This window comes from Salmo salar, unplaced genomic scaffold (genome assembly GCF_905237065.1).
Source record: "Salmo salar unplaced genomic scaffold, Ssal_v3.1, whole genome shotgun sequence".
Taxonomy (NCBI): Eukaryota; Metazoa; Chordata; class Actinopteri; order Salmoniformes; family Salmonidae; genus Salmo; species Salmo salar.
Genome location: NW_025550793.1, coordinates 1 through 56,638, shown reverse-complemented (window position 1 = coordinate 56,638; position 56,638 = coordinate 1). Strand labels below are relative to the sequence as shown.

The 56,638-nt window shown below is 47.2% G+C and overlaps 1 pseudogene; it reads right to left on the bottom strand.

Annotated features, from left to right (window-relative positions):
- Nucleotides 1-13,093: 13,093 nt before the first annotated feature.
- On the bottom strand, nt 13,094-42,238 carry LOC123724046 (E3 ubiquitin-protein ligase pellino homolog 1-like; annotated as a pseudogene).
- Between the last annotated feature and the right edge of the window lie 14,400 nt (nt 42,239-56,638).

The window sequence follows — 56,638 nt, the reverse complement described above, 5'->3', positions numbered from 1 at the left end:
GACATCCTGTCTCAAACACGACACGACCCAACTGACATCCTGTCTCAAACACGACACGACACCCAACTGACATCCTGTCTCAAACACGACACGACACCCAACTGACATCCTGTCTCAAACACGACCACGACACCCAACTGACATCCTGTCTCAAACACGACACGCACCCAACTGACATCCTGTCTCAAACACGACCGACCCAACTGACATCCTGTCTCAAACACGAACACGACACCCAACTGACATCCTGTCTCAAACACGACACCCAACTGACATCCTGTCTCAAACACGACACCCAACTGACATCCTGTCTCAAACACGACACCCAACTGACATCCTGTCTCAAACACGACACCCAACTGACATCCTGTCTCAAACACGACACCCAACTGACATCCTGTCTCAAACACGACTACGACACCCAACTGACATCCTGTCTCAAACACGACACGACATCCAACTGACATCCTGTCTCAAACACGACACCCAACTGACATCCTGTCTCCAAACACGACCACGACACCCAACTGACATCCTGTCTCAAACACGACACGACATCCAACTGACATCCTGTCTCAAACACGACACCCAACTGACATCCTGTCTCAAACACGACACCCAACTGACATCCTGTCTCAAACACGACACCCAACTGACATCCTGTCTCAAACACGACACCCAACTGACATCCTGTCTCAAACACGACACCCAACTGACATCCTGTCTCAAACACGACACGACACCCAACTGACATCCTGTCTCAAACACGACACGACATCCTGTCTCAAACACGACACGACATCCAACTGACATCCTGTCTCAAACACGACACGACATCCAACTGACATCCTGTCTCAAACACGACACGAGACCCAACTGACATCCTGTCTCACACACACACACACACACACACACACACACACACACACACACACACACACTATAAATCAAGGCTTTTATCAACACATACTGTAAGGACTCCAGGCCCTGGGGAGTGTGTGAGTGTGAGTTCTCCTATGGGTCTATCCTTAATTACAATCACTTCAACCCTGAACACAAACTGGGGAAGGACAAACAGGCCTACTGGCACTGGGTTCTGGTGGGGTGTGTGTGAACATGTCTGCATGTGCATATCTACGTGTTTGTATGGATGGTTTGTGCATGTGTGTGTGTAGGGGAGGGTGTGTCTGTGTGAGGGGGAGGTGTGTGTGTAGGGGGTGGGGGTAGGGTGAGTGTGTGTGTGTGTAGGGGGTAGGGTAGGGTGTGTGTGTGTGGTGGGGTAGGGTGTGTGCAGGGTAGGGTGTGTGTGTGTGTGTGGTGGGGTAGGGTGTGTGTGTGTGTGTGTGTGTGTGGTGGGGTAGGGTGTGTGTGTGTGTGTGTGTGTGGTGGGGTAGGGTGTGTGTGTGTGTGTGTGTGTGTGGTGGGGTAGGGTGTGTGTGTGTGTGTGTGGTGGGGTAGGGTGTGTGTGTGTGTGTGTGGGGGTAGGGTGTGTGTGTGTGTGTGGGGGGTAGGGTAGGGTGTGTGTGTGTGTGTGTGTGTGTGTGTGTGTGTGTGTGTGTATGGGGTAGGGTGTGTGTGTGTGGTGGGGTAGGGTAGGGTGTGTGTGTGTGTGTGTGGTGGGGTAGGGTGTGTGTGTGTGTGTGTGTGTGGGGTAGGGTGTGTGTGTGTGTGTGTGGGGGTAGGGTGTGTGTGTGTGTGTGTGTGGTGGGGTAGGGTGTGTGTGTGTGTGTGTGTGTCTGTGTGGTGGGGTAGGGTGTGTGTGTGTGTGTGGTGGGGTAGGGTAGGGTGTGTGTGTGGGGGGGTAGGGTGTGTGTGTGTGTGTGTGTGTGTGTGTGTGTGTGTGTGGTGGGGTAGGGTGTGTGTGTGTGTGTGTGTGGTGGGGTAGGGTAGGGTGTGTGTGTGTGTGTGTGGTGGGGTAGGGTGTGTGTGTGTGTGTGTGTGTGTGGGGGGTAGGGTGTGTGTGTGTGTGTGTGGTGGGGTAGGGTGTGTGTGTGTGTGTCTGTGTGGTGGGGTAGGTGTGTGTGTGTGTGTGTGTGTGTGTGTGTGTGTGTGTCTGTGTGGTGGGGTAGGGTGTGTGTGTGTGTGTGGTGGGGTAGGGTAGGGTGTGTGTGTGTGGGGGTAGGGTGTGTGTGTGTGTGTGTGTGGTGGGGTAGGATAGGGTGTGTGTGTGTGTGTGGGGGGTAGGGTGTGTGTGAAGGGCATACTGTAGGACACTATGCTGCTGTGTTGACTGCTTCTGTTTCCCCCAGTCACCTGCCTGGTGGAGAGTCCTCTACTGACCGACACACACACTGTCATATATCACTATCTAAATGTACAGCTACAGGCTGGGTATACTGCCATAGGCTACAGCCTCAAATCAACTACAGGCTGGGTATACTGCCATAGGCTACAGCCACAAATCAACTACAGGCTGGATATACTGCCATAGGCTACAGGCTCACATCAACTACAGGCTGGGTATACTGCCATAGGCTACAGGCTCACATACACTACAGGCTGGGTATACTGCCATAGGCTACAGCCTCAAATCAACTACAGGCTGGGTATACTGCCATAGGCTACAGGCTCACATCAACTACAGGCTGGGTATACTGCCATAGGCTACAGGCTGGGTATACTGCCATAGGCTACAGGCTCACATTAACTACAGGCTGGGTATACTGCCATAAGCTACAGGCTCACATCAACTACAGGCTGGGTATACTGCCATAGGCTACAGCCTCAAATCAACAACAGGCTGGGTATACTGCCCGAGGCTACAGCCTCAAATCAACTACAGGCTGGGTATACTGCCATAGGCTACAGCCTCAAATCAACTACAGGCTGTGTATACTGCCATAGGCTACAGCCTCAAATCAACTACAGGCTGGGTATACTGCCATAAGCTACAGGCTCACATCAACTACAGGCTGGGTATACTGCCATAGGCTACAGCCTCAAATCAACAACAGGCTGGTTATACTGGCATAGGCTACAGCCTCAAATCAACAACAGGCTGGGTATACTGCCCGAGGCTACAGCCTCAAATCAACTACAGGCTGGGTATACTGCCATAGGCTACAGCCTCAAATCAACTACAAGCTGGGTATACTACCATAGGCTTCAGCCTCAAATCAACTACAGGCTGGGTATACTGCCATAAGCTACAGGCTCACATCAACTACAGGCTGGGTATACTGCCACAGGCTACAGCCTCAAATCAACAACAGGCTGGGTATACTGGCATAGGCTACAGCCTCAAATCAACTACAGGCTGGGTATACTGCCATAGGCTACAGTCTCAAATCAACTACAGGCTGGGTATACTGCCACAGGCTACAGCCTCAAATCAACTACAGGATGGGTATACTGCCATAGGCTACAGCCTCAAATCAACTACAGGCTGGGTATACTGCCATAGGCTACAGGCTCACATCAACTACAGGCTGGGTATACTGCAATAGGCTACAGGCTGAAATCAACTACAGGCTGGGTATACTGCCATAGGCTACAGGCTCAAATCAACTACAGGCTGGGTATACTGCCATAGGCTACAGGCTCAAATCAACTACAGGCTGGGTATACTGCCATAGGCTACAGGCTCACATCAACTACAGGCTGGGTATACTGCCATAGGCTACAGGCTCAAATCAACTACAGGCTGGGTATACTGCCATAGGCTACAGGCTCAAATCAACTACAGGCTGGGTATACTGCCAAGGCTACAGGCTCACATCAACTGCAGGCTGGGTATACTGCCATAGGCTACAGCCTCACATCAACTACAGGCTGGGTATACTGCCATAGGCTACAGCCTCAAATCAACGACAGGCTGGGTATACTGCCATAGGCTACAGGCTCACATCAACTACAGGCTGGGTATACTGCCATAGGCTACAGGCTCACATCAACTACAGGCTGGGTATACTGCCATAGGCAACAGGCTCAAATCAACTACAGGCTGGGTATACTGCCATAGGCTACAGGCTCACATCAACTACAGGCTGGGTATACTGCCATAGGCTACAGCCTCACATCAACTACAGGCTGGGTATACTGCCATAGGCTACAGCCTCAAAATCAACTACAGGCTGGGTATACTGCCATAGGCTACAGCCTCAAATCAACTACAGGCTGGGTATACTGCCGCAGGCTACAGCCTCAAATCAACTACAGGCTGGGTATACTGCCAGGCTACAGCCTCAAATCAACTACAGGCTGGGTATACTGCCACAGGCTACAGCCTCAAATCAACTACAGGCTGGGTATACTGCCATAGGCTACAGCCTCAAATCAAATACAGGCTGGGTATACTGCCATAAGCTACAGGCTCACATCAACTACAGGCTGGGTATACTGCCATAGGCTACAGCCTCAAATCAACAACAGGCTGGTTATACTGGCATAGGCTACAGCCTCAAATCAACAACAGGCTGGGTATACTGCCCGAGGCTACAGCCTCAAATCAACTACAGGCTGGGTATACTGCCATAGGCTTCAGCCTCAAATCAACTACAAGCTGGGTATACTACCATAGGCTTCAGCCTCAAATCAACTACAGGCTGGGTATACTGCCATAAGCTACAGGCTCACATCAACTACAGGCTGGGTATACTGCCATAGGCTACAGCCTCAAATCAACTACAGGCTGGGTATACTGCCATAGGCTACAGGCTCACATCAACTACAGGCTGGGTATACTGCCATAGGCTACAGGCTCACAACTACAGGCTGGGTATACTGCCACAGGCTACAGGCTCAAATCAACTACAGGCTGGGTATACTGCCATAGGCTACAGGCTCAAATCAACTACAGGCTGGGTATACTGCCATAGGCTACAGGCTCACATCAACTACAGGCTGGGTATACTGCCATAGGCTACAGGCTCACATCAACTACAGGCTGGGTATACTGCCATAGGCTACAGGCTCAAATCAACTACAGGCTGGGTATACTGCCATAGGCTACAGGCTCAAATCAACTACAGGCTGGGTATACTGCCATAGGCTACAGGCTCACATCAACTGCAGGCTGGGTATACTGCCATAGGCTACAGCCTCACATCAACTACAGGCTGGGTATACTGCCATAGGCTACAGCCTCAAATCAACTACAGGCTGGGTATACTGCCATAGGCTACAGGCTCACATCAACTACAGGTTGGGTATACTGCCATAGGCTACAGCCACAAATCAACTACAGGCTGGGTATACTGCCATAGGCTACAGGCTCACATCAACTACAGGCTGGGTATACTGCCATAGGCTACAGGCTCACATCAACTACAGGCTGGGAATACTGCCATAGGCTACAGCCTCAAATCAACTACAGGCTGGGTATACTGCCACAGGCTACAGGCTCACATCAACTACAGGCTGGGTATACTGCCATAGGCTACAGGCTCACATCAACTACAGGCTGGGTATACTGCCAGGCTACAGGCTCACATCAACAACAGGCTGGGTATACTGCCATAGGCTACAGGCTCACATCAACAACAGGCTGGGTATACTGCCATAGGCTACAGGCTCACATCAACTACAGGCTGGGTATACTGCCATAGGCTACAGGCTCACATCAACTACAGGCTGGGTATACTGCCATAGGCTACAGGCTCACATCAACTACAGGCTGGGTATACTGCCATAGGCTACAGGCTCACATCAACTACAGGCTGGGTATACTGCCATAGGCTACAGGCTCACATCAACTCCAGGCTGGGTATACTGCCATAGGCTACAGGCTCAAATCAACTACAGGCTGGGTATACTGCCATAGGCTACAGCCTCAAATCAACTACAGGCTGGGTATACTGCCATAGGCTACAGGCTCAAATCAACTACAGGCTGGGTATACTGCCATAGGCTACAGCCTCAAATCAACTACAGGCTGGGTATACTGCCATAGGCTACACGCTCACATCAACTACAGGCTGGGTATACTGCCATAGGCTACAGGCTCACATCAACTACAGGCTGGGTATACTGCCATAGGCTACAGGCTCACATCAACTACAGGCTGGGTATACTGCCATAGGCTACAGGCTCACATCAACTCCAGGCTGGGTATACTGCCATAGGCTACAGGCTCACATCAACTACAAGCTGGGTATACTGCCATAGGCTACAGGCTCACATCAACTCCAGGCTGGGTATACTGCCATAGGCTACAGGCTCACATCAACTACAGGCTGGGTATACTGCCATAGGCTACAGGCTCAAATCAACAACAGGCTGGTTATACTGGCATAGGCTACAGCCTCAAATCAACAACAGGCTGGGTATACTGCCCGAGGCTACAGCCTCAAATCAACTACAGGCTGGGTATACTGCCATAGGCTACAGCCTCAAATCAACTACAAGCTGGGTATACTACCATAGGCTTCAGCCTCAAATCAACTACAGGCTGGGTATACTGCCATAAGCTACAGGCTCACATCAACTACAGGCTGGGTATACTGCCATAGGCTACAGCCTCAAATCAACAACAGGCTGGGTATACTGGCATAGGCTACAGCCTCAAATCAACTACAGGCTGGGTATACTGCCATAGGCTACAGTCTCAAATCAACTACAGGCTGGGTATACTGCCATAGGCTACAGCCTCAAATCAACTACAGGATGGGTATACTGCCATAGGCTACAGCCTCAAATCAACTACAGGCTGGGTATACTGCCATAGGCTACAGGCTCACATCAACTACAGGCTGGGTATACTGCAATAGGCTACAGGCTGAAATCAACTACAGGCTGGGTATACTGCCATAGGCTACAGGCTCAAATCAACTACAGGCTGGGTATACTGCCATAGGCTACAGGCTCAAATCAACTACAGGCTGGGTATACTGCCATAGGCTACAGGCTCACATCAACTACAGGCTGGGTATACTGCCATAGGCTACAGGCTCAAATCAACTACAGGCTGGGTATACTGCCATAGGCTACAGGCTCAAATCAACTACAGGCTGGGTATACTGCCATAGGCTACAGGCTCACATCAACTGCAGGCTGGGTATACTGCCATAGGCTACAGCCTCACATCAACTACAGGCTGGGTATACTGCCATAGGCTACAGCCTCAAATCAACGACAGGCTGGGTATACTGCCATAGGCTACAGGCTCACATCAACTACAGGCTGGGTATACTGCCATAGGCTACAGGCTCACATCAACTACAGGCTGGGTATACTGCCATAGGCAACAGGCTCAAATCAACTACAGGCTGGGTATACTGCCATAGGCTACAGGCTCACATCAACTACAGGCTGGGTATACTGCCATAGGCTACAGCCTCACATCAACTACAGGCTGGGTATACTGCCATAGGCTACAGCCTCAAAATCAACTACAGGCTGGGTATACTGCCATAGGCTACAGCCTCAAATCAACTACAGGCTGGGTATACTGCCATAGGCTACAGCCTCAAATCAACTACAGGCTGGGTATACTGCCATAGGCTACAGCCTCAAATCAACTACAGGCTGGGTATACTGCCATAGGCTACAGCCTCAAATCAACTACAGGCTGGGTATACTGCCATAGGCTACAGCCTCAAATCAAATACAGGCTGGGTATACTGCCATAAGCTACAGGCTCACATCAACTACAGGCTGGGTATACTGCCATAGGCTACAGCCTCAAATCAACAACAGGCTGGTTATACTGGCATAGGCTACAGCCTCAAATCAACAACAGGCTGGGTATACTGCCCGAGGCTACAGCCTCAAATCAACTACAGGCTGGGTATACTGCCATAGGCTTCAGCCTCAAATCAACTACAGGCTGGGTATACTGCCATAGGCTACAGGCTCACATCAACTGCAGGCTGGGTATACTGCCATAGGCTACAGCCTCACATCAACTACAGGCTGGGTATACTGCCATAGGCTACAGCCTCAAATCAACTACAGGCTGGGTATACTGCCATAGGCTACAGGCTCACATCAACTACAGGTTGGGTATACTGCCATAGGCTACAGCCACAAATCAACTACAGGCTGGGTATACTGCCATAGGCTACAGGCTCACATCAACTACAGGCTGGGTATACTGCCATAGGCTACAGGCTCACATCAACTACAGGCTGGGAATACTGCCATAGGCTACAGCCTCAAATCAACTACAGGCTGGGTATACTGCCATAGGCTACAGGCTCACATCAACTACAGGCTGGGTATACTGCCATAGGCTACAGGCTCACATCAACTACAGGCTGGGTATACTGCCATAGGCTACAGGCTCACATCAACAACAGGCTGGGTATACTGCCATAGGCTACAGGCTCACATCAACAACAGGCTGGGTATACTGCCATAGGCTACAGGCTCACATCAACTACAGGCTGGGTATACTGCCATAGGCTACAGGCTCACATCAACTACAGGCTGGGTATACTGCCATAGGCTACAGGCTCACATCAACTACAGGCTGGGTATACTGCCATAGGCTACAGGCTCACATCAACTACAGGCTGGGTATACTGCCATAGGCTACAGGCTCACATCAACTCCAGGCTGGGTATACTGCCATAGGCTACAGGCTCAAATCAACTACAGGCTGGGTATACTGCCATAGGCTACAGCCTCAAATCAACTACAGGCTGGGTATACTGCCACAGGCTACAGGCTCAAATCAACTACAGGCTGGGTATACTGCCATAGGCTACAGCCTCAAATCAACTACAGGCTGGGTATACTGCCATAGGCTACACGCTCACATCAACTACAGGCTGGGTATACTGCCATAGGCTACAGGCTCACATCAACTACAGGCTGGGTATACTGCCATAGGCTACAGGCTCACATCAACTACAGGCTGGACTGCCATAGGCTACAGGCTCACATCAACTCCAGGCTGGGTATACTGCCATAGGCTACAGGCTCACATCAACTACAAGCTGGGTATACTGCCATAGGCTACAGGCTCACATCAACTCCAGGCTGGGTATACTGCCATAGGCTACAGGCTCACATCAACTACAGGCTGGGTATACTGCCATAGGCTACAGGCTCACATCAACTACAGGCTGGGTATACTGCCATAGGCTACAGGCTCACATCAACTACAGGCTGGGTATACTGCCATAGGCTACAGCCTCAAATCAACTCCAGGCTGGGTATACTGCCATAGGCTACAGCCTCAAATCAACTACAGGCTGGGTATACTGCCATAGGCTACAGGCTCACATCAACTACAGGCTGGGTATACTGCCATAGGCTACAGCCTCAAATCAACTACAGGCTGGGTATACTGCCATAGGCTACAGGCTCACATCAACTACAGGCTGGGTATACTGCCATAGGCTACAGGCTCACATCAACTACAGGCTGGGTATACTGCCATAGGCTACAGCCTCAAATCAACTACAGGCTGGGTATACTGCCCGAGGCTACAGCCTCAAATCAACTACAGGCTGGGTATACTGCCATAGGCTACAGGCTCACATCAACTACAGGCTGGGTATACTGCCATAGGCTACAGGCTCACATCAACTACAGGCTGGGTATACTGCCATAGGCTACAGGCTCACATCAACTCCAGGCTGGGTATACTGCCATAGGCTACAGCCTCACATCAACTACAGGCTGGGTATACTGCCATAGGCTACAGGCTGAAATCAACTACAGGCTGGGTATACTGCCATAGGCTACAGGCTCACATCAACTACAGGCTGGGTATACTGCCATAGGCTACAGGCTCACATCAACTACAGGCTGGGTATACTGCCATAGGCTACAGGCTGAAATCAACTACAGGCTGGGTATACTGCCATAGGCTACAGGCTGAAATCCCTGACATTCACACTAAACCTAAGACATGTCAAGGAGAAGACAAAGGCCTAAACATGTTCTTGTCCTAAGTTTTGCTTTTTCCTTAAATAAATGTTTTGACCACTAAAAGGGTCTTGCTAAGGCTTACCAGGCTTCTTTAGTTGGAGCTGAAAAGTTCAGATTAAAAATAGGCCAATCTGTGATTGAAGAATATAACTTATAAAATGCCTAATTAGTTTAGTTCAACTTTCTTCCAAATATAAGCTTGTTATCCTTCACTGTTTGTAAACAACGTAAATGTAAAACTTGGTTAAATCTATACGTTTGACATCATGGATGGTCAGTCCTTGTATCCATTACTCTGTCTGTGAACATGAGAGGATCCATTTCTCCAGCCCATCCCTCGGCTGTTTACCAAATCAGTAACGGGTAACACTTGGTTTTTGTCGCAGATTGCCCCTTTAAATTCAGGATAAATGATGAAGTGTGGTATTGTTCTTCTTCTCCATGACATTACTGTACCCTGCAGCTGTGTGGAGGTTCATTTAATTCATGTGACTGCACTACTTTCTACAGGAGGGCTCAGGGAAGGTAGGTGACTGCACTACTTTCTACAGGACGGCTCAGGGAAGGTGGGTGACTGCACTACATTATACAGGAGGGCTCAGGGAAGGTGGGTGACTGCACTACATTCTACAGGAGGGCTCAGGGAAGGTGGGTGACTACACTACTTCCTACAGGAGGGCTCAGGGAAGGTGGGTGACTGCACTACTTTATACAGGAGGGCTCAGGGAAGGTGGGTGACTGCATTACATTATACAGGAGGGCTCAGGGAAGGTGGGTGACTGCATTACATTATACAGGAGGGCTCAGGGAAGGTGGGTGACTGCATTACATTATACAGGAGGGCTCAGGGAAGGTGGGTGACTGCATTACATTATACAGGAGGGCTCAGGGAAGGTGGGTGACTGCATTACATTATACAGGAGGGCTCAGGGAAGGTGGGTGACTGCATTACATTATACAGGAGGGCTCAGGGAAGGTGGGTGACTGCATTACATTATACAGGAGGGCTCAGGGAAGGTGGGTGACTGCATTACATTATACAGGAGGGCACAGGGAAGGTGGGTGACTGCACTACTTTATACAGGAGGTCATTTTCCTGTGGCATTCTGTAGATGCTTGGTTCCCACCGGTGTGCCGAGGCCTTGAGGAACTCTCAGGTGCTGTGAAACTTTCTTTTTTTAATACTCACTTATTAACGTGACCAGTGGACTTTTGACTTGGGAGCACTAGTGGCGGTCAGGTAAAACATTAAACGTTACTTAAGTATATCTGTGTGGTTGTTTTAAGTCCAGTGTTCTCAAGCTAATGTTACATTTGAGAGGTGAGCATCCAAAGCAAGTCATTTATTTCTTAATATATGGCTCTGGGCTTAGCTATACCAGAGCCCCTGGTACTGTATGGCTCTGGGCTTAGCTATACCAGAGCCCCTGGTACTGTATGGCTCTGGGCTTAGCTATACCAGAGCCCCTGGTACTGTATGGCTCTGGGCTTAGCTATACCAGAGCCCCTGGTACTGTATGGCTCTGGGCTTAGCTATACCAGAGCCCCTGGTACTGTGTGGCTCTGGGCTTAGCTATACCAGAGCCCCTGGTACTGTGTGGCTCTGGGCTTAGCTATACCAGAGCCCCTGGTACTGTGTGGCTCTGGGCTTAGCTATACCAGAGCCCCTGGTACTGTATGGCTCTGGGCTTAGCTATACCAGAGCCCCTGGTACTGTATGGCTCTGGGCTTAGCTATACCAGAGCCCCTGGTACTGTATGGCTCTGGGCTTAGCTATACCAGAGCCCCTGGTACTGTATGGCTCTGGGCTTAGCTATACCAGAGCCCCTGGTACTGTATGGCTCTGGGCTTAGCTATACCAGAGCCCCTGGTACTGTATGGCTCTGGGCTTAGCTATACCAGAGCCCCTGGTACTGTGTGGCTCTGGGCTTAGCTATACCAGAGCCCCTGGTACTGTGTGGCTCTGGGCTTAGCTATACCAGAGCCCCTGGTACTGTGTGGCTCTGGGCTTAGCTATACCAGAGCCCCTGGTACCTGTATGGCTCTGGGCTTAGCTATACCAGAGCCCCTGGTACTGTATGGCTCTGGGCTTAGCTATACCAGAGCCCCTGGTACTGTATGGCTCTGGGCTTAGCTATACCAGAGCCCCTGGTACTGTATGGCTCTGGGCTTAGCTATACCAGAGCCCCTGGTACTGTATGGCTCTGGGCTTAGCTATACCAGAGCCCCTGGTACTGTATGGCTCTGGGCTTAGCTATACCAGAGCCTCTGCTATAGAAACACACAGAGCATGGCTGTGTCTCCGTGGTTGGACCTTCACAATGCAGAAAACCGCTTGTCTCTAACCCAAACCATTCAAAACTAAAAGACCGGAGCTACATTTTTCTCTTCCTGCCACGTTGTGCCTAAGAACAGCCCTTAGCCGTGGTATATTGGTCATATACCACACTCCCTCAGGCCTTACTGCTTAAATATACTACAGTATTTGTTTCCCATGTGGGCTAAGAGTTGTGTAAAGTTGGTAGAATCTTTTTCAAAATGATTCACAGTTGTAACAGCAGCCAAAAGGTGCTTCCACCAAGTATGAACTCTGGGCTGTGAAGACATACACAATCAATACATCTTCATTTTTGTTTTTATTCATTAGGAAAAATAGGTTGTGTAGATCGGAAGGAAACAAATCTAATTTAATGCCTTTTTAGATTTCCTTGTCAGGCAGATAAATATGAAGACTGTGCAAAGCGTATGTGTAGACTTTCACCAGGCTCTGTACATGATGTAACGGGACGTTTCTATTGGTGCCCGCCTAGTATCTAAAACAGCCAATCAGCTGTGAAATAGGAAGTGGGTTCTTTAAATGCTGGACAACACATGGTTAACTCTTCACTATTAAAAGCTCCACATAACGTACTCGTTCATTTGTTGCTGCATGGGAGACATGAGGAGAGGGATGAGAGAAGGAGGAGAGGAATGAGAGAAGGAGAGGAATGAGAGGAAGCGAGGAGAAAGAGGGGAGGTGGGATGATGCTTAATAAAGACCTTCACTGCCATTTGGAATTGCTAACGAGTAGTGAAAAAAATAAAAAATAAAAATAAACTTGTGGAATCATATATCTCTCTCTCGCATTATATCTCTCTATCCCTCTCCCTTTATAGTAGAATGTGTTTTTCACATTACTCCTCTCCTCCCTCCCCCCTCCCCCCATCTTGCCCTCTGTGTGTGTGTGTGTGTCTCACCATCTTGCCCTGTGTGTGTGTGTGTGTGTGTGTGTGTGTGTGTGTGTGTGTCTCACCATCTTGCCAGGTGTGTGTGTGTGTGTCTCACCATCTTGCCCCGCTGCTGAGCGGAGCGGGTCTCTCGGAGGGTGAAGACGTTTCCGCAGACGGAGATCTCTCTCCAGACGCCCGGTTTGGAGTCCTCTGTGAAGCCGTGGCGAGGGTGCATCACCAGCACGCCGTTGGTGGTCAGTCCGTCCATCTGACTGTCACACGTCTTCCATTTAGCTGCCTTCTCCTGATGGAGCGGGGGGGTAGAGAGGGGAATAGAAAGTAAGTTGTTCATTGTCTTTATGGTGTCATGATTTACTGTACTGTGTGGTATGTACCTTTCTGAATATTTTAACAAATCAAGAGAGAGAGGGAGGGGAAAATCCCCCCCATTTTCATTTTAGTGACACACACACCTCCCCTCCCCCTGACCCACACACACACACACACCTCCCCCGTCCCGTCCCACACCTCCCCTCGTCCCACACACACCTCCCCTCGTCCCACACACACACACCTCCTCTCCCCTGACCCACACACACACACCTCCCCCGTCCCGTCCCGTCCGTCCCACACCTCCCCTCGTCCCACACACACACACACACTCTCCTCGTCCCACACACACACACACCTCTCCTCGTCCCACACACACACACACACACACACACCTCCCCTCGTCCCGTCCCACACCTCCCCTCGTCCCGTCCCACACCTCCCCTCGTCCCACACACACACTCCTCCCCGTCCCACACACACACACCTCCCCTCGTCCCACACACACACCTCCCCTCCCCTCCCCCGACCCACACCTCCCCTCCCCGACCCACACCTCCCCTCGACCCACACACACACACACCTCCCCTCGTCCCGACCCACACCTCCTCTGTCCCGACCCACACCTCCCCTCGTCCCGTCCCACACCTCCCCTCGTCCCGTCCCACACCTCCCCTCGTCCCGACCCACACCTCCCCTCGTCCCGTCCCACACCTCCCCTCGTCCCGTCCCACACCTCCCCTCGTCCCGACCCACACCTCCCCTCGTCCCGACCCACACCTCCCCTCGTCCCGTCCCACACCTCCCCTCCCCCGTCCCACACCTCCCCTCCCCCACTCACCCCTAGGAAGATGTTCTTGGAGCTGTCGAAGCCGGCAGCGTAGATGCGTGCGTGTAGGGGGGCGTCCTCTGACACATGACACGGCAGGCGAAGCGAGAGATGGTGCTCTGGACTGACTGGGTGTCTGAGTTACTCTGGCTCCCTGCCACCGTGTCGGTTACCACAAAGTCTATAGGGCTCTCTGTGGAGCGACCAATCTGACAGGAGGAGGGAGGGGAACGGTGGGAGAGAAGAGAAAATATGTTACAAGTAGCTTGACTTTATGTGGAGACAGAGGGAGAGAAATGGGGAGAGAGAAAGACAGAGGGGTAAATGTGTTTAGAGACATTGACTGCACAGGTAGATTTAAAGCTAATTCCATTCAAAACAGGTAATATGTTATTTATCCACATTAAAAAGGTCTTATCAAGGGGGTTTACTGGTACTTCAGACTGCCTCACAGAAACAGGCTCCTGCCCTATGGGCCATTCTGACTCAGACAATACTATCTTCATACTGGAACTAGTAAACACACAACACATTTCAAAGTACAAACAAGCCAATACATTCACATAAAAATATAACAATATGGATAGGTCCCAAATGGCACCCTAATAGTCCTATGGGCCCTGGTTAAAAGAAGTGCACTACTTAGGGAATAGGGTGCACTACAGAGCCCTATGGCCCCTGGTTAAAAGACGTGAACTATACAGGGCAGGGATATTCAACTCTGACCCTACGAGGTCAGGAGCCTTTCTGTTCTACCTGATCATTAATATCACCCACCTGGTGTCCCAGGTCTAAACCAGTCCCTCATTAGAGGGGAACAATGACAAACTGGGTGCACTACAGAGCCCTTTGGGCCCTGGTCAAAAGAAGTGCACTACATTAGTGTTGGGTGACTTTAAGATTGTATGGTCTATCGATGTGTGACAGCCATCGTTGATGGTGGCGACACCGTGATGTCACAAACTATGGTTTAGCATATTTAAAACTTGACTGCAGCGCCAGAGTCTGACAGCACGGCGAGCACACCGCACGGCGAGCACACCGCACGGCGACATACCAAATTCCCTTTTTACCTAACTGCCTAAATGTTCAAAATATATGGTAGTTATTAACATAAAGCAACAGAACAATGTAGAAAGAGTGGAGAGCACCAAAGCAGTGTAAAATCTCAGAGCCTAACAGCCCCCCCCCCACCTCTCCAACATGTCATGTTCCTGGGCCTGGTGTCTGGCTTATTGTTTTCCCCTCACCTCTCCAACATGTCATGTTCCTGGGCCTGGTGTCTGGCTTATTGTTTTCCCCTCACCTCTCCAACATGTCATGTTCCTGGGCCTGGTGTCTGGCTTATTGTTTTCCCCTCACCTCTCCAACATGTCATGGTCCTGGGCCTGGTGTCTGGCTTATTGTTTTCCCCTCACCTCTCCAACATGTCATGTTCCTGGGCCTGGTGTCTGGCTTATTGTTTTCCCCTCACCTCTCCAACATGTCATGTTCCTGGGCCTGGTGTCTGGCTTATTGTTTTCCCCTCACCTCTCCAACATGTCATGTCATGTTCCTGGGCCTGGTGTCTGGCTTATTGTTTTCCCCTCACCTCTCCAACATGTCATGTTCCTGGGCCTGGTGTCTGGCTTATTGTTTTCCCCTCACCTCTCCAACATGTCATGGTCCTGGGCCTGGTGTCTGGCTTATTGTTTTCCCCTCACCTCTCCAACATGTCATGTTCCTGGGCCTGGTGTCTGGCTTATTGTTTTCCCCTCCACCTCTCCAACATGTCATGTTCCTGGGCCTGGTGTCTGGCTTATTGTTTTCCCCTCACCTCTCCAACATGTCATGTTCCTGGGCCTGGTGTCTGGCTTATTGTTTTCCCCTCACCTCTCCAACATGTCATGTTCCTGGGCCTGGTGTCTGGCTTATTGTTTTCCCCTCACCTCTCCAACATGTCATGTTCCTGGGCCTGGTGTCTGGCTTATTGTTTTCCCCTCACCTCTCCAACATGTCATGGTCCTGGGCCTGGTGTCTGGCTTATTGTTTTCCCCTCACCTCTCCAACATGTCATGGTCCTGGGCCTGGTGTCTGGCTTATTGTTTTCCCCTCACCTCTCCAACATGTCATGTTCCTGGGCCTGGTGTCTGGCTTATTGTTTTCCCCTCACCTCTCCAACATGTCATGGTCCTGGGCCTGGTGTCTGGCTTATTGTTTTCCCCTCACCTCTCCAACATGTCATGTTCCTGGGCCTGGTGTCTGGCTTATTGTTTTCCCCCCACCTCTCCAACATGTCATGGTCCTGGGCCTGGTGTCTGGCTTATTGTTTTCCCCTCACCTCTCCAACATGTCATGTCTGTCCTGGGCCTGGTGTCTGGCTTATTGTTTTCCCCTCACCTCTCCAACATGTCATGTCATGTCCTGGGCCTGGTGTCTGGCTTATTGTTTTCCCCCACCTCTCCAACATGTCATGGTCCTGGGCCTGGTGTCTGGCTTATTGTTTTCCCCCCACCTCTCCAACATGTCATGGTCCTGGGCCTGGTGTCTGGCTTATTGTTTTCCCCTCACCTCTCCAACATGTCATGTTCCTGGGCCTGGTGTCTGGCTTATTGTTTTCCCTCCACCTCTCCAACATGTCATGGTCCTGGGCCTGGTGTCTGGCTTATTGTTTTCCCCTCACCTCTCCAACATGTCATGTCCTGTCCTGGGCCTGGTGTCTGGCTTATTGTTTTCCCCTCACCTCTCCAACATGTCATGTTCCTGGGCCTGGTGTCTGGCTTATTGTTTTCCCCTCACCTCTCCAACATGTCATGCTTCCTGGGCCTGGTGTCTGGCTTATTGTTTTCCCCTCACCTCTCCAACATGTCATGTTCCTGGGCCTGGTGTCTGGCTTATTGTTTTCCCCTCACCTCTCCAACATGTCATGTTCCTGGGCCTGGTGTCTGGCTTATTGTTTTCCCCTCACCTCTCCAACATGTCATGCTTTCCTGGGCCTGGTGTCTGGCTTATTGTTTTCCCCTCACCTCTCCAACATGTCATGTTCCTGGGCCTGGTGTCTGGCTTATTGTTTTCCCCCCACCTCTCCAACATGTCATGGTCCTGGGCCTGGTGTCTGGCTTATTGTTTTCCCCCCACCTCTCCAACATGTCATGTTCCTGGGCCTGGTGTCTGGCTTATTGTTTTCCCCCACCTCTCCAACATGTCATGTTCCTGGGCCTGGTGTCTGGCTTATTGTTTTCCCCCACCTCTCCAACATGTCATGTTCCTGGGCCTGGTGTCTGGCTTATTGTTTTCCCCTCACCTCTCCAACATGTCATGTTCCTGGGCCTGGTGTCTGGCTTATTGTTTTCCCCCCACCTCTCCAACATGTCATGTTCCTGGGCCTGGTGTCTGGCTTATTGTTTTCCCCTCACCTCTCCAACATGTCATGTTCCTGGGCCTGGTGTCTGGCTTATTGTTTTCCCCTCACCTCTCCAACATGTCATGTTCCTGGGCCTGGTGTCTGGCTTATTGTTTTCCCCTCACCTCTCCAACATGTCATGTTCCTGGGCCTGGTGTCTGGCTTATTGTTTTCCCCTCACCTCTCCAACATGTCATGTTCCTGGGCCTGGTGTCTGGCTTATTGTTTTCCCCTCACCTCTCCAACATGTCATGTTCCTGGGCCTGGTGTCTGGCTTATTGTTTTCCCCTCACCTCTCCAACATGTCATGTTCCTGGGCCTGGTGTCTGGCTTATTGTTTTCCCCTCACCTCTCCAACATGTCATGTTCCTGGGCCTGGTGTCTGGCTTATTGTTTTCCCCTCACCTCTCCAACATGTCATGTTCCTGGGCCTGGTGTCTGGCTTATTGTTTTCCCCTCACCTCTCCAACATGTCATGTTCCTGGGCCTGGTGTCTGGCTTATTGTTTTCCCCTCACCTCTCCAACATGTCATGTTCCTGGGCCTGGTGTCTGGCTTATTGTTTTCCCCTCACCTCTCCAACATGTCATGTTCCTGGGCCTGGTGTCTGGCTTATTGTTTTCCCCTCACCTCTCCAACATGTCATGATTTCCTGGGCCTGGTGTCTGGCTTATTGTTTTCCCCTCACCTCTCCAACATGTCATGGTCCTGGGCCTGGTGTCTGGCTTATTGTTTTCCCCTCACCTCTCCAACATGTCATGTTCCTGGGCCTGGTGTCTGGCTTATTGTTTTCCCCTCACCTCTCCAACATGTCATGGTCCTGGGCCTGGTGTCTGGCTTATTGTTTTCCCCCACCTCTCCAACATGTCATGGTCCTGGGCCTGGTGTCTGGCTTATTGTTTTCCCCTCACCTCTCCAACATGTCATGTTCCTGGGCCTGGTGTCTGGCTTATTGTTTTCCCCTCACCTCTCCAACATGTCATGGTCCTGGGCCTGGTGTCTGGCTTATTGTTTTCCCCTCACCTCTCCAACATGTCATGTTCCTGGGCCTGGTGTCTGGCTTATTGTTTTCCCCTCACCTCTCCAACATGTCATGGTCCTGGGCCTGGTGTCTGGCTTATTGTTTTCCCCTCACCTCTCCAACATGTCATGTTCCTGGGCCTGGTGTCTGGCTTATTGTTTTCCCCTCACCTCTCCAACATGTCATGTTCCTGGGCCTGGTGTCTGGCTTATTGTTTTCCCCTCACCTCTCCAACATGTCATGGTCCTGGGCCTGGTGTCTGGCTTATTGTTTTCCCCTCACCTCTCCAACATGTCATGTTCCTGGGCCTGGTGTCTGGCTTATTGTTTTCCCCTCACCTCTCCAACATGTCATGGTCCTGGGCCTGGTGTCTGGCTTATTGTTTTCCCCTCACCTCTCCAACATGTCATGGTCCTGGGCCTGGTGTCTGGCTTATTGTTTTCCCTCACCTCTCCAACATGTCATGTTCCTGGGCCTGGTGTCTGGCTTATTGTTTTCCCCCACCTCTCCAACATGTCATGGTCCTGGGCCTGGTGTCTGGCTTATTGTTTTCCCCTCACCTCTCCAACATGTCATGTTCCTGGGCCTGGTGTCTGGCTTATTGTTTTCCCCTCACCTCTCCAACATGTCATGTTCCTGGGCCTGGTGTCTGGCTTATTGTTTTCCCCTCACCTCTCCAACATGTCATGTTCCTGGGCCTGGTGTCTGGCTTATTGTTTTCCCCCCACCTCTCCAACATGTCATGGTCCTGGGCCTGGTGTCTGGCTTATTGTTTTCCCCTCACCTCTCCAACATGTCATGGTCCTGGGCCTGGTGTCTGGCTTATTGTTTTCCCCTCACCTCTCCAACATGTCATGGTCCTGGGCCTGGTGTCTGGCTTATTGTTTTCCCCCCACCTCTCCAACATGTCATGTCATGGTCCTGGGCCTGGTGTCTGGCTTATTGTTTTCCCCTCACCTCTCCAACATGTCATGTTCCTGGGCCTGGTGTCTGGCTTATTGTTTTCCCTCACCTCTCCAACATGTCATGGTCCTGGGCCTGGTGTCTGGCTTATTGTTTTCCCCTCACCTCTCCAACATGTCATGGTCCTGGGCCTGGTGTCTGGCTTATTGTTTTCCCCTCACCTCTCCAACATGTCATGTTCTTGGGCCTGGTGTCTGGCTTATTGTTTTCCCCCACCTCTCCAACATGTCATGTTCCTGGGCCTGGTGTCTGGCTTATTGTTTTCCCCTCACCTCTCCAACATGTCATGGTCCTGGGCCTGGTGTCTGGCTTATTGTTTTCCCCTCACCTCTCCAACATGTCATGTTCCTGGGCCTGGTGTCTGGCTTATTGTTTTAAACACAAAGTAGCCCAGAAGACAGAACGTTCCAGATGTGCTTTACCCTGATGATCCAGACTAAATAACACCCTACACCTGATACGACTATAATATTGTTTTTTAAAAGGTAGGCTAATATAACAGATATCTGAGTATTTTGTATGGACAAGAGAAGCACTACCAAGTAGAAAATCTGCTGGTGGGCAGATGAAAGCAACCTTCACCTCCACAAAAACACTGTTTACATTGATATCCATACTGAATGAAGCACTTAAAACGGACCTCACGGACACCTGTAACCTTTTCACTTCATTTAAGGGGGACATTTGCCTTAATTTTTTTTTGTTGCAACTGACTTAAAAGTGAAGGAAACTAAGAGAAAATGTCCTTAAGTTGTTTTATACAACTGGGCCCAGAACTCTGAGTTTGTAGTTACCTGGAACATGTCTGTGTTGTTATCATGAGTATACTCCACCACCACCGTCTGACCTCTGGATAACGTGTAGGAGATGCTGTGTTGGTCCTTGTTGCTGATAGCCTGGAGAGGGAGGGAGGGAGGAGGGAGGGGGAGGGACACAGGGAGGGAGGGAGGGACAGAGGGGAGGGAGGGACAGGGAGGGACAGGGAGGGAGGGACAGAGAGGAGGGAGGGAGGGACACAGGGGAGGGGACAGGGAGGGAGGGACAGAGAGGAGGGAGGGAGGGACACAGGGAGGGACAGGGAGGGAGGGACAGAGAGGAGGGAGGGAGGGACACAGGGAGGGACGGACAGAGAGGAGGGAGGGACACAGGGAGGGACAGAGGGGAGGGACAGAGAGAGGGAGGGAGGGACAGAGGGGAGGGAGGGACAGAGGGGAGGGAGGGAGGGACAGAGGGGAGGGAGAGAGGGACAGAGGGGAGGAAGAGAAAGACAAAGGGGAGGGAGAGAGAGACAGAGGGGAGAGAGAGAGAGACAGAGGGGAGAGAGGGAGAGAAGGGAGGGAGGGAGAGAGGGACGGAGGGACAGAGGGGAGGGAGAGAGGGAGGGACAGAGACAGGGAAAGACGGGGATGAATGGAGAAAAGAGGAACGTTCAGTATAGAAATGTTGAACAGACAAGGTTCTGTCCTCAGCTCTTTTTGTTATATTTCTATCTGCTAAGTAGCGTTCAAGACGTTTCCCCTCCCACCACACACCTCAATCACTATTCCAAATCCTCCCCAATAATGCCAGCCTTGTGGTTTAACAGGCCTGTTTAAAGACTTAATAAACAGGATGGAAACAGACATGTGTTTCCAAGGACACACACCCCCTTTGTAGGACATCTGTCTGCTGCCCTTCATTGGACAGTTCACACTTAACTCTCCCGTAAACAGCCAGTGTGTTCCGTGTGTTCATAAAGGCATGGTTCACATACTCACACTGTTAACCAAGGCAGGAGTGTTATGGGGTTGTGTGTGTGTGTGTGTGTGTAGGTTTTTAATTGAATTCCAATAGTTTTTTTACCTTTATTTAACTAGACAAGTCAGTTAAGAAACAAATCTTATATACAACGACGGCCTACCAAAGGGCAAAATGCCTCCTGCAGGGACTGGTGCTGGGATTAAAATTACAAATAGAAGACAAAACACAAATCATGACAGAGAGACTGGTAGGGGTGTGTGTGTGTGTAGGTGTGTGTTACCTTAGCTGCCTGTGCGGTGCAGGCAGCGTGCACTGTGCTGGGTCTGACACCATTAGCCTTGGGCCTCCTAGACAGACTGAAACGGCTTTTCCTCCTGCCTCGATCACCGTTGGGTAGAGAGCCATTGTACCTAAAGACAGAGAGACGGAGAGAGGGATAAACAAAGGGATAGGATGCCATTTGGGAAGCAGGAGGTGTTCCTAGAGCAGGCAGGGAGAGTTGCTGTGAGTTCACAGACATGCCTGTCATTGTGTGTGTGAGTGTCTGGGCTTGTATTACTGTCCTTGTGGGTACTGGAAAACCCCAAAGTATTTCCCATGTCCACATGAGGACAAAGGCTAGGTATAAAGTTAGGGTTAGGTTTATGCTGTGTGCCTCTGTGTTCCAGCTCTGCTGATAGCTCACTCGTCACTGATAGACCAACACTACTGTTATAATCATCTACCTGACAGTCTGGAGACCACCACACTACTGTTATAATCATCTACCTGACAGTCTGGAGACCAACACTACTGTTATAATCATCTACCTGACAGCCTGGTGACCAGGACCAACACTACTGTTATAATCATCTACCTGACAGCCTGGTGACCAGACCAACACTACTGTTATAGTCATCTACCTGACAGCCTGGAGACCAGACCCACTACTGTTATAATCATCTACCTGACAGCCTGGAGACCAACACTACTGTTATAATCATCTACCTGACAGCCTGGAGACCAGGACCAACACTACTGTTATAATCATCTACCTGACAGCCTGGAGACCAGGACCAACACTACTGTTATAATCATCTACCTGACAGCCTGGAGACCAACACTACTGTTATAATCATCTACCTGACAGCCTGGAGACCAACACTACTGTTATAATCATCTACCTGACAGTCTGGAGACCAACACTACTGTTATAATCATCTACCTGACAGCCTGGAGACCAGGACCAACACTACTGTTATAATCATCTACCTGACAGCCTGGAGACCACCACACTACTGTTATAGTCATCTACCTGACAGCCTGGAGACCAGCACTACTGTTATAATCATCTACCTGACAGCCTGGAGACCAACACTACTGTTATAATCATCTACCTGACAGTCTGGAGACCAGGACCAACACTACTGTTATAATCATCTACCTGACAGCCTGGAGACTAGGACCAACACTACTGTTATAATCATCTACCTGACAGTCTGGAGACCAACACTACTGTTATAATCATCTACCTGACAGTCTGAAGACCAACACTACTGTTATAATCATCTACCTGACAGCCTGGAGACCAGGACCAACACTACTGTTATAATCATCTACCTGACAGTCTGGAGACCAGGACCAACACTACTGTTATAATCATCTACCTGACAGCCTGGAGACCAGGACCAACACTACTGTTATAATCATCTACCTGACAGCCTGGAGACCAACACTACTGTTATAATCATCTACCTGACAGCCTGGAGACCAACACTACTGTTATAATCATCTACCTGACAGCCTGGAGACCAGGACCAACACTACTGTTATAATCATCTACCTGACAGCCTGGAGACCAGGACCAACACTACTGTTATAATCATCTACCTGACAGCCTGGAGACCAACACTACTGTTATAATCATCTACCTGACAGTCTGGAGACCAACACTACTTTTATAATCATCTACCTGACAGCCGAAGACCAACACTACTGTTATAATCATCTACCTGACAGCCTGGAGACCAGGACCAACACTACTGTTATAATACTCTACCTGACAGTCTGGAGACCAACACTACTGTTATAATCATCTACCTGACAGCCTGGAGACCAACACTACTGTTATAATCATCTACCTGACAGCCTGGAGACCAGGACCAACACTACTGTTATAATCATCTACCTGACAGCCTGGAGACCAGGACCAACACTACTGTTATAATCATCTACCTGACAGCCTGGAGACCAACACTACTGTTATAATCATCTACCTGACACGACCAGGACCAACACTACTGTTATAATCATCTACCTGACAGCCTGGAGACCAACACTACTGTTATAATCATCTACCTGACAGCCTGGAGACCAACACTACTGTTATAATCATCTACCTGACAGCCTGAAGACCAACACTACTGTTATAATCATCTACCTGACAGCCTGGAGACCAACACTACTGTTATAATCATCTACCTGACAGTCTGGAGACCAACACTACTGTTATAATCATCTACCTGACAGCCTGGAGACCAGGACCAACACTACTGTTATAATCATCTACCTGACAGCCTGGAGACCAGGACCAACACTACTGTTATAATCATCTACCTGACAGCCTGGAGACCAGGACCAACACTACTGTTATAATCATCTACCTGACAGCCTGGAGACCAGGACCAACACTACTGTTATAATCATCTACCTGACAGCCTGGAGACCAACACTACTGTTATAATCATCTACCTGACAGCCTGGAGACTAGGACCAACACTACTGTTATAATCATCTACCTGACAGTCTGGAGACCAGGACCAACACTACTGTTATAATCATCTACCTGACAGCCTGGAGACCAACACTACTGTTATAATCATCTACCTGACAGCCTGGAGACCAGGACCAACACTACTGTTATAATCATCTACCTGACAGCCTGGAGACCAGGACCAACACTACTGTTATAATCATCTACCTGACAGTCTGGAGACCAACACTACTGTTATAATCATCTACCTGACAGTCTGGAGACCAGGACCAACACTACTGTTATAATCATCATCCTGACAGTCTGGAGACCAACACTACTGTTATAATCATCATCCTGACAGTCAGGAGACCAACACTACTGTTATAATCATCTACCTGACAGTCTGGAGACCAGGACCAACACTACTGTTATAATCATCTACCTGACAGCCTGGAGACCAACACTACTGTTATAATCATCTACCTGACAGCCTGGAGACCAACACTACTGTTATAATCATCTACCTGACAGTCTGGAGACCAACACTACTGTTATAATCATCTACCTGACAGTCTGGAGACCAACACTACTGTTATAATCATCTACCTGACAGCCTGGAGACCAGGACCAACACTACTGTTATAATCATCTACCTGACAGTCTGGAGACCAGGACCAACACTACTGTTATAATAATCTACCTGAAAGCTTGGAGACTAGGACCAACACTACTGTTATAATCATCTACCTGACAGTCTGGAGACCAACACTACTGTTATAATCATCATCCTGACAGCCTGGAGACCAGGACCAACACTACTGTTATAATAATCTACCTGACAGCCTGAAGACTAGGACCAACACTACTGTTATAATCATCTACCTGACAGCCTGGAGACCAGGACCAACACTACTGTTATAATCATCATCCTGACAGTCTGGAGACCAACACTACTGTTATAATCATCATCCTGACAGTCTGGAGACCAACACTACTGTTATAATCATCTACCTGACAGCCTGGAGACCAACACTACTGTTATAATCATCTACCTGACAGTCTGGAGACCAGGACCAACACTACTGTTATAATCATCATCCTGACAGCCTGGAGACCAACACTACTGTTATAATCATCTACCTGACAGCCTGGAGACCAGGACCAACACTACTGTTATAATCATCTACCTGACAGTCTGGAGACCAACACTACTGTTATAATCATCTACCTGACAGTCTGGAGACCAACACTACTGTTATAATCATCAACCTGACAGCCTGGAGACCAACACTACTGTTATAATCATCTACCTGACAGTCTGGAGACCAACACTACGGTTATAATCATCTACCTGACAGCCTGGAGACCAGGACCAACACTACTGTTATAATCATCTACCTGACAGCCTGGAGACCAACACTACTGTTATAATCATCTACCTGACAGTCTGGAGACCAGCACTACTGTTATAATCATCATCCTGACAGTCTGGAGACCAACACTACTGTTATAACTATCTACCTGACAGTCTGGAGACCAGGACCAACACTACTGTTATAATCATCTACCTGACAGCCTGGAGACCAGGACCAACACTACTGTTATAATCATCTACCTGACAGCCTGGAAACCAACACTACTGTTATAATCATCTACCTGACAGCCTGGAGACCAACACTACTGTTATAATCATCTACCTGACAGCCTGGAGACCAGCACTACTGTTATAATCATCTACCTGACAGCCTGGAGACCAGGACCAACACTACTGTTATAATCATCTACCTGACAGCCTGGAGACCAACACTACTGTTATAATCATCTACCTGACAGTCTGGAGACCAGGACCAACACTACTGTTATAATCATCTACCTGACAGCCTGGAGACCAACACTACTGTTATATTCATCAACCTGACAGCCTGGAGACCAACACTACTGCTATAATCATCTACCTGACAGCCTGGAGACCAGAACCAACACTACTGTTATAATCATCTACCTGACAGCCTGGTGACCAGGACCAACACTACTGTTATAATCATCTACCTGACAGTCTGGAGACCAACACTACTGTTATAATCATCTACCTGACAGTCTGGAGACCAGGACCAACACTACTGTTATAATCATCTACCTGACAGTCTGGAGACCAGGACCAACACTACTGTTATAATCATCTACCTGACAGCCTGGAGACCAACACTACTGTTATAATCATCTACCTGACAGCCTGGAGACCAACACTACTGTTATAATCATCTACCTGACAGCCTGGAGACCAGGACCAACACTACTGTTATAATCATCTACCTGACAGCCTGGAGACCAACACTACTGTTATAATCATCTACCTGACAGCCTGGAGACCAGGACCAACACTACTGTTATAATCATCTACCTGACAGCCTGGAGACCAACACTACTGTTATAATCATCTACCTGACAGCCTGGAGACCAGGACCAACACTACTGTTATAATCATCATCCTGACAGCCTGGAGACCAACACTACTGTTATAATCATCTACCTGACAGCCTGGAGACCAACATTTCTGTTATAATCATCTACCTGACAGTCTGGAGACCAGGACCAACACTACTGTTATAATCATCTACCTGACAGCCTGGAAACCAACACTACTGTTATAATCATCTACCTGACAGTCTGGAAACCAACACTACTGTTATAATCATCTACCTGACAGTCTGGAGACCAGGACCAACACTACTGTTATAATCATCTACCTGACAGTCTGGAGACCAGGACCAACACTACTGTTATAATCATCTACCTGACAGTCTGGAGACCAACACTACTGTTATAATCATCTACCTGACAGTCTGGAGACCAACACTACTGTTATAATCATCTACCTGACAGTCTGGAGACCAACACTACTGTTATAATCATCTACCTGACAGTCTGGAGACCAACACTACAGTTATAATCATCTACCTGACAGTCTGGAGACCAACACTACTGTTATAATCATCTACCTGATCGCCTGGAGACCAACACTACTGTTATAATCATCTACCTGACAGTCTGGAGAACAGGACCAACACTACTGTTATAATCATCTACCTGACAGCCTGGAGACCAGGACCAACACTACTGTTATAATCATCTACCTGACAGCCTGGAAACCAACACTACTGTTATAATCATCTACCTGACAGCCTGGAGACCAGCACTACTGTTATAATCATCATCCTGACAGCCTGGAGACCAACACTACTGTTATAATCATCTACCTGACAGCCTGGAGACCAGGACCAACACTACTGTTATAATCATCTACCTGACAGTCTGGAGACCAGGACCAACACTACTGTTATAATCATCTACCTGACAGTCTGGAGACCAGGACCAACACTACTGTTATAATCATCTACCTGACAGTCTGGAGACCAACACTACTGTTATAATCATCTACCTGACAGTCTGGAGACCAACACTACTGTTATAATCATCTACCTGACAGTCTGGAGACCAACACTACTGTTATAATCATCTACCTGACAGCCTGGAGACCAGGACCAACACTACTGTTATAATCATCTACCTGACAGTCTGGAGACCAACACTACTGTTATAATCATCTACCTGACAGTCTGGAGACCAACACTACTGTTATAATCATCTACCTGACAGCCTGGAGACCAGGACCAACACTACTGTTATAATCATCTACCTGACAGTCTGGAGACCAGGACCAACACTACTGTTAGAATCATCTACCTGACAGTCTGGAGACCAGGACCAACACTACTGTTATAATCATCTACCTGACAGCCTGGAAACCAACACTACTGTTATAATCATCTACCTGACAGCCTGGAGACCAGCACTACTGTTATAATCATCATCCTGACAGTCTGGAGACCAACACTACTGTTATAATCATCTACCTGACAGTCTGGAAACCAACACTACTGTTATAATCATCTACCTGACAGTCTGGAGACCAGGACCAACACTACTGTTATAATCATCTACCTGACAGTCTGGAGACCAGGACCAACACTACTGTTATAATCATCTACCTGACAGTCTGGAGACCAGGACCAACACTACTGTTATAATCATCTACCTGACAGCCTGGAGACCAGGACCAACACTACTGTTATAATCATCTACCTGACAGCCTGGAGACCAACACTACTGTTATAATCATCTACCTGACAGTCTGGAGACCAACACTACTGTTATAATCATCTACCTGACAGCCTGGAGACCAGGATCAACACTACTGTTAAAATCATCTAACTGACAGTCTGGAGACCAACACTACTGTTATAATCATCTACCTGACAGTCTGGAGACCAACACTACTGTTATAATCATCTACCTGACAGTCTGGAGACCAGGACCAACACTACTGTTATAATCATCTACCTGACAGCCTGGAGACCAGGACCAACACTACTGTTATAATCATCATCCTGACAGCCTGGAGACAAACACTACTGTTATAATCATCATCCTGACAGTCTGGAGACCAACACTACTGTTATAATCATCATCCTGACAGCCTGGAGACCAACACTACTGTTATAATCATCTACCTGACAGTCTGGAGACCAACACTACTGTTATAATCATCTACCTGACAGTCTGGAGACCAACACTACTGTTAGAATCATCTACCTGACAGCCTGGAGACCAGGACCAACACTACTGTTATAATCATCTACCTGACAGCCTGGAGACCAGGACCAACACTACTGTTATAATCATCTACCTGACAGCCTGGAGACCAACACTACTGTTATAATCATCTACCTGACAGTCTGGAGACCAACACTACTGTTATAATCATCTACCTGACAGTCTGGAGACCAACACTACTGTTATAATCATCTACCTGACAGTCTGGAGACCAGGACCAACACTACTGTTATAATCATCTACCTGACAGTCTGGAGAACAGGACCAACACTACTGTTATAATCATCTACCTGACAGCCTGGAGACCAACACTACTGTTATACTCATCTACCTGACAGTCTGGAGACCAACACTACAGTTATAATCATCTACCTGACAGTCTGGAGACCAACACTACTGTTATAATCATCTACCTGACAGTCTGGAGACCAACACTACTGTTATAATCATCTACCTGACAGTCTGGAGACCAACACTACTGTTATAATCATCTACCTGACAGTCTGGAGACCAGGACCAACACTACTGTTATAATCATCTACCTGACAGCCTGGAGACCAGGACCAACACCACTGTTATAATCATCTACCTGAAAGCCTGGAGACCAACACTACTGTTATAATCATCTACCTGACAGCCTGGAGACCAGCCCACTACTGTTATAATCATCATCCTGACAGTCTGGAGACCAACACTACTGTTATAATCATCTACCTGACAGCCTGGAGACCAGCACTACTGTTATAATCATCTACCTGACAGTCTGGAGACCAGGACCAACACTACTGTTATAATCATCTACCTGACAGCCTGGAGACCAACACTACTGTTATAATCATCTACCTGACAGTCTGGAGACCAACACTACTGTTATAATCATCTACCTGACAGCCTGGAGACCAGGACCAACACTACTGTTATAATCATCTACCTGACAGTCTGGAGACCAACACTACTGTTATAATCATCTACCTGACAGCATGGAGACCAACACTACTGTTATAATCATCTACCTGACAGCCTGGAGACCAGCACTACTGTTATAATCATCATCCTGACAGTCTGGAGACCAACACTACTGTTATAATTATCTACCTGACAGTCTGGAGACCAGGACCAACACTACTGTTATAATCATCTACCTGACAGTCTGGAGACCAGGACCAACACTACTGTTATAATCATCTACCTGACAGTCTGGAGACCAACACTACTGTTATAATCATCTACCTGACAGCCTGGAGACCAGCACTACTGTTATAATCATCTACCTGACAGCCTGGAGACCAGGACCAACACTACTGTTATAATCATCTACCTGACAGTCTGGAGACCAACACTACTGTTATAATCATCTACCTGACAGTCTGGAGACCAACACTACTGTTATAATCATTTACCTGACAGCCTGGAGACCAGGACCAACACTACTGTTATAATCATCTACCTGACAGCCTGGAGACCAACACTACTGTTATAATCATCTACCTGACAGTCTGGAGACCAACACTACTGTTATAATCATCTACCTGACAGTCTGGAGACCAGGACCAACACTACTGTTATAATCATCTACCTGACAGTCTGGAGACCAACACTACTGTTATAATCATCTACCTGACAGTCTGGAGACCAACACTACTGTTATAATCATCTACCTGACAGTCTGGAGACCAGGACCAACACTACTGTTATAATCATCTACCTGACAGCCTGGAGACCACACACTACTGTTATAATCATCTACCTGACAGTCTGGAGACCAGCCAACACTACTGTTATAATCATCTACCTGACAGCCTGGAGACTCAACACTACTGTTATAATCATCTACCTGACAGCCTGGAGACCAGGACCAACACTACTGTTATAATCATCTACCTGACAGCCTGGAGACCAGGACCAACACTACTGTTATAATCATCTACCTGACAGCCTGAGAAGGACCAACACTACTGTTATAATCATCTACCTGACAGCCTGGAGACCAACACTACTGTTATAATCATCTACCTGACAGCCTGGAGACCAGGACCAACACTACTGTTATAATCATCTACCTGACAGCCTGGAGACCAACACTACTGTTATAATCATCTACCTGACAGCCTGGAGACCAGCAACACTACTGTTATAATCATCTACCTGACAGTCTGGAGACCAACACTACTGTTATAATCATCTACCTGACAGCCTGGAGACCAGGACCAACACTACTGTTATAATCATCTACCTGACAGTCTGGAGACCAGGACCAACACTACTGTTATAATCATCTACCTGACAGTCTGGAGACCAACACTACTGTTATAATCATCTACCTGACAGTCTGGAGACAAGGACCAACACTACTGTTATAATCATCTACCTGACAGTCTGGAGACCAACACTACTTTTATAATCATCTACCTGACAGCCTGAAGACCAACACTACTGTTATAATCATCTACCTGACAGCCTGGAGACCAGGACCAACACTACTGTTATAATACTCTACCTGACAGCCTGGAGACCAACACTACTGTTATAATCATCTACCTGACAGCCTGGAGACCAACACTACTGTTATAATCATCTACCTGACAGCCTGGAGACCAGGACCAACACTACTGTTATAATCATTTACCTGACAGCCTGGAGACCAGGACCAACACTACTGTTATAATCATCTACCTGACAGCCTGGAGACCAACACTACTGTTATAATCATCTACCTGAGACCAGGACCAACACTACTGTTATAATCATCTACCTGACAGCCTGGAGACCAACACTACTGTTTTAATCATCTACCTGACAGTCTGGAGACCAACACTACTGTTATAATCATCTACCTGACAGCCTGGAGACCAACACTACTGTTATAATCATCTACCTGACAGCCTGGAGACCAACACTACTGTTATAATCATCTACCTGACAGCCTGAAGACCAACACTACTGTTATAATCATCTACCTGACAGCCTGGAGACCAACACTACTGTTATAATCATCTACCTGACAGTCTGGAGACCAACACTACTGTTATAATCATCTACCTGACAGCCTGGAGACCAGGACCAACACTACTGTTATAATCATCTACCTGACAGCCTGGAGACCAGGACCAACACTACTGTTATAATCATCTACCTGACAGCCTGGAGACCAGGACCAACACTACTGTTATAATCATCTACCTGACAGTCTGGAGACCAGACACTACTGTTATAATCATCTACCTGACAGCCTGGAGACCAGGACCAACACTACTGTTATAATCATCTACCTGACAGCCTGGAGACCAACACTACTGTTATAATCATCTACCTGAGACCAGGACCAACACTACTGTTATAATCATCTACCTGACAGCCTGGAGACCAACACTACTGTTTTAATCATCTACCTGACAGTCTGGAGACCAACACTACTGTTATAATCATCTACCTGACAGCCTGGAGACCAACACTACTGTTATAATCATCTACCTGACAGCCTGGAGACCAACACTACTGTTATAATCATCTACCTGACAGCCTGAAGACCAACACTACTGTTATAATAATCTACCTGACAGCCTGGAGACCAACACTACTGTTAAAATCATCTACCTGACAGTCTGGAGACCAACACTACTGTTATAATCATCTACCTGACAGCATGGAGACCAGGACCAACACTACTGTTATAATCATTTACCTGACAGCCTGGAGACCAGGACCAACACTACTGTTATAATCATCTACCTGACAGCCTGGAGACCAGGACCAACACTACTGTTATAATCATTTACCCGACAGCCTGGAGACCAGGACCAACACTACTGTTATAATCATCTACCTGACAGCCTGGAGACCAACACTACTGTTATAATCATCTACCTGACAGTCTGGAGACCAGGACCAACACTACTGTTATAATCATCTACCTGACAGTCTGGAGACCAGGACCAACACTACTGTTATAATCATCTACCTGACAGTCTGGAGACCAACACTACTGTTATAATCATCTACCTGACAGCCTGGAGACAAGGACCAACACTACTGTTATAATCATCTACCTGACTGCCTGGAGACAAGGACCAACACTACTGTTATAATCATCTACCTGACAGTCTGGAGACCAGGACCAACACTACTGTTATAATCATCATCCTGACAGTCAGGAGACCAACACTACTGTTATAATCATCTACCTGACAGTCTGGAGACCAGGACCAACACTACTGTTATAATCATCTACCTGACAGTCTGGAGACCAACACTACTGTTATACTCATCTACCTGACAGTCTGGAGACCAACACTACTGTTATAATCATCTACCTGACAGTCTGGAGACCAACACTACTGTTATAATCATCTACCTGACAGTCTGGAGACCAACACTACTGTTATAATCATCTACCTGACAGCCTGGAGACCAACACTACTGTTATAATCATCTACCTGACAGTCTGGAGACCAACACTACTGTTATAATCATCTACCTGACAGTCTGGAGACCAACACTACTGTTATAATCATCTACCTGACAGCCTGGAGACCAGGACCAACACTACTGTTATAATCATCTACCTGACAGCCTGGAGACCAGGACCAACACTACTGTTATAATCATCTACCTGAAAGCTTGGAGACTAGGACCAACACTACTGTTATAATCATCTACCTGACAGTCTGGAGACCAACACTACTGTTATAATCATCATCCTGACAGCTTGGAGACTAGGACCAACACTACTGTTATAATCATCTACCTGACAGTCTGGAGACCAACACTACTGTTATAATCATCATCCTGACAGCCTGGAGACCAGGACCAACACTACTGTTATAATAATCTACCTGACAGCTTGAAGACTAGGACCAACACTACTGTTATAATCATCTACCTGACAGTCTGGAGACCAGGACCAACACTACTGTTATAATCATCATCCTGACAGTCTGGAGACCAACACTACTGTTATAATCATCTACCTGACAGTCTGGAGACCAGGACCAACACTACTGTTATAATCATCTACCTGACAGTCTGGAGACCAACACTACTGTTATAATCATCTACCTGACAGTCTGGAGACCAACACTACTGTTATAATCATCAACCTGACAGTCTGGAGACCAACACTACTGTTATAATCATCTACCTGACAGTCTGGAGACCAACACTACTGTTATAATCATCTACCTGACAGCCTGGAGACCAGGACCAACACTACTGTTATAATCATCTACCTGACAGCCTGGAGACCAACACTACTGTTATAATCATCTACCTGACAGTCTGGAGACCAGCACTACTGTTATAATCATCATCCTGACAGTCTGGAGACCAACACTACTGTTATAACTATCTACCTGACAGTCTGGAGACCAGGACCAACACTACTGTTATAATCATCTACCTGACAGTCTGGAGACCAGGACCAACACTACTGTTATAATCATCTACCTGACAGTCTGGAAACCAACACTACTGTTATAATCATCTACCTGACAGCCTGGAGACCAACACTACTGTTATAATCATCTACCTGACAGCCTGGAGACCAGCACTACTGTTATAATCATCTACCTGACAGTCTGGAGACCAGGACCAACACTACTGTTATAATCATCTACCTGACAGTCTGGAGACCAACACTACTGTTATAATCATCTACCTGACAGTCTGGAGACCAGGACCAACACTACTGTTATAATCATCTACCTGACAGTCTGGAGACCAACACTACTGTTATAATCATCTACCTGACAGTCTGGAGACCAACACTACTGTTATAATCATCTACCTGACAGTCTGGAGACCAACACTACTGTTATAACTATCTACCTGACAGTCTGGAGACCAGGACCAACACTACTGTTATAATCATCTACCTGACAGCCTGGAGACCAGGACCAACACTACTGTTATAATCATCTACCTGACAGTCTGGAGACCAACACTACTGTTATAATCATCTACCTGACAGTCTGGAGACAAGGACCAACACTACTGTTATAATCATCTACCTGACAGTCTGGAGACCAACACTACTGTTATAATCATCTACCTGACAGCCTGGAGACCAGGACCAACACTACTGTTATAATCATCTACCTGACAGCCTGGAGACAAGGACCAACACTACTGTTATAATCATCTACCTGACAGTCTGGAGACCAACACTACTGTTATAATCATCTACCTGACAGTCTGGAGACCAACACTACTTTTATAATCATCTACCTGACAGCCTGAAGACCAACACTACTGTTATAATCATCTACCTGACAGCCTGGAGACCAGGACCAACACTACTGTTATAATACTCTACCTGACAGTCTGGAGACCAACACTACTGTTATAATCATCTACCTGACAGCCTGGAGACCAACACTACTGTTATAATCATCTACCTGACAGCCTGGAGACCAGGACCAACACTACTGTTATAATCATTTACCTGACAGCCTGGAGACCAGGACCAACACTACTGTTATAATCATCTACCTGACAGCCTGGAGACCAACACTACTGTTATAATCATCTACCTGAGACCAGGACCAACACTACTGTTATAATCATCTACCTGACAGCCTGGAGACCAACACTACTGTTTTAATCATCTACCTGACAGTCTGGAGACCAACACTACTGTTATAATCATCTACCTGACAGCCTGGAGACCAACACTACTGTTATAATCATCTACCTGACAGCCTGGAGACCAACACTACTGTTATAATCATCTACCTGACAGCCTGAAGACCAACACTACTGTTATAATCATCTACCTGACAGCCTGGAGACCAACACTACTGTTATAATCATCTACCTGACAGTCTGGAGACCAACACTACTGTTATAATCATCTACCTGACAGCCTGGAGACCAGGACCAACACTACTGTTATAATCATTTACCTGACAGCCTGGAGACCAGGACCAACACTACTGTTATAATCATCTACCTGACAGCCTGGAGACCAGGACCAACACTACTGTTATAATCATCTACCTGACAGTCTGGAGACCAACACTACTGTTATAATCATCTACCTGACAGCCTGGAGACCAGGACCAACACTACTGTTATAATCATCTACCTGACAGCCTGGAGACCAACACTACTGTTATAATCATCTACCTGAGACCAGGACCAACACTACTGTTATAATCATCTACCTGACAGCCTGGAGACCAACACTACTGTTTTAATCATCTACCTGACAGTCTGGAGACCAACACTACTGTTATAATCATCTACCTGACAGCCTGGAGACCAACACTACTGTTATAATCATCTACCTGACAGCCTGGAGACCAACACTACTGTTATAATCATCTACCTGACAGCCTGAAGACCAACACTACTGTTATAATCATCTACCTGACAGCCTGGAGACCAACACTACTGTTATAATCATCTACCTGACAGTCTGGAGACCAACACTACTGTTATAATCATCTACCTGACAGCATGGAGACCAGGACCAACACTACTGTTATAATCATTTACCTGACAGCCTGGAGACCAGGACCAACACTACTGTTATAATCATCTACCTGACAGCCTGGAGACCAGGACCAACACTACTGTTATAATCATTTACCTGACAGCCTGGAGACCAGGACCAACACTACTGTTATAATCATCTACCTGACAGCCTGGAGACCAACACTACTGTTATAATCATCTACCTGACAGTCTGGAGACTAGGACCAACACTACTGTTATAATCATCTACCTGACAGTCTGGAGACCAGGACCAACACTACTGTTATAATCATCTACCTGACAGTCTGGAGACCAACACTACTGTTATAATCATCTACCTGACAGCCTGGAGACAAGGACCAACACTACTGTTATAATCATCTACCTGACTGCCTGGAGACAAGGACCAACACTACTGTTATAATCATCTACCTGACAGTCTGGAGACCAGGACCAACACTACTGTTATAATCATCATCCTGACAGTCTGGAGACCAACACTACTGTTATAATCATCATCCTGACAGTCAGGAGACCAACACTACTGTTATAATCATCTACCTGACAGTCTGGAGACCAGGACCAACACTACTGTTATAATCATCTACCTGACAGTCTGGAGACCAACACTACTGTTATACTCATCTACCTGACAGTCTGGAGACCAACACTACTGTTATAATCATCTACCTGACAGTCTGGAGACCAACACTACTGTTATAATCATCTACCTGACAGTCTGGAGACCAACACTACTGTTATAATCATCTACCTGACAGTCTGGAGACCAACACTACTGTTATAATCATCTACCTGACAGTCTGGAGACCAACACTACTGTTATAATCATCTACCTGACAGCCTGGAGACCAGGACCAACACTACTGTTATAATCATCTACCTGACAGTCTGGAGACCAGGACCAACACTACTGTTATAATAATCTACCTGAAAGCTTGGAGACTAGGACCAACACTACTGTTATAATCATCTACCTGACAGTCTGGAAACACTATGTTAAATCATCATCCTGACAGCTTGGAGACTAGGACCAACACTACTGTTATAATCATCTACCTGACAGTCTGGAGACCAACACTACTGTTATAATCATCATCCTGACAGCCTGGAGACCAGGACCAACACTACTGTTATAATAATCTACCTGACAGCTTGAAGACTAGGACCAACACTACTGTTATAATCATCTACCTGACAGTCTGGAGACCAGGACCAACACTACTGTTATAATCATCATCCTGACAGTCTGGAGACCAACACTACTGTTATAATCATCATCCTGACAGTCTGGAGACCAACACTACTGTTATAATCATCTACCTGACAGCCTGGAGACCAACACTACTGTTATAATCATCTACCTGACAGTCTGGAGACCAGGACCAACACTACTGTTATAATCATCATCCTGACAGTCTGGAGACCAACACTACTGTTATAATCATCTACCTGACAGTCTGGAGACCAGGACCAACACTACTGTTATAATCATCTACCTGACAGCCTGGAGACCAACACTACTGTTATAATCATCTACCTGACAGTCTGGAGACCAGCACTACTGTTATAATCATCATCCTGACAGTCTGGAGACCAACACTACTGTTATAACTATCTACCTGACAGTCTGGAGACCAGGACCAACACTACTGTTATAATCATCTACCTGACAGTCTGGAGACCAGGACCAACACTACTGTTATAATCATCTACCTGACAGTCTGGAAACCAACACTACTGTTATAATCATCTACCTGACAGCCTGGAGACCAACACTACTGTTATAATCATCTACCTGACAGCCTGGAGACCAGCACTACTGTTATAATCATCTACCTGACAGTCTGGAGACCAGGACCAACACTACTGTTATAATCATCTACCTGACAGTCTGGAGACCAACACTACTGTTATAATCATCTACCTGACAGTCTGGAGACCAGGACCAACACTACTGTTATAATCATCTACCTGACAGTCTGGAGACCAACACTACTGTTATAATCATCTACCTGACAGTCTGGAGACCAACACTACTGTTATAATCATCTACCTGACAGTCTGGAGACCAGGACCAACACTACTGTTATAATCATCTACCTGACAGTCTGGAGACCAGGACCAACACTACTGTTAAAATCATCTACCTGACAGTCTGGAGACCAACACTACTGTTATAATCATCTACCTGACAGTCTGGAGACCAGGACCAACACTACTGTTATAATCATCTACCTGACAGTCTGGAGACCAGGACCAACACTACTGTTATAATCATCTACCTGACAGTCTGGAGACCAACACTACTGTTATAATCATCTACCTGACAGTCTGGAGACCAACACTACTGTTATAATCATCTACCTGACAGTCTGGAGACCAACACTACTGTTATAATCATCTACCTGACAGCCTGGAGACCAGGACCAACACTACTGTTATAATCATCTACCTGACAGCCTGGAGACCAACACTACTGTTATAATCATCTACCTGACAGCCTGGAGACCAGGACCAACACTACTGTTATAATCATCATCCTGACAGTCTGGAGACCAACACTACTGTTATAATTATCTACCTGACAGCCTGGAGACCAGGACCAACACTACTGTTATAATCATCTACCTGACAGCCTGGAGACCAACACTACTGTTATAATCATCTACCTGACAGCCTGGAGACCAGGACCAACACTACTGTTATAATCATCATCCTGACAGTCTGGAGACCAACACTACTGTTATAATCATCTACCTGACAGTCTGGAGACCAACATTTCTGTTATAATCATCTACCTGACAGTCTGGAGACCAGGACCAACACTACTGTTATAATCATCTACCTGACAGTCTGGAAACCAACACTACTGTTATAATCATCTACCTGACAGTCTGGAGACCAGGACCAACACTACTGTTATAATCATCTACCTGACAGTCTGGAGACCAGGACCAACACTACTGTTATAATCATCTACCTGACAGTCTGGAGACCAGGACCAACACTACTGTTATAATCATCTACCTGACAGTCTGGAGACCAACACTACTGTTATAATCATCTACCTGACAGTCTGGAGACCAACACTACTGTTATAATCATCTACCTGACAGTCTGGAGACCAACACTACTGTTATAATCATCTACCTGACAGTCTGGAGACCAACACTACTGTTATAATCATCTACCTGACAGTCTGGAGACCAACACTACAGTTATAATCATCTACCTGACAGTCTGGAGACCAACACTACTGTTATAATCATCTACCTGACAGTCTGGAGACCAACACTACTGTTATAATCATCTACCTGATCGCCTGGAGACCAACACTACTGTTATAATCATCTACCTGACAGTCTGGAGAACAGGACCAACACTACTGTTATAATCATCTACCTGACAGTCTGGAGACCAGGACCAACACTACTGTTATAATCATCTACCTGACAGTCTGGAAACCAACACTACTGTTATAATCATCTACCTGACAGCCTGGAGACCAGCACTACTGTTATAATCATCATCCTGACAGTCTGGAGACCAACACTACTGTTATAATCATCTACCTGACAGTCTGGAGACCAGGACCAACACTACTGTTATAATCATCTACCTGACAGTCTGGAGACCAGGACCAACACTACTGTTATAATCATCTACCTGACAGTCTGGAGACCAGGACCAACACTACTGTTATAATCATCTACCTGACAGTCTGGAGACCAACACTACTGTTATAATCATCTACCTGACAGTCTGGAGACCAACACTACTGTTATAATCATCTACCTGACAGTCTGGAGACCAACACTACTGTTATAATCATCTACCTGACAGCCTGGAGACCAGGACCAACACTACTGTTATAATCATCTACCTGACAGTCTGGAGACCAACACTACTGTTATAATCATCTACCTGACAGTCTGGAGACCAACACTACTGTTATAATCATCTACCTGACAGTCTGGAGACCAGGACCAACACTACTGTTATAATCATCTACCTGACAGTCTGGAGACCAGGACCAACACTACTGTTATAATCATCATCCTGACAGTCTGGAGACCAACACTACTGTTATAATTATCTACCTGACAGTCTGGAGACCAGGACCAACACTACTGTTATAATCATCTACCTGACAGTCTGGAGACCAACACTACTGTTATAATCATCTACCTGACAGTCTGGAGACCAGGACCAACACTACTGTTATAATCATCTACCTGACAGTCTGGAGACCAGGACCAACACTACTGTTATAATCATCTACCTGACAGTCTGGAAACCAACCCTATTGTTATAATCATCTACCTGACAGCCTGGAGACCAACACTAGTGTTATAATCATCTACCTGACAGCCTGGAGACCAGCACTACTGTTATAATCATCTACCTGACAGCCTGGAGACCAACACTACTGTTATAATCATCTACCTGACAGCCTGGAGACCAGCACTAGTGTTATAATCATCATCCTGACAGTCTGGAGACCAACACTACTGTTATAATTATCTACCTGACAGTCTGGAGACCAGGACCAACACTACTGTTATAATCATCTACCTGACAGTCTGGAGACCAACACTACTGTTATAATCATCTACCTGACAGTCTGGAGACCAGGACCAACACTACTGTTATAATCATCTACCTGACAGTCTGGAGACCAGGACCAACACTACTGTTATAATCATCTACCTGACAGTCTGGAAACCAACCCTATTGTTATAATCATCTACCTGACAGCCTGGAGACCAACACTAGTGTTATAATCATCTACCTGACAGCCTGGAGACCAGCACTACTGTTATAATCATCTACCTGACAGTCTGGAGACCAACACTACTGTTATAATCATCTACCTGACAGTCTGGAGACCAACACTACTGTTATAATCATCTACCTGACAGTCTGGAGACCAGGACCAACACTACTGTTATAATCATCAGCCTGACAGTCTGGAGACCAACACTACTGTTATAATCATCTACCTGACAGTCTGGAGACCAACACTACTGTTATAATCATCTACCTGACAGTCTGGAGACCAGGACCAACACTACTGTTATAATCATCTACCTGACAGCCTGGAGACTAGGACCAACACTACTGTTATAATCATCTACCTGACAGTCTGGAGACCAACACTACTGTTATAATCATCTACCTGACAGTCTGGAGACCAGGACCAACACTACTGTTATAATCATCAGCCTGACAGCCTGGAGACCAACACTACTGTTATAATCATCTACCTGACAGCCTGGAGACCAACACTACTGTTATAATCATCAGCCTGACAGCCTGGAGACCAACACTACTGTTATAATCATCTACCTGACAGACTGGAGACCAACACTACTGTTATAATCATCTACCTGACAGCCTGGAGACCAGGACCAACACTACTGTTATAATCATCTACCTGACAGCCTGGAGACCAGGACCAACACTACTGTTATAATCATCTACCTGACAGCCTGGAGACCAGTTAGTATCATCAACATAGAGGAACAGCCATAAGTATCTGAGTTAGTATCATCAACATAGAGGAACAGCCATAAGGATCTGAGTTAGTATCATCAACATAGAGGAACAGCCATAAGGATCTGAGTTAGTATCATCAACATAGAGGAACAGCCATAAGTATCTGAGTTAGTATCATCAACATAGAGGAACAGCCATAAGGATCTGAGTTAGTATCATCAACATAGAGGAACAGCCATAAGGATCTGAGTTAGTATCATCAACATAGAGGAACAGCCATAAGGATCTGAGTTAGTAACTAAGTGGTGAAGTGTTATGTGGTTGGCTCCTTACCCCAGCACCATGAGCTCTCCATATTTCACTGGCACTTTGGAGGAAGAGGTGGAGGAGGGGAGATATTTTCCTGCTCTGGAGAGAACATGGGCCCGGCAGGCTGGATGGGTGAGGTCACACTAAAGGGGCGGGGTCAGCTGAGCCTCAGCTCCGCCTCCTCATCCTGCATGTGCCTGTTGCCGCCGCAACCCTAGAGAGAGAGAGAGAGAGAGAGAGAGAGAGAGAGAGAGAGAGAGAGAGAGAGAGAGAGAGAGAGAGAGAGAGAGAGAGCGAGCATGAGGTCAGTCACACGTGGAGAACACAGCTCACAACATCAGGAAGTCACCTGATCCCTCAGGTCTCACCTTACACTGAACAGGAAGTCACTGACAGTTACACCACCACACACCCTTTAAGACACACACACACAAATAGGGCCCTAGAAAAACGATCTGCGTTGCGCCAAGCACGGAATCCAGACATTAAACCTGAATTAAACAATACTCCAAAAATGTATTGAACTTACTAGAACATTCCTTAAAAATTGCCCATGTGACTCACAAGACATGAAGAAAATGCACCAGTGATTAGTATTTTCCTGCATCTTTCTGAAAGGGCTCAGGAATGCCCATCTGTGTTGTGGTGCTCTTATGTCTAGTCTACACTTAGCGATGATGCTAATGATAACCATCTGCTGGTAGATGGAAAGGCTTTTCCAAAAACTCTCTCAATTTAAAGCTAACTACAAAGCAGCCTATGCCTACCTGGCAGAATGATACCATGATTATTTGCATCAATCCAGTGGCCATTTGCTTAGAAAACTCTGCAATCTCATGAGGGCTACAGAAACACCGCTAACCAAACAACGGTCTCTGGCTAGTGCCCCCTGCATTAAAGGATAACTACACCCACACGTTTGGTGTGTGTGTGTGTGTGTGTGTGTGTGTGTGTGTGTTCGCTATGTGGTCTGGGGTTGAAACGGTTGCTGCTGTGTCTCTGTGTATCACCTAAGGATGGGTTTATACTCCCACAAGCGGTCACCAAACTCCCCTGCGCTTGGCAGAAAAACAAGGGGTGCTTAAAGTTTCAACTTGCAAAGGGTTTTGCTACCGTTTCCCCTAATGAATACAACCCAGGGTTTTCACAGTGACCTCACTTCCTCAGACAACGGTGCCTTTGTGCAGCCAGGCAGTTTCCCCCCCCTAAAAACAACACCAACAATTAGCCTGTGTCCTGTTTGGCACGCAGGTTGAGTCCCGTCCTTCAACAGTTCAATGAAAGGGAAAGGTGTGCTATTCTTCAACCACACTTGAGTGTTCAGAATGCACACTGGACTGGCTGTTGATAGAGAAGCTTGTGAGAACTGCGATGATGACGTCACTTAAACTGGGAGTTGAGGTGATTCACAAATGGAACATATTGGGCCAGTTTCCTGGAAACAGATTCACATACACAACCTACTTCATACCTCTCAGCAAAATAACACTAGTGCCCACATCAAAATAAAGACTGGTGAAACCCTGGTGTGGGGTAGCCTACGTCTCAGGGGTCAGAGCTACTCATTTCATGAGAGAGAGAAAAGTCCCAGATAGATAGATAGAGATAGAGAGATAGAGAGATAGAGAGAGAGAGAAGGCATACCTAGACCAGGCGTGGTGGAGGACCTCCATGGGGAAGGAGAACCACATCAGTGGCCCCAGCAGATAGCCTGCTTCCTGGGCAAACACCAGCTGCCTCCTGGGATATCCAACAGGCTAGCCAGTTAGCCAGCCTGCTAACCAGACAGCTAGTCAACCAGCCAGCCAACAAACTAGCCAGACAGCCAGCTGACCAGTCAATCAGCCAGCTAACCTCCCAGCCAGTCGACCAACCAACCAGACAGCCTGCCAGTCAACCAGCCAGCCATTTAGTCAGTCCGCGAACCTTTCTGGCACCCAGTCTGCCAGCACCACTAAGAGAGAGTGCTAAGCTAAGTCAGTATCAGTCATCTTACTTTCACTTAGTGCTGCTGGCTGGCTGGAGGACTGGCTGCTTAGCTGACTCGCTGCCTAAATGGTTTGTAGACTGGCTAATTGGCTGGCTGGTTAAATAAGTAACAGGGGCCCTATGCAGCTCAGCTGGAACAGCCTGGCACTTGTAATGGCAGGATAGTGGGTTCAAATCCCAGGACATTCTGCTAAACTAGATATATTATAGTTAAGCCAGTCTCATTGATGGCTATCAACTCTCTGCACTTCAGCCTCCATTAAGGGCAATGAGCTAAATTGCCAACTCTCAACCTTCAGCGAGAACACTCCTGTACTTAGGTTGTTTACTCTCAACTGGGGATGGGCACGGTTACTGAAATATTTGGATATCTGAACCGACATTCGTATTTGATTTCTTGTGTGAGTATTCATTTTTATAAGAAAACATTACAGGCCTATTTTAAAAATGAAATATCCATGTTACATTGCTGCATACAAGGATATACCATGACATTTCAAATTCTTAATTTAATAAAACTACTTTTAAAAGTCATTTTTATGACATGCACCCCATAAAAAGACAGGCGTCTTCACACATGTAGCTTGTTTTAGTTAGCCAATCAAAGCGGCACTAGGTCTACAGTCAGAGGCTCACTACAATACATTTTAATAGAAAGTCAGCAAAAATAGATAAGCTCTTTCTGCCGTGGAAAGGAAAATACCTGTCTATTCCCAAAAAAAAATCACCCTGATTAACTCTTTAGTCATATCCCAGTTTACCTATTTGCAGAAATATTCTATTTTATTTGGAACGGCAAGCCAAACAAAATTAAAACGGGCCTATTTATATACTGAATATGAATTTGGAGGGCAGAAATGATTAAATATTAAAGCATTAGACCTCTCACTAAAGGCTTCAGTCATACAAAAGTTATACTTAAATCCGAACTGGTTCTCCAGCAGATTAGTAAGAATGTCTCACCCCATGTTCAAGAATTAAATAAAGGTGAAATAATATATATATATTTTTTTTTAAATGGCCTTTTTTCCCCTTTATTCAGATTCAGAATAACCTCTCACTTTCGGTTATTAAAAAATTAAAACAATCTCTAAAATAAATATCGCTATTTTTAAAACAAACCATTGACAGCTGGTTGCAATTTCAGGTTAATCCACCAGAAAAGACAGAACAAATATTATGGTTAAACTCAAATATACTAATTGATTTAAAAAAACTATATTTTTTGAAAAATGTTTCAAAAAAAATGTTTTGTTGTTGTCTAATCTTTGTAAATTATATCATAAATAGGACCGGTGGAGGATCTACTCAACCAACTAATTGCAGCATTACCGCACAAATGGAAGAGGCAAGCGGAAGGGGGAGTAAGTAAGGAACTTATCTGTTGGCCCTGCATTAAAAACAAAAAATGGCTAAAGAAAATTGTGATAAATAAAAAAGTATACCAGTTGATTGCAAAATAGTTGGGAAGAGATTTTTAAATGTACCGATTCCATGGCACATGGTTTATGAGCTGATACACAAAATGACACTGGATTCAAAACATAAGTTTTTCCATTTCAATCATTGCAACCAATAGAATGATATATATGTAGGGGTACAATCATCCCAGCTCTGCATATTTTGTTGCGAAGAGACGGAATCATTTGTTTTGGTGCGGCCCATATGTAGCTTGTTTTTGGTCACAGGTTCAGGAATGGCTGAAGAATTGCAACATTTAACTAGAGCCAACTCTGCAAATAGCACTGCTGGGTGATTTAAAAAGTCAGTCATTGATCAATATAATAATAATAATAATAATAATAATAATAATAATAATAATACTCTTAGCAAAAATGTTTCTTTAATTTACAATATGTAGAATCTATGAGAATAGAAAGGTTCAGAACTCTCGTGAAATACACAAAAAAATAGATATTTTAAATATTTCCCCCCAAAATTGAGGGATTTTAAAAAATTTAACTAGGCAAGTTAGTTAAGAACAAATTCTTATTTACAATGACAGCCTACCAGGGAACGTTGGGTAGAACCCCCCCAAAAAGAGACTATGCGTGGCAAGTGAAATGAGAGTTCACTAATGCAATGCAAGATTAAATTAAAACTACAGAATTAATAAAGTTAGTGGAGTTAAATGAGAACGAGCAGGTTAGGAGGTAAGCTGAGAATGAACATTGATCTCTGAATGGGGTTGGGGAGAAAGTGAAGAATGTAGCCTGCAATTAGCCTAACGTTAGATGGCTAGCTTAGCTAGCTAGCTTCTCTAGGCTACTCCAGCCAGGACAGGCAGTGTTAGATGGGATGCCGCTACAACGGAAGGTATGGTAGCAGTTAAGAGCGTTGGGCCGGGCCTCCCAAGTGGCGCAGCGGTCGAAGGCACTGCTTCGCAGTGCTAGAGGCAACACTACAGACCCGGGTTCGATCCCGGGCTGTATCACAACCAGCTGTGATCTGGAGTCCCATTGGGTGGCGCACAATTGGCCCAGCGTCGTCAGGGTTAGGGGAGGGTTTGGTCAGGGGGCTTTACTTGGCTTATCGCGCTCTAGCGACTCCTTGTGGCGGGCCGGGCACCTGCAGGCTGACCTCGGTCATCATGTGAACGGTGTTTCCTCTGACACATTGGTGCGGCTGGCTTCCGGGTAAAGTGGGTGTTAAGAAACGCGGTTTGGCGGGTCATGTTTTGGAGGACGCATGACTCGACCTTCTCCTCCGAGCCCGTTGGGGAGTTACAGTGATGAGACAAGATCAAAATTGGGGAGAAAAAGGGAGTAAAATACAAAAAAATATTTACGACTAGGCGAAAATAATCTGTTGATGTGCCCTTGTGCAAGGCACTGAATCCTAATTGCTCCTGTAAGTCGCTCTGCATAAAAGCGTCTGCTAAATGACTAAAATGTAAAAGATAACACTGTGGCTGCTACAAGTTAGCTAGTCTTGGCTGTAGCCGAGTTGGCATGGCTAATTCGTCTCTTCCCCTCACAGCTCACACAGACGACCCCTCCCCCGCTGCAGAAATAAAGGGGAAGCCGTTCAAGTTAAAAATGTAAGTTACAAAAGTAAACGCATGTCAGATTTTTTAAATAATATTAGAATAGTGAAATTACTGCAAACGCCCATCCCTACCTTCGATGAGCACTAGCTAGGCCAACACTCTAGTACTACCCCAGGCAGCGCTAGCTGTAGGAAGATGGCAGCAGTGTTAAACCACAGCTCAGTTCCAACAGTATATAGCCACGTGGCTCTGGATAACATTCTGCCCTTGATGGCTTTTACAGAGAAAGGAGGAAAACAAAGGCTTTGTACAATTCCCAGGAATTCCTCTCATGGTTTTCCCAAATGGTATCTAGACTGACGCATGCTGCAGAGGTTTTTAAAGGGGCGGAAAGAGGGGTAACCACTTCTACGATAAACAAATATCATACCGCCAAGACAGTTTTACTCCATGTGTAACTCTGTGTTGTTGTGTGTCAAACTGCTTTGCTTTATCTTGGCCAGGTCGCAATTGTAAATGAGAACTTGTTCTCAACTTGCCTACCTGGTTAAATAAAGTTGAAATAAATAAAATAAAAAAATTCTAACCTCTCACCATTACCAATAACAGGAGAGGTTAGCATTTAGCATTGGGGGGGTGACATTGATGCCTCTAATTTTCGCACTCATCATTATTCACGATCATGGTGGCATCCACATCAATAGAAGTGTTCAGAAACATATTTTATTCTTATTTACAAGAAAAGTGACTCAATATATTATTTACCATTCATTTCTATTGGGTACAACAGATCCTGAAACACAACCAAAAACTGTAAATGCATCCAAAAAGTTTGTAGAGTCACAAGCTTGATGTAATCACTGTGTGCTCGGATTATGGGACCAAATAGTAAACGTTTGACTACTTTAATACACACAAGTCAATTTGTCCAAATACTAATGAACCTTCAAATGACAGCTTTGAATAGATAAAGTGCTTTCATTTCTAAACGGTAAAACATACGTATGAAAACACCCTGAAATAAAAGGTGCCGTTCTGTACTGTCGCCTCAAATGAAACTTTTCATCTCAAATCCAAAATGCTGGAGTACAGAGACTGAAAAAGTTGAAGCTTCATTGTCCAAATAAATAGGCGTGCGCGTGGCTGTTGCTTACGCCCTGCGTCCGGTCTCCTGAGTGTGTTGGTTGTTGCTTACGCCCCTGCGTCCGGTCCGGACTCCTGAGTGTGTTGGTTGTTGCTTACGCCCTGCGTCCGGTCCGGACTCCTGAGTGTGTTGGTTGTTGCTTACGCCCTGCGTCCGGTCCGGACTCCTGAGTGTGTTGGCTGTTGCTTCGCCCCTGCGTCCGGTCTGGACTCCTGAGTGTGTTGGTTGTTGCTTACGCCCTGCGTCCGGTCTCCTGAGTGTGTTGGTTGTTGCTTACGCCCTGCGTCTGGTCCGGACTCCTGAGTGTGTTGGTTGTTGCTTCGCCCTGCGTCCGGTCCGGACTCCTGAGTGTGTTGGCTGTTGCTTACGCCCTGCGTCTGGTCTGGACTCCTGAGTGTGTTGGTTGTTGCTTACGCCCCTGCGTCCGGTCTCCTGAGTGTGTTGGTTGTTGCTTACGCCCCGCGTCTGGTCCGGACTCCTGAGTGTGTTGGTTGTTGCTTCGCCCCTGCATCCGGTCTCCTGAGTGTGTTGGCTGTTGCTTACGCCCTGCGTCCGGTCCGGACTCCTGAGTGTGTTGGTTGCATGGAGGGATCAGAGGAGGATTGGTTTGCACACGCTGAAGATTACAAGTCTGATGACCAGGTAATCAATCTGAGGGGACGCTCGGGAAAGGAGATCGACCCCAACGATACCTCTCACAGACTCCCTGTCTTTGCCTCCCTCCCTCGTTCTTCCTGTGTAACCCATCTAATCGATGAGCAGGGATGTGTAAAATATCAAAAGAGAGGGAAGGAGAAGAAAGAGAAGGAATCATATCTCAGTCACCTGGGATTTGGGAGGGAAATCGTGTTCTAGACAGGGAGAGGGGATGTGTGTAGGCTACCTGGGATTTGGGAGGGATAACGTGTTCTAGACAGGGAGAGGGGATGTGTGTAGGCTACCTGGGATTTGGGAGGGATAACGTGTTCTAGACAGGGAGAGGGGATGTGTGTAGGCTACCTGGGATTTGGGAGGGAAATCGTGTTCTAGACAGGGAGAGGGGATGTGTGTAGGCTACCTGGGATTTGGGAGGGATAACGTGTTCTGGACAGGGAGAGGGGATGTGTGTAGGCTACCTGGGATTTGGGAGGGATAACGTGTTCTAGACAGGGAGAGGGGATGTGTGTAGGCTACCTGGGATTTGGGAGGGGATAACGTGTTCTAGACAGGGAGAGGGGATGTGTGTAGGCTACCTGGGATTTGGGAGGGATAACGTGTTCTAGACAGGGAGAGGGATGTGTGTAGGCTACCTGGGATTTGGGAGGGAAATCGTGTTCTAGACAGGGAGAGGGGATGTGTGTAGGCTACCTGGGATTTGGGAGGGAAATCGTGTTCTAGACAAGGAGAGGAGATGTGTGTAGGCTACGTGTGTCTCCTGTGATGTCCCATACGGATGATAAACAATGTTTTTACTCTGGACTGGGATGGGGTTCTGGAGCACTGGTCTGGGGCCTGGCTAGGAGAGCAGGAAGGCCATCTGTATTATGAAACTAACCTGTGGGTTAGGAAGGCTGTCTGACCCCCTGCATTGGGGCGGCAGGTAGCCTAGTGGTTAGAAACGTTGGGCCAGTAACCGAAGGTTGCTAGATCGAATCCCGAGCTGATAAGGTAAAAATCTGTCCTTCTGCCCCTGAACAAGGCAGTTAATCCACTGTTCCTAGGCCGTCATTGTAAATAAGAATTTGTTCTTAACTGACTTGCCTAGTTAAATAAAGGTTAAATAAAATAATGGTCGAGGCTGAGGGTTGTATGGGAGGTCTGAGATTTGGCTGACTGTTTGTGGAACACTTCAACAACATTCTTACTGCACTGTACACATGCGCCATCCACAGATAGGCCTAGTCTATTATAAATCCACTGATAACTTTACGATGGGGAAATTCACTAGCGAATGATCCTACCAGTGCTGGGACGTTAATACAGTGCGAGTTATTGGTCATGAAGCAGAGGTCGCCTAAAGCCTACATCAAGGTAATCAACATCACTACCACTATGAAGAGTGTGTCATCAGCATTTATGTGTCTGTGTTCCTAAAAGTCTGTTGCAAAAAGTGTCATGTTGTTTAGGTTTAAAACTGCATTGTTGGTTAAGGCCTGCTGTATTCTGGGCATGTAACAAATACAATTTGATGTCTAGATGTTTGTCCGTCTTTTTCTAAAACCCTCCTCCGCAGGCTGACGTTAAACCCTCCTCCGCAGGCTGATGTTCAGGACGTTAAACCCTCCTCCGCAGGCTGATGTTCAGGGCGTTAAACCCTCCTCCGCAGGCTGGCGTTCAGGACGTTAAACCCTCCTCCGCGAGGCTGACGTTCAGGACGTTAAACCCTCCTCCGCAGGCTGACGTTCAGGGCGTTAAACCCTCCTCCGCAGGCTGACGTTCAGGACGTTAGACCCTCCTCCGCAGGCTGACGTTCAGGGCGTTAGACCCTCCTCCGCGAGCTGACGTTCAGGACGTTAGACCCTCCTCCGCAGGCTGACGTTCAGGACGTTAGAGCCCTCCTCCGCAGGCTGACGTTCAGGGCGTTAAACCCTCCTCCGCGAGCTGACGTTCAGGGCGTTAAACCCTCCTCCGCGGGCTGGCGTTCAGGACGTTAAACCCTCCTCCGCAGGCTGACGTTCAGGACGTTAGACCCTCCTCCGCGAGCTGACGTTCAGGACGTTAAACCCTCCTCCGCAGGCTGACGTTCAGGACGTTAAACCCTCCTCCATGGCTGACGTTCAGGATGTAAAAGATTAAAAGACTGGTGAGGGGGATGATAATAGGGAGAGGTACTGTTTTCGGAGAGGACTGCCTGAGTGATGTGTTCGTGAGCGTGCATATTCTGTGTGCGTATGTGGATGCGTGTTGCTGGGGAACGTAGGGAGGGAGCTCAAAGCCTTTTTCTTTCTGCCGGTTAGCTGACCAGGGGAAGCCAACTGAGGGAGTGAATCAAACTGGTGAAAGCGGAGAAACCTGAAAGTACTGCATGTCAGGATGCCATCAGGGTCAGGTGATTAGATATCCGTTGACAAAAAGTAAACTGTCCAGTCAAAATCTCACGTGTAAAAGTTAATATTCTGTTAACTCATACCCAAATAATGTTGTCGACTCATTCTATACTCAGGTGGCCAAAGCTTAAATTGGAGAAAACAAACACATAAAAACCCACCTTACAAATTGTATCTCAAACAGACCGTAAAATAAAAATGCTTGCTACTTCCTCATAGAATGCAGTCATCCTCCTAAGGAGGATGAGATGGCCAATCAGCAGTCTACTCGCATGAATATTTTTAATGACCGGTATACGCCAACAACAGTGTGTTGTTGGGGTTCACCCAACCCATGCCAACGAGGGGACCTCAAGATACCATATTATCATCATAATTAGGTGTTGATACAATTCCATACTGCAAATTTATTGCAATTTGATGTTGAAACATATTGCTCACTATGTGACTGCTGCAGAGACGAGAGAGAGCATGAGAAAACACGTTTTGATCAATCAGGGAAATAATAGTGCTGAAAACACGTTGGCTGACTATTTAAAAAGAAGATGGACAACAGGCTAAAGACAATTTTCCAGAACCACGACACACTGACATCACACACAGATGCACGCGGCTGTAAGAAAGCCATCGCACTCTGCACCCATTCAACATAGAAATAGTAAAAACATAAATCTTAGGCTAAACAAAATAACTTACGCTTACAATGTTTAGATTCTTGCTTGAACAGTCTCTAAGATTATATTCGCTGTGATCTTGCAAAATAACTGTTTTGGATGCAGCAGTTGTTAGCTAGAATGCTAACGCTCATTGATATAGGCTGTAGCAAAAGCTAGCCAAAGAGCCATTTTACTGTTTAAAGTGATTTTTTGAGTTTGGTGAGTATGTGTGTGTCTGTCTGTGTGATGTCCCCCCTGAGTAACCGAAACAAGAAGAAAGTGAACACGGGCGCCCTTTAATGAGACATGAAGTTAGATAGCCTCCCAGATCAAACACTTGCATACACAAACCAGCCAAACTGTCAGAAGACCGAGTACAAACCAGATGATGAGATGCATTGTTGTGGGCTAGATGCGTAGTTAAGCCTCCAGACATGGGAACATGCAGTTTATATTTATGTCATTTTCCTCTGGCTGATGTCATGGCAGTTTGTCTGATACTGCTGTGCTGATGCTGCTATCCTGGTCTCTCTTGAAACAGAGATGTTAATCTCAACAAGACTAACCTAATAAAAGGTTAAACATCAGTAGACGTGGCCAACTCAACTCGCAAATTCTCCCACACAGCCACCAACTTGTCGGAAATGGAAACCTATCAGAACCGTTCCATTGTACCCATTGCCAAGCATCTGACCTAAAAAATGGTTTCCAGAATGTAGGTGAATGTATGAAAGTTGAATGACACTTTTCACAATTTCAAACATTTCTCAGGCTTTCAATCATTCTCTGTGTCTGTGTGATTGCCAGAATCTTCCTCATTCTCGGATCTAAGATCTACCAATGTAGTGCTGGTTGTTGTTGTGTTTGAGATAACTTCCCCCATCCATCTGTCATCTTTCTGAGCAGGTTGAAATCCTTCTCCTCAGTATTAAATTAGCTTGGTTAAATAAACCATGTTCCAGCTGGAAAGGACATGGGACCTGCCTGCCAAGAGAATCTGGGACCAATCGGTGCCACTCCCACGACAACTGGGTCATCCGTGGCAGCTGAGCGTGATGACTGGACGTTTGCCCATTGGGGGAATGGACTGACTGACCACAGTAAGTAGCCTTGGCTTGTACGAGCTGGAGCCCATCTCCTGTTTCTGTAGTGTGGCAGCTTGATGTTCAAGTACACCCCCCTGACAGGGCTAGTCTATCCCTCCCCCCTGGACAAGCAGTCTATCACCTCAGACACCCCCCTGGACAGGACGCCAGTCTATCACCTCAGGACACCCCCTGGACAGGACGCCACTATCACCTCAGTACACCCCCTGGACAGGACGCCATCTATCACCTCAGTACACCCCCCTGGACAGGACACTAGTCTATCACCTCCCGGCCACCTCATCCCCCTGGACAGACACTAGTCTATCACCTCAGTACACCCCCTGGACGGACACTAGTCTTCACCTCAGTACACCCCCAGGACAGGACACTAGTCTATCACCTCAGGACACCCCCTGGACAGGATGCCAGTCTATCACCTCAGTACACCCCTGGACAGGACACTAGTCTATCACCTCAGTACCCCCCTGGACAGGACACTAGTCTATCACCTCAGTACACCCCCAGGACAGGACACTAGTCTATCACCTCAGTACACCCCTGGACAGGACGCTAGTCTATCACCTCAGTACACCCCTGGACAGGACGCTAGTCTATCACCTCAGTACACCCCTGGACAGACGCTAGTCTGTCACCTCAGTACACCCCCCTGGACAGGACGCTAGTCTATCACCTCAGTACACCCCTGGACAGGACGCTAGTCTATCACCTCAGTACACCCCCAGGACAGGACACTAGTCTATCACCTCAGTACACCCCCAGGACAGGACACTAGTCTATCACCTCAGTACACCCCAGGACAGGACACTAGTCTATCACCTCAGTACACCCCCAGGACAGGACACTAGTCTATCACCTCAGGACACCCCCTGGACAGGACACTAGTCTATCACCTCAGGACACCCCCTGGACGGACACTAGTCTATCACCTCAGACACCCCTGGACAGGACACTAGTCTATCACCTCAGTACACCCCCAGGACAGGACACTAGTCTATCACAAGGCCTTCACCCCTTAATGCTGAGTGCCAAGCAGTAACCGACTGACCACAGAGGAGAAGTCAAATGAACTAGACATTATCACAAGGTCTAATACACTGAACAGAGGGTGAATTCCACTAGTGGTTGGTTCCCCAAATGCCTTTCAGACATTTATAAAACACACTCCAGATAATTAAAACTAGGGTTGCAAAATTCATGGAACTTTCAACCAATTCCCTGATTTTCCCAGAAATCCTGGTTGGCTGATTCCCGAATCGGAAAGGAATAAGGAAATACGAAATGGGATTTATGGAAAACCAGGGAATTTATTGAAAGTTCCCAGAATCCCTATTTAAAACAATAGCCTATAAGACTAACAGAAGAAAGACTTCCAATAGAGGACATGTTTCTTTGGACTGCTCAAATTTAGGCTACAAAGGCAGAGGTTGACTTAATCTTAGACACTGTATTCCATAAAATGGAGAAGTGGGCTTAGCCTACCTGAACTCGTATTCAAAGCAATGTTTCTATCCACTCAGCCCAGTCACATGCTGTAATGGACCAGAAACGCATGAAATCTACAAAACGCAGTGTAGGTCAATGTAATTAGGTACAGAGACCCCCACCTTCCATCTTCAAAGGTCATCTGGTACCGATTATACAGCCCCAGCCTACCACCACCGTGTGTGTGTGTGTGTGTGTGTGTGTGCCGCATTAACAGTAAATGATTGTCACTAGGTAGGTAATCCCCATCAAACACACAGAGACAGAGAGAGACAGAGAGGGGTGTACTGGCTCCAGTAAGCAGTACTGGGATGCTTAGGGTACTGGTGACAGATGGAGAGACTGGGAGATGGAGAGGAGGGGAGGCGTTCAGGTTGCTGGCTCATCAATAATTCACTGAGAGTGAACACAGACAGACAGCGGACAGACAACAAACAGCACACACACATCACATGCACTCAAAACCACATGGGCACTCCACACCCTGTCTAGGTACTACTTCCTGCCAGTAAAGAACACACTGTGACCTTCCCAGAAACCAACCACCGTTCCAGTGACCACCCTTTCCAGTGACCACCCGTTCCAGTGACCAGCAGCTGGGGGAAAGTGTGGCTCACTAGACTCACTCTGCACAGGAAGACAGCAGGGAGGGGGCTGACCTGATAGAGGCAGACTGATCATAAATCTGTGCCTAAGCACAGCCTGTACTGCCAGCAGCAGCCCCTGAGAGAGGAGGGAGACTGGGGGTTCTGGAGAGGAGAGAACTACTACCAGCACTCCCCTCTTACACTAACACCACAACCAGCACTCCTCTCTAACCTAACTACTACTACTACCAACCCTCCTCTCTAACCCTAACTACTACTACCAGCACTCCTCTCTAACCCTAACTACTACTACTACCAACCCTCCTCTCTAACCCTAACTACTACTACCAACCCTCCTCTCTAACCCTAACTACTACTACTACCAGCCCTCCTCTCTAACCTAACTACTACTACTACCAGCCCTCCCCTCTAACCCTAACTACTACTACTACTACCAGCCCCTCCTCTCTAACCTAACTACTACTACCAGCCCTCCTCTACTACCCCTCAACCCTAACTACTACACTACTACCAGCCCTCCCTCTAACCCTAACACTACTACCGCCCTCCCCTACTAACCCTAACTACTACTACTACTACCAGCCCTCCCCCTAACCCTAACTACTACTACCAGCCCTCCTCTATAACCCTAACTACTACTACTACTACCAGCCCTCCTCTCTAACCTACTACTACTACTACCACCCTCCCTCTCCCTCTACTACTACCAGCCCTCCCCTCTAACCCTAACTACTACTACTACACATACCAGCCCTCCCCTCTAACCCTAACTACTACTCTACTACTCCAGCCCTCCCTCTAACCCCAACTACTACTTCACACCAGCCCTCCCCTAACCCCTAACTACTACTACTAATACCAGCCCTCCCTCTAACCCTAACTACTACTAACTACTACCCAGCCCTCCTCTAACCCTAACTACTACTCACTACTACTACCAGCCCTCCTCTCTAACCCTAACTACTACTACTACCAGCCCTCCTCTCTAACCCTAACTACTACTACTGCCAGCCCTCCCTCTACCCTAACTACTACTACTACTCCAGCCCTCCTCTCTAACCCTAACTACTACTACTACTCAACCCTCCTCTAACCCTAACTACTACTACTACCAGCCCTCCCTCTAACCCTAACTACTACTACTACTACTACCAGCCCTCCCTCTAACCCCTACTACTACTACCAGCCCTCCTCTCTAACCCACAACTACTACTACTACACAAACCCTCCTCTCTAACCCTAACTACTACTACTACCAGCCCTCCTCTCTAACCCTAACTACTACTACTACTCACCAGCCCTCCCCTCTAACCCTAACTACTACTACTACTACCAACCCTCCCCTCTAACCTAACTACTACTACTACTACTACACTACCAGCCCTCCTCTAACCCTAACTACTACTACTAACTACCAGCCCTCCACTCTAACCCTAACTACTACTACTACTGCCAGCCCTCCTCTCTAACCCTAACTACTACTACTACTACTACCAGCCCTCCTCTAACCCTAACTACTACTACCAGCCCTCCTCTCAACCCTAACTACTACTCCAGCCCTCCCCTCTAACCCCAACTACTACTACCAGCCCTCCTCTCCAACCCTAACTACTATACCAGCCTAACCCTAAC